Below are 71279 nucleotides of genomic sequence, written 5' to 3'. Positions count from 1 at the left end.
CACAAATGGAGGAGGTGCCTGGTGTGACACATGGGTGGAGACAGGGTTCAACGTGACACATAAGTAGTGAAGGAACTCAGTGTGACCCATGAGTCGGGGAACTTGGTGTATCACATGCATGAAGGAGGTGCTCTATGAGACACCTGAGTGGAGTTGGGCTCAGTGTGACACGAGTGGAAGAGAGGTTGGGTTGACACATGAATGGGCGGGGCCAGAGTTACACATGGGTGGGGGAGGCTCATTTCACACTGGTGAGTAGGTTACGTGTGACAAGTCAGAGAGGAGCTCCATGTGACGTATGAGAAAGGGAGGAGTTCAGTGTGCCACATGGTCGGGGTCTTGATGTGACATGAGTCACATGGGTGAAGGAAATGCTGTATGTGACAGATAAGTGGGGGACGCTATGTGACATGTGGGTGGAGCAGGAGCTCCATTTGACGCATCAGTGGAAGGGGAGCTCAATGTAACACATGGACGGAGGAAGGTGACTAGTTTGACATGAGTGGGGGAGGAACTCAGCACTGCACATGGGGGAAGAGGGGCTCAGTGTGTCACATGAATGGGGAAAGGTCAATGTGACACATGGATGGGAAAGAACTCAGTGCGACACATGAGTGAGGGAGCTCAGTGTGACACAAGTGGAGAAGGTGCTCTACGTGACATCAGTTGGGGGAGAGACTTCATATGATGCATTAATGGCAGAGGGACCCAGTATGAAGCATGAATAAGGGAGGGCCTTGTCATGACACATGAATGGGGGGCTCAGTGTGACACACAGGTAGAAGAGGGACTTAATGTGAACATGGATGGGAGACTGACTTCATACGATACATGAGTAGAGAATGGGATCAGTGTGACATATGAAGGAGGAGGTGCCTAGTGTAACACATGAGTGGGGAAAGGATTCAGTGTGACTCATCAGTAGGGGAGGGGTTCAGTAACATGGGTGCTGCAGGGGCTCTATGTGACACATGCATGTGGCAGGGGCTCAGTGTGACACACAATGGAAAAGAAGTTCAGTATGGGGGGATACGGACTCAAGTGTGACATCTGAGTGAGGGGGCTCCACGTAACAAATGGGTGAAGAGGGGTATCCTGTGACACCTGAGTGGGGGAGGGCTCAGTGTGACATACAAGTGGAAAAGGGGCTCAGTGTGGGCATGGGTGGGGTATGACACTTGAGTGAGGGGGCTAGGTGTTACATGTGGGTAGAAAAGGGGTATCACGTTACACATGTGCCACATGAGTGTGGGAGGGACACCATGTGACACATGGGTATTGGGACACATAAGTGAAGAATGAACTCAAGTGTAATATATGAGTGAAGGGGTGAGTGTGATACAGGGAGGAAGAGAAGCTCAGTGTGACACATGAGTGGAGGAGTGACTCTATGTAACACGAGAAGGAAGACTCAAAGAAGTACATGGGTAGAAGAAGGGGCTCAGTGACACATGATCAGGAAGGGGCTCAATACGATGGATGGGAGAGTGGATAAGCATGACACAGGCATGGCAGCTGGGGCTCAGTGTGACACAGGAGTGGGGAAGGACTCCGCAAGCTATGAGTAGGGGAGGGGTCTCACTGTGACTAAGGAGTGGGTGAGGGGCTCAGTGTTAGACAAATTTGGGGGAGGAGTTCAGTGTGACACATGAATAGGGGAGGGGCTCGGTGTGACACTGAGGTGGGGCTCTTGGTGTGACAAATGGGTGTAAAAGAGTCTGCATGTGACATATGAGGGACGAAGAAACTCAGTGAGACATACAGGTTGAGAAAGGGGGATCAGATAACACGAGTGAGGAAGGGACTTAGTGGGACACATGAGTGAAGGAGGTGCTCTATGAGACACATGAGTGGGGGAGGTACCCTACATAAGGCAAGGCACTCTATGATACATGAGTAGGGTAGGGGCTCAGTGTGCTACCTGGGCCTCACAGGGGCTCAGGGTGACACAAGGGTGGGGGAGAGACTTGATGTGAACACAGGTAGGGAGGAGCGCCACATGACACACGAGTAAAGGATTGGTCCAATGTAACATGTAGTGAGGGTGGTGCTCAGTGTTACACACGGGTGGGAGAGGGGTTCAGGGGGATGCTGGAGGACCTCTATGTGACACATGCGTGTGGCAGGGGTTCAGTGTGACACACAATGGAAAAGAAGTTCAGTATGGGGGGGATACGACTCAAGTGTGACATTTGAGTGAGGAGGCTCCACGTAACAAATGGGTGAAGAGGGGTATCCTGTGACACCTGGGTGGGGGAGGGCTCAGTGCTATTCATGGATGGGAGGAGGGGTGATGTGAGACACATACATGGGGAACAGACTCAAGTGTGACACATGAGTTGGGGAGAGACTCCGTGTGACACATTAGGAGGAGAGGGGCTCAGTGTATCACATGAATGGAGGAGGGGTTCGGTGTGACCTGATGGAGGAGGGGCTTAGTTGACACTGGCAGCTGGAGTGGTTTCTATCTCCGGAACAGGCCAAAGGAGCAGCCCCTCCCACGGGGAATGATGGGCATGCTGGAGAGAAGGTGGGACACCAGGGACCCGCATCATCCCTGAAGACCCGTAGGCAGTCTATACACACCACACTAACTCGGATTCAGAATCAAATGGAAAAGGGGAAATAACCAATCCTAAAAGTTACAGAAGTTCATCCACCAAAGGGAGAATTCCAAATTAGCAACCCTGAAACATCTAAGACTACCAAGGTCCCAAAAAGTAAGTCCACCCCAGCCCTTAACAGGGTCCTTTTAAGACATTTAGCCCCCCTCATACCCCACAAGCCTATGTCCCCTCCTCCCAGAACATACACAGGGTCTTCATGGGCACCAGAGGGTCCCAGATGCTGGCTCTCCAAGACCTAGAAACTTCCAAAATGGATATTTGACAACCAACTCTTGGGCAAGGAAAGACATTAAAATCAATAGACAAAACACCATCATGACCATTATCATTTTAGAGAACAAAAATACATTGTAAAAGCCCAAAGTAGCAAGAACATAGCTCAGAATTTTATAATGAAATCAATTATGCTTTACAAAAAATTCACTGCCTCGCCCGCCATTTTTATTTTACCCCAGAAACATGACCACTTCATCACAGACGGGCCCACCCCTCAGGGCCCCCCAGTAACACCCCCTCGTCCAAAACACATTCTTGTTCTGGAACTCTGCCTTGAGCCACTCCAGGGCCACACAATGAGATGTGAATGTCCTCCTCCCCCTCAGCTTCCCCGTCATTCATTCATTCATTTCAACTTTGTTGGCAAGAACACAAAATTTGGTCCTTAATAACCTTCCAACTGAGTTCTGATACGTGACACTCAGGGAACCCATCTGAGCATCAGTTTCACCATCTAAACAAGGGAATGATGTGGCCACCATCCGAGGATCTGGGTAGGATTGAGTAATCTTCAAGAAAAGGGGCAGCAAGGAGGCTGGCCCAGAGGACGAGGTGCAGAGCACAAGCAGCCATGGCTCCTGGAGGGGCAGGAACCGCACAAGGGGCCTGGGAGGGGGGACCCTGTGGGAAAGCTGGGAGAGCCTGGACGCCCGGCACCATTTCTGAGATGCCAGCCACCAGTGGGGAAGAAAGAGGGCACATGTGACCTCTGCTTCCAGGCCCTGCTCAGCAAGACCTTGGCTGAGCTCCCTGCCCCTCCCCCCGGCCCCCATGAAGTCAGTTTGCCCTTCTCTGCACCAAGTCCCCAAGGCTCTCTGCCATCCACCGGCTCCTGTGTCTCCCCGAGGCGTGCACTTTCAAGGGCAATGTCCGCTTACTCGATGCCTGGCACAGGGCCTGGCACACAGTAGACCTTCACCGGATGTGCAAACGAATGAATGAAAGCCTACCATGTACAAGGCCCTGGAGGCCAGATGAGCCCGAAGCGAGGACGACGGAGGGCAGGCAGATGGCGGGTGGGGGATGGCCAGGTCCACGGTGATGGAGATGACATGTTGCGCCCAGGGTGACAGAGGCCGGGGGAGGGGAGGGCCCCGAGATGACCCGTCCACGGGGAAGAATGGAGCACACCCTGGAACCGGGTACTTGCAGGTAGCAGTAAGCAGTGCTGGGTGAGGGGAGCCATGAGGATGGAGCCCATGGTGACAGACATGCGTGAGATGGATGCCCCCAAAAGACTAGAGGGGGAGGAGGAGGAACCCAGAGCCCACAAGCTGGGCCTGGAAGCCTCTGAGGGTCAGTCACAGCCCAGCCCAGCGTCCAGCTCAACACCCACGCCCCGCCCGCCTCCATCAGCAGAATATCCATCATGTACGAAGTTTAGAGAACCGTTTCCAAGCCCGAGAGCCTTGCCAGGGAGGAAGAGTGGATGCCCCAGAACGGCACACTGTTTTGCTTGCATACCCCATCCAGGTATTTTGAAAAGCCACCTATCTCCCCATTCCCCAGCACATTGTTTAATTGGCAACAAAGTTTTTGTGTCAAACTCAAAAGAGTTCCACCAATGTAACCTCCTGCATGTCACGTCATATACGCGACATACATCGATATTTGCTAGAGCCCCAGAGCTGCAAATGAAGCTCATTCGATTTGTTCACTCTCAACCTCCCTGGCAAACAAGCGGGCAAAACAGACTTCTATCAGCAAAAGTCTGACGTCATTAGGGGCACCTTTCGATGCAAGTCAATGTGTGTGCCGAGGCAGCACGAGGACAAATATTGCCCGCTGGATTCTGACTCTCAGGTAGATGCGCCCACTGGGTGATTAGTGGGGGTGGGGCGTGCTGGGAACTGACCTGGATCCTGCAGCATCTGGCCAAGTGCACAGGTGTCCTCCAAGCATGGTGTGGCAGCTGCGTTCCGGGAGGCCCATCCGGTCCTGAGGCCCCAGCCAGAGCCACCGGGTGACAGACACCACGAGCAGTGGCTGGGGACACGGGAGGCTGCAGAGGCGGGGCACAGGACCCAGCCAAACTGTGCTCAACCCATTCTTGTCCCGCCATCCATGAGGTGGCTCAATGTCTGTTGTGAGCTGCCCCGGAAGCTGGGGTATAAGGGGTGAGGGGCTGCTCAGAACCCCAGACAAGGGGGAGGGAGTGGGAGGGGGTGGGGAGCTGTGGGAAGGGAAGGCTCCATTCCAGGACACAGGAGGAGAAGCTGACTGGGCAGACGGGGCAGAATTGTTGAAGGGAGTGCCAGCAGCGCATAGGGGCAAAGTCCCCCGTCTGTGGCAGCCATGGAACAGGCAATAGGGACAGTGAAGGGCAGGGGCTTGTGGCTGAGGCTGCCACTCTACCTACCGCCCGCTGTGGCAGAACTAGGCACACAGACGGGCTAATGGACAAAGCTCTCAGGGGCATGTCTGTAGCAGGAGTGACTGTGGGCAGTGAGTCTGGGGGAGAAGTGGGTGCGGCATCCACACTCAGGGTGTCTGGGGTTAGGGACAGATCCACTGTCACTTCCAGTCACTCTCCACCATGTGTCTCTCACACATGCATGCACACACAAAAGCACAGACCTGCACACGCATGCACGCTCACATGCATGTGTACACACACACACACACACACGCACGCACACACACACAGGCACACATGAACATCCAGGCACACACAGGCACACATCCACCCTCAACCCAGGCCAGGGCCCCTGGACACTGAGCCCTCGGGGCCAGGACAACACCTGAACTTAACCTGGGACAGTCAGCCAGCACCAATGTGAGGCGCCTACCTAGTGCTGGGGCTGTGCGGGAGCTGGGGTGGAGAGCGCAGACCACGTCACCAGGCTGCAGAAACCTTCCACCAGCAGCACACTGACCAGGGATGAGCACAGGCTGCGTGGGGGCGTTTGGCTAAGCCCTGGCCCTTGGGGTCATAGTTAATTCTGAGTAAAGGGAGGCAAGTTCCAGCCTGATTAAGAACCCCAGAAGACCAGATCTGGGGTGCTCCGGGGTGCTTTCCTCCCAGCTGATGGCCTTTTGATTCCTGGGCACTGAGGCCCTGGCCATGGTGTCACAGAAGGCCTCTCCTGGCCCTAGGAGGGTGAATCCCAGACCTCACGGACATGTGAATACACCCAGAATGGCCTCTATCCCTCTCCAAACCCAGGGTCCCATCTCTGACCTGGGGGATTGACGAGCACCCAGCCCATTGACAGGCACACTTCCGCTCACTCCTTCCACCGTCAGCCAACACCAAGCAAACAGATAAAGTGCTTTGTAAAGTGCAGGTATATAGGTAACATTCCACAACACCCTGCCAGCCCCCAGCCCGCCCCCACCCAGCCCACCCCAGGGCAATTCTGAGTCTGAGAGGCTCTACCCATAGAGGCCCCTGGGCTGCAGGAAGGCAGCCATGGGGCTGTGGGCTGTCTGGGAAATGCACAACTATCACATTAGCTTAATAAACATCTCCCTGTGGTGAGGGTCCCCCCTCCATTACTAATCCAATAACATCTGGCTTGAATTTCACCTGACTCTCTGTGTCAGTTGGCTGCTGCCCTGCCCCCCATTTTGCTGTCCATGCATCAGGTCAACCCCCCTCCACCCACCCATGGGTGGGCCCAGCATGGGGCTATTAGAAGCCCTACATGATTGCTGGGTGCAGGGGTCAGGAGGAGTCCAAAGTGTCCCTAGAAGCACAGGGAGGGCATTATTAGGAGCACTGCCTTCCAAGGTGGCTTATTGAGAACAGCCCTCCATGTGAGGGGAGCTTGAGAGAAAGCTTTCCACAGGAGGACTGCCCCTGCTATAATGCAGCTCCCAGTTTCGAAATGGTCGCCACCATTGAGGATAAGAAGGGAAAATTACAGTCGTCTGGGAGAAAATTGCAACCCAAGGCATCTCCATCCCCTTCTTCTTCTAAGAGCTAAGATGAGAGTGCCAGTGAAATTTGGGGCCCAGCTTGGTCCTTCTTGGGAAGACAGGCGGCCATGATTTCCTCTCCCCCAGTAACCACTGACCTTCCTGTCACTGCTCCATTTTGCCAAGTGGCCGCGGCTCACAAAGCGTGAGTGGTGACTTCCACCAAAGAACGTCTCTCCAACAAGCAGGAAAAGGACAAAGTAAGTGGTGGGGAAACTAAGGCCCTGAGGGGGAGAACTGGAGACCAACTGTGGCTGGGCCTAGAAAGTTCTAGATGACGTTCCTCCCCTTTCATCACCCTTCAAAGCATCCTCGTACTCTCTGGCTTGGTCTTCCAGCGCGGTGCTGAGGCTGGGCTCCTGGCAAACGGGTACCACCACAGTCAATCTGCCCAAGGAGGCAGGAGCTCTGGCACCAAGACTTCCTACTTCTGCTCTCTTGATGGATGACAGCAGGCAATCCACTCAGTCTTCCAGGCTCTTTTTTAAAATCTCAGTAAAGTCAGAGGCAGCCTAGGGTAAGGAATAGATCCATGGCCTCTAGAGAGAGGTCTGGTCTTAATGGACATCAGGAATCAACCTTTCTCTCAGCCTCAGTGTCTTTGTCTGTAAAATGGGGGAGCTGACCAGGAGATGACCATGCGCTCTGTGCTGAATCCATAGCAGCACCACCTGGAATTTGGTCCTTCCCACTTGGAGGGCAGGGGCTCAATCAAATTTCATCTCTTCCCCCAGGGTCCCAACACAATGCCCAGCACACTCCAGCAACATCTTAGAGTGCTACTGTCTTCCTGGGAGGGGCTGTATAATAACCTCTGACCTATCTTACTAAAGTCAAGGTGATCTAGAAGTTCCATCAATCCTTAATGTAACTACTAAAACTGTACTTTGAGCCTATCTCCCTGAAGTTGGTGGCTTTATGGAGCAGATTCCACATGTTCTTCACAGACATTAGAAGCCTGGCTCATCCGTTTAGCATTTGGCTTCAGAATTTGTTGTGGGGACTTCTAGGAAATCAGTAATGAGTGATTCTAATAATTGTTTGTTCTTGGAAATCTCCTAAAAATAACTTGGTCAAATGAGGGTGGGGTGGGGCGGGGCAGTCCTCTAAGACATTTCTCCTTCATTCCATCCAAGGTCTCGAGTTCCAATTACTCATAAAAGAAGTTTTTGTGTGCATAGTTCCAAATTTTAATGAATTTCCAGGAAATGTCACCAAAATGATGTTGGCATCCTTAAGATGTGTTTTCTTCAAGAACTCTTGCTAGCTGCTCCCTTTGCCTGCAGACTCCAACTGCACAAAATATGTCAGTTTCTGGGATATATTATTGTAGCTGTGTCTGAATGGCATAACTGATGATATCTGATTCTCAGAACCACCAAGTCTAGAGATTTCAGAGTCAGCATATCCAGAATAATACTTAACAGTCTCTCCTCCCAAAGTCGACACTTTTCATTACTTCGCCTCTACCCATGCTTATGGTTTCTGAGCAAGTCAACATTTTTGGCCTTATTTCTTTAATTGTCCTCTCTCTCCAGCTTAGTAAACAGTCCAGTGTCAATCAAGTTCCTGAAGGACCACAGCTACAGTCAAGGTGCTCAGGACAGGGTCCCAGCCTAAAATGCAGCTGCATCTGGCAAGCTGCCATTTTGTCCCATGTACTTGGAGGACCTCCTTTAATGTCCATGCCATCTCCACGCCCATCACAAGGCCCCAGCCCTGTCCCAGTTCCAACCTCAATGAACTTCCGTTGCTGGAAAGAAGCAACCAGATCTGACCAGCCCTGAGGTTGCGGCTTCACACTGGGCTGGCAAGTGGGCGTTTAGCACCTTCCCTTGGGAGAGGAGCTAAGCCACAGAAACCAGCTTGGGTTACATTCCAGGGTCCAGCCAAGTTGGCAGCCCCATGGGTCAAGGCTGGTGTGCAGCCAGCCGTGAGTCCAGCACAACTAAAAGGCATAATGTAACAGCACTTTGCTGCAGAGATACACACACACACATAAGCAGGCTTGGTCAGTAGTGCCCCACCCACAATCCATGACTGCTGCTGCCATGCTCTTCCTAAAACCTTCCTCCTGCCAGGAGACCTTGCTCCACATCTCTCCTTTTGCATCTAGAACCCAGCTTCCTTCAGAGTTCAAATGCTACCTCCGATGTTACTAATGAGGCGTGCTTTAGGCCAAGGGAGAAAGCAGTCTCCTCTGCCATTTTCAGTCTCAAGTCAAACCTCAGCCACATCCAGTCCTGCGCAGCAAGTCCACGGCCTTGAGGCTTCTTCACCAGTTCTGCATATCTGTGCTACACTCAAGCCTGGAACTGGGGGTCTCAGCCCCTGAGACTTCATCAGAGGCTGGAGCTGGGGTCTCAGTTCTGGAACATCAAGAGGGCCACTCATCATGGACATCTGAGCTTCATTGGAGGCAGGAGCTGGGGTCTCAGTTCTGGAACATCAAGAGGACCACTCATCATGGACATCTGAGCTTCATCAAAGGCTGGAGCTGAGGTCTCAATTCTGGAATATCAAGAGGGCCACTCATCATGGACATCTGAGCTTCATCGGAGACTGGAGCTGGGGTCTCAGTTCTGGAACATCAAGAGGGCCACTCATCATGAACATCTGAGCTTCATCGGAGGCTGGAGCTGAGGTCTCAGTTCTGGAACATCAAGAGGGCAACTCATCATGGACATCTGAGCTTCATTGGAGGCAGGAGCTGGGGTCTCAGTTCTGGAACATCAAGAGGACCACTCATCATGGACATCTGAGCTTCATCAAAGGCTGGAGCTGAGGTCTCAATTCTGGAATATCAAGAGGGCCACTCATCATGGACATCTGAGCTTCATCGGAGACTGGAGCTGGGGTCTCAGTTCTGGAACGTCAAGAGGGCCACTCATCATGGACATCTGAGCTTCATCAGAGGCTGGAGCTGAGGTCTCAGTTCTGGAACATCAAGAGGGCCACTCATCATGAACATCTGAGCTTCATCGGAGGCTGGAGCTGAGGTCTCAGTTCTGGAACATCAAGAGGGCCACTCATCATGGACATCTGAGCTTCATCGGAGACTGGAGCTGGGGTCTCAGTTCTGGAATATCAACAGGGCCACTCATCATGGACATCTGAGCTTCATCGGAGACTGGAGCTGGGGTCTCAGTTCTGGAACATCAAGAGGGCCACTCATCATGAACATCTGACCTTCATCGGAGGCTGGAGCTGGGGTCTCAGTTCTGGAATATCAACAGGGCCACTCATCATGGACATCTGAGCTTCATCGGAGGCTGGAGCTGAGGTCTCAGTTCTGGAACATCAAGAGGGCCACTCATCATGAACATCTGAGCTTCATCGGAGGCTGGAGCTGAGGTCTCAGTTCTGGAACATCAAGAGGGCCACTCATCATGAACATCTGAGCTTCATCGGAGGCTGGAGCTGAGGTCTCAGTTCTGGAACATCAAGAGGGCCACTCATCATGAACATCTTAGCTTCATTGGAGGTTGGAGCTGAGGTCTCAGTTCTGGAACATCAAGAGGGCCACTCATCATGGACATCTGAGCTTCATCAGAGGCTGGAGCTGGGGTCTCAGTTCTGGAACTCAAGAGGGCCACTCATCATGGACATCTCAGCTTCATCGGAGACTGGAGCTGAGGTTTCAGTTCTGGGACATCAAGAGGGTCACTCATCATGGACATCTAAGCTTCATCGGAGGCTGGAGCTGAGGTCTCAGTTCTGAAATATTAAAAGGGCCACTCATCATGGACATCTGAGCTTCATCGGAGGCTGGAGCTGAGGTCTCAGTTCTGGAATATTAAAAGGGCCACTCATCATGGACATCTGAGCTTCATCAGAGACTGGAGCTGAGGTCTCAGTTCTGGGACATCAAGAGGGCCACTCATCATGGACATCTGAGCTTCATCGGAGGCTGGAGCTGAGGTCTCAGTTCTGGAACATCAAGAGGGCCACTCATCATGGACATCTGAGCTTCATCGGAGGCTGGAGCTGGAGTCTCAGTTCTGGAACATCAAGAGGGCCACTCATCATGGACATCTGAGCTTCATCGGAGGCTGGAGCTGGGGTCTCAGTTCTGGAACATCAAGAGGCCACTCATAATGAACATCTGAGTTTCATCGAAGGCTGGAGCTGAGGTCTCAGTTCTGGAACGTCAAGAGGGCCACTCATCATGGACATCTGAGTTTCATCGGAGGATGGAGCTGAGGTCTCAGTTCTGGAACGTCAAGAGGGCCACTCATCATGGACATCTGAGCTTTCGGAGGCTGGAGCTGTGGTCTCAGTTCTGGAACATCAAAAGGGCCACTCATCATGGACATCTGATCCTCAGTGCAGGCTGGAGCTGAGATCTCAGTTCTAGAACATCAAGAGGGCCACTCATCATGGACATCTGAGTTTCATCAGAGGATGGAGCTGAGGTCTCAGTTCTGGAACGTCAAGAGGGCCACTCATCATGGACATCTGAGCTTCATCGAAGGCTGGAGCTGAGATCTCAGTTCTGGAACATCAAGACGGCCACTCATCATGGACATCTGAGTTTCACTGGAGGCTGGAGGTGAGATCTCAGTTCTGGAACATCCAGAGGGCCACTCATCATGGACACCTGAGTTCATCGGAGGCTGGAGCTGAGGTTTCAGTTCTGGAACATCAAGAGGGCCACTCATCTGAGCTTCATCGGAGGCTGGAGCTGGGGTCTCAGTTCTGGAACATCAAGAGGGCCACTCATCCTGGACCTCTGAGCTTCATCGGAGGCTGGAGCTGGGGTCTCAGTTCTGGAACATCAAGAGGGCCACTCATCATGGACATCTGAGCCTCAGTGGAGGCTGAAGCTGAGGTCTCAGTTCTGGAATATCAAGAGGGCCACTAATCATGAACATCTGAGCTTCATCGGAGGTTGGAGCTGGGGTCCCAGTTCTGGAACATCAAGAGGGCCACTCATCATGAACATCTGAGTTTCATTGGAGGCTGGAGCTGAGGTCTCAGTTCTGGAACATCAAGAGGGCCACTCATCATGGACATCTGAGCTTCATCGGAGGCTGGAGCTGAAGTCTCAGTTCTGGAACATCAAGAGGGCCACTCATCATGGACATCTGAGCTTCATCGGAGGTTGGAGCTGGGGTCCCAGTTCTGGAACATCAAGAGGGCCACTCATCATGAACATCTGAGTTTCATCGGAGGCTGGAGCTGGGGTCTCAGTTCTGGAACATCAAGAGGGCCACTCATCATGGACATCTGAGCTTCAATAGACGCTGGAGCTGAGGTCTCAGTTCTGGAACGTCAAGAGGGCCACTCATCATGGACATCTGAGCCTCAGTGGAGGCTGGAGCTGAGGTCTCAGTTCTGGAACATCAAGAGGGCCACTCATCATGGACATCTGAGCCTCAGTGGAGGCTGGAGCTGGAGTCTCAGTTCTGGAACATCAGAAGGGCCACTCATCATGGACATCTGCACTTCTTAAGAGACTGTAGCTGGGTTTTGAACATCAAGAGGGCTACTTGTTATGGGCACCTCAGCTTCATCAGAGGCTGGAGCTGAAGTCTCATCTCTGGATCATCAAGGGATCCCACATTCTGGATGCCTGAGCTTCTTCAGAAGATGGGGCTCTACCCACCATATTCAAGACTCTACTGGACTATCAGCCCCCTCTTGGCTGGGCATGGACTCATCTGGGTGGGGTATACTCTGGAGGCCATCTCCTCTTCAGCTCACTGCTGCCTGGACCATCACTCAGCACCAGCCATGTCTCCATGTCCATCGGGGACTGGGGTCAGGTCTCCTTGGATGGACATGGCTGTGGTCCACAGGTGGTTCTTTCTCTCCACAAAGGAGCCACGCTCAGTCCCATGCAGTCATGGCTGGACTTGCCTGTCATTCTCTTGAAGCACCTCAATGCGGGGGGGAGGGGAGGACAAAGGAGGGAGGGAGGAGGAGGACGAGGAAAAAGAGGAAAAGAAGGAGGAAGGAAGGAAGGAAGGAAGGAAGGAAGGAAGGAAGGAAGGAAGGAAGGAAGGAAGGAAGGAAGGAAGGAGAAAGGCGGGAAGGAGAGGAAAAAGGAAGAGATGGTGGTGGCGGTGGTGGTGGCTTTGGCTTTGACGGTGACAGTGGTGGTGGTGGCAGCCAGCCTCTGTCTTCCCAAGTTGAGTGTCCAGCCCATCTGCTGCAGCAAAGCCAGGCATGCCAGCCCCAGGACTCCATGTGACTTGGGTCCACAGCTCTCCTGCCCTTGCTCCCTCTGCCCTCATCTAGCCGCAGCCGTAAGCTGCTGGCTGACAGCCTGATATTTTTAAGCTGGGTGGGGGATGAAAGACTCAGTGACTCTGCCAGCGGGGTGGGAGCTCCATCTGAGGCTTGGTCTCTACAGCCGCCTCAGGGCCCTGTTCAGTAACCATCCTGTGGAATGGGTGATGGCCTAGGGTCGCAGCCACGCGGACCTGCTTGGCCCCTCACTCACCATCAGTTCAAGGATGACAACTGCTTGACCCTGCCATGACCTTGGGAACGTGTGAGGAGGTTGAGGAAGAGCCGCAGCCCTGGGGGGCAGCCCCTCCAGGCCTCTGAAAACCAGGACAGTGAGCTCAGCTCAGGTTCCTCCACCACCTGTGTACATTCCTTTCTGGAAAGAAACCTGGCACGTTCCAACCATCAGAAGGGGGATCAGCCAGGTTAGTTCATCCAAATGTGCGTCTGCCTCAGGATCCCCACCAGGCTAGCTCTGCTTAGGGACATCCCACCACTGTCGAGTGCCCAGTGGGTAGGGGATAGGTGGCTCCGAGGACTGGAGCTGGCTCCCCTGCCCCGCCCCAGCCATTACACAGCCCAAAGTGAGACAGGACGCCGACATTCACCCCCTCTTCACATTAGCAGCACATCCATCACTGTGTTTGTTAAGGCAAAAAATACATTTATTGAGAGCACAACAGGATGTGCCAAGCCCCAGGCGGGCACTTTCAAACCGCCTCACGGACTTCTCACAACAGCCCTGTGAGGTAGGTGTCCGAGCCCCGTTCACAGGTGCAGACGTCGAAGGCGCAGCCGCTCCCCTAAGTCTCAGGGTTCGTGAGGAGCGGGCAGGGTGAAGCCTGCGTGTCTGACCCTGAGGTCAGTGAAGTCCATCAGTCAGAAGGGGAGGCCGAGGAGGGCACGCCCCTCCTCGCAGAGGGCGGCCTGAGTCCAGAGTCTTTGGGTCGAGCCTGTCCTGTGGGAACGTGTGCAGGGCGTCCCCGTGGCTGTGGAGGCTGAGAGAGACACAGGTGCAGATGAAGGCCACCCGCTCCCGGTCTCACTGGCTGACAAGAGTTCTCATGCAGACGGGGAGGCCAGGAGCCAGGAGAGGACACGAGCCCACTCTGCTTAGGAGACGGGGTACTTGAGAGTCTGGACGTCGTGGGAAGTGGCCCTGGCTCCCAGCAGCCCTGGGGTAAGAGGAGCACCCAGACACCAGCTCCCGCCTATCTGCCTAGGACCCCCAACCTCTGTCGTCCCCCACATGTGCAGGCTTCCGGAAGCATAGCCTTGGTCCTGGCACCCTCCTGCACCAGTGACCTCTGATGGGTCTCACCTCATAACCCAGGACCTAGAACCCTTGGCCTTTCTAAAAACCACCCCAGCTCTCCTACCTAAACCATTACCAATTAAACTTGGGTGTTTTCTAAACTATCAGCCTCATCCTACTTTGGGGGTTTCCAGAAATTCTTCCTGATCTTCTCATTTTGGCCTCCACACCCAACCCCCAGACCTCTTAAATCTCTTATTTGAAAGCACAACTTTCCCTCCCTCACTGCCTCCCCAGGACCAGCCAGGTGCTTCCCCCACACACTCCACTCCACCCCAAGGCCCCTGAGCCACACAGGCGCCCACAGCCTGCAGAGCGTGTGGCCAGCCCCAGTGCCCCCTGGGAGGGCAAGGGGTGAAGGGACTTGTGTGCCAGGTAACAAAGCATTTATTTTCACATAAACAATCTCTCTGAAGCCTGTAACAACCATGCCAGGTAATGTGACTACTTCCAAGTTGCAGATGAGCCAGCTCACTCACCCAGAACCCCCATCCACCCAAACACACACACACAGACACACACACACACACACACAAAGGTGCTGGGGTGGCCTCAAACCCAGACCTTGATTCCTGGGGATCAGCACAAGGCACAGCTGACACTCTCAGTGTCGACCAGCATCCTCTAAAAGACACTGACCTGAACTACCCAATCCACCGGTGGGAAAACCAAGACTCAGGTTGATTCAAGTAACCGGCCCAAAGCCATTAAGCTGCCAAATGGTTACACCAGGACCAGACATTAAATGGGCAAGACCTCCAGAGCCCCACCACTCAACATCTGCCCATGCCCTATTCTTTGGGGGCAAGAGTGAATGAAAGTAATGGAAGCCTGGGGTCCAATCCCCCCGATTTGCTGGATGCCCATGGCTGCATCTTGCCCTTGGCATGGACCTCATGGGTCAATGCTGATTGTCACCAATGGTGGGGACAAAGACTTTCAGGTGGAAGACCTCCCCTCTCCCACGGCCAGGGCTCCTGAGGCCATTGCCAGCCTCAGAGAAGGTGCAGGGGTGGCCAGGACATCCCTCAGACGTGGAAACTGCCAAACGCCACATTATCAAAATCCCTTGGGCCACAACACAAATGTGGACACTTTAGCCCAAATGAAGATTATTTTCTGATATAAATATTTCCAAAACTGTGCAGAAGACCTCCGTTCCGCTGGGAGGGGCCCCCCAGTGGCTGCGTACTCGGAGTGAGCCCCAGCCCTGACGAGTCTTTACCAAGAAAACACACCCCTTCTTAGACAGGGGTCAACATGTGTATCAGCAGAACCGTGCATTCAGCTTCACGTCCATGAGAACCCGTCCTCGTCAGTCCGTGAGCATCTAATAGGCGCCTACTAGTGCAGGAAGCAGGGCTGCAAAAGGTCAGAGAGGCTCAGGCCTCAGAGTACGGAAGGGGTTCAAGTGCAGCGTAGCTGTGATCTCACTGACCCTCCACTTTCTTACCTGCCCTCAGGAGACAGGGTACTAGCCGTGCCCACCTCAAAGGGATGAACATGTGAAAACACTGAGTACCTGAGAGCCCCTCGTCCCTGGGTCACACACAGGCCTGGCCTTTGACAAGCCTGAGGTCTATCGGGGAGCTGACCCCTAAACACACTCACAGTCCCCTGGGAGGAGGATGCTGCCTACCTGTCCCCACCGTGGGCACCTCAGGAGCACCGAGGCAGGACGCTCAGAGAAGTTCTCCAGGACATGGGATGGCCTCAGTGCAGACACCAAAGGCAACACTGCAAGAGCTCCCCAGCAGAGCCCAAGGGAGGGAACCTGTGCCTGTGCTCCAGGCGGCAGGCGTAGCAGGTGCCCGGGTGTTACTGCCACCCGGCACAGTGAAAGCTCAGGCTACCATAAGAAGCGGCCAGGCTGACAGGAGCATAAAGGTGGGCAGCCAGGGCCGGCCCACCAAGGCTGTGAAAGCAGAGGCAAAATGGGGAGGCCAGGGAGGCTTCTGCAGGAGGGCGGGGAGAGGGGGAGGATGTGGTGGGGGGCATAGTGGAAAACCAAATGAGCCTGACCTTGGATGGAACCGGGGGCGGGGGTTAGAGTGGAATGCTGCTCCCCCACGATGACACAGGGCCAGGAACGGAATTCAGTGGTCTTGGGAAGAGATCCTGCTCCAAGAGGACCTGCAGAGACCCCTCCCAAGACTTCTGCCAGCGAGGGCAACATCTTATCTATGGACGCATTTCCAGGTCCATTTCAACCCAGCGGAGTGTGGCCTCTGCCAGAGCACTTCCAGGCATGTGGTGGGGACCTGGACACGTCCAGGTACATCTGGGCTGACAGCAGGCAGCCACAGTAACTGGGGGGCAGGGAGGGCAGCTTGTTGGTGGAGTCAAAAAAGCACCAGCTTTTTACGAAAGACAGTTCAACCCTGGCTTAGACACGCAGCTGCCCCTGATTCTTGACTTGCTCATCTACAAAATGGGCCCACACCCACGACCAAGCATTAAGCAGATAGGGCAAAGTGTACCACAACCCGGAGCTGGGTCCCAGGACATGGCGGGGACTGGGAAGTACTTTCTTTTCCTCACAGACAGGGAAAAAAGCAAGAGAATGTGACAACCTAGCAGCGCAGGCCTTTCCCTAAAGGGCAGAAGATGGGACCCACAAGCCCCTCCTCATCCTCTCTCAACCATCCCCTTCCCCTCTACCTCCCTAACAAACTACCCCCGGGGCCAATACAGATGTCAGCAGAAGCGTCTCCAAGCAGACACGGCAGCAACAGGTGCCCCAGAGTGGGCACACAGCCCGCTTCAACCTGCACGTGATGGGGGAAGACAGGAAGGGAGAGGGAAGGCTCTGAGGAGGGGAAAATGCCTCACTCATTCATCAGACCAATGTAACAAAACACTTGCAGGCTGCTTGGCCTCTGTCTTACATGTTCCATTGACTGTTGCAAATACAGTCTTAGTGGAAGGAAAGTGCTGACTTTTTATTCACTTAGAACTAGCAAAGGCTTCACTGGTCCTTTTGAGACAACCCCCAACACACGACCCTTCTCAGCGACAGCGAGCATTTGATTAGCACTGTTACTGTTGACCCAGCCCTTGACCTCACAACGACCCTGTGAGGTAAGCTTTCTAGTGACCCACTGCTTAGAGAAAAGGAGATTGAGGGTCAGAGAGGAGAAGTGACTTGCTCAACACACCGCTCAGTTGGTTAGGTGGTCCCAGGGTCTGCGGGATTCTAATATCTAACACAAAACACCGACTTGTTAACCAGACAGCAATAATTCCATCGTGTGACACTGGAAACAAGACTTCTGGTTTTCAAACAACACACATCATACAAAAATCCATAAGATACAATACAACGATTGTTAACAGGTCAATTAGGAGCAAAATACAATCTGAGTACAGGTTATAAATATCCACCAATTGCATTTGGTTACAACTTCTTTATTTGACCATCCACCCATCCACCCATTCATGAAAAATGGAAGGCGACCCCTACCACTCACCTATTACTGTGTTAGGCACCCAGGTTGCTCGGATTTGAACCCAAATGTTGTCATTTGGGAGGGGACTTTGGAGAGGGAAGTGCAGTAGCTTTGATGGCTTGTGCCTAATATTTTGTGGGGAGGATGCTGCTAGGAGGGTCTCTTGTTGAAAGGCATGCCTAAGTGCTGCCCACAGGTCATACACAGCCACTCTTTCACAGAGGACAAGCGTGAATGCGTACCCTGGGGTTCAGGGCATTGCCCAAAGAGGTCCCCATCCTCCGCATGAAAGTTCCCGCCAAAATTACTCCTATCTAATCTTGGAATGTCATACAAATGTAGCATTCTATCCCACAATATCCCCTGCCTGTTTGGCAAAACAATCTCCCACTAGCCTGCCCAAATCAGGCTGTCCTTCCTGGTCTTCCGTCCTGTCCCCAGCACAGCCCCAGAGCACGTGCACCGCCCTGTCCAAATGACAGTTCCAAATCCTGTATACACAGATCCCCACAATAGCTCTGCAAGGTAGGTGCTGTGCTCCCCCCAAAAGACATACCAGAAGTTTAAACCCCATGCATCTGTCCAGCTCCTGGCTTTGCCTACTCTACCCACTCTCCAATACAACGAATAAAATGCCCAATTCTCAATGGAGCCAAGACGCACGCCTTTTCCCATGCTCGCAGCAGTAGGGCCTGGGACCTGCATGGACGCTGGGGGCTGCATCCAGGGTTTCCAAAGTGCCATGTGCCGCAGATGCCCTGGTGTGCTAGTGGGCTGTCTGTGTAGACCCCCCACGGGCATGGTCCTTGTCAACCATAAAAGCAATCATCTCCCCCAATTTTCTCTAAGTAGAGCCAAGCATTAACTAATCTCAGATGGAACAGGAATGGCTCTAAGATCTCCTCCATGCCAGACTAGGGTGTTCTAATGACTTGAAAGCCTGCTCACAGCTGGTATCAGCCGTCATCTCAGACCCCCCAGCTGTCATTCACGCCTCTTGAGGAAATGGGCTATAATTTCTGAGCACCCAGGGAATACAGTTTACTGATTACTAATCAACCTAGTTTTGTAAGAAACCAAGTTGGAAAAGGCAATCAAACTTTCAGCAGAACTCAGGTCTGGAAATGGGAGCTGAATCAAGGGTCTCGCCTGGTTACTGACACACAAACATGGCCCCTTGCAAACATGCTCAGCTTTCCATTCAAAAGGAGATGTCAGAATGAGTCCTTGTGAGCTTGCTCTAATATGGCACTAGCTGATTTTTAAAAACGTGTGTTGACTGTGAGTGAATGAAGGTATGACTGAAAGAATGAAGCAGTGAGCTACAACCATTGGCATCTGGTGGAGGAAGCTGAAAGGTGGGAGGCAAAGTTGCCAGCAAGGCCCATGCACCACCAGGCAGGTGGCCTGGAGAGGACATCTCTGCTCACAGGCGGAGGGCGCTCTGAGACCCAGTCCTGAATCTGTCCCAGTCTGTGAGCATAGGAAAGCGCCATGGGAAAGGAAGCCGTGTGGGTGACAGTGGCAGATGAGATCCAGCTGGGATGTGCTCCCAGCAGTGACCCCAGAAGAGGAGTCTAAAAATAAGGACATTCACTTCATGACCACAGACCACCCGAAAGGGAAAGGTTTGCTTTCAGGAAAGAGAGACGCCAAAGCACCAGGTCAAGAAATGTAGGCCGAATGCTTGGATGGATGGATGGATGGATGGATGGATGGATGGATGGATGGATGGATGGATGGATGAAGTTAGGCTGGAAATCATTACCAACCTCCCAACCCTCAATGCTGGGATAAATTTGTGGGTGTCAAATTCTGACACAGGCAAATGGCACCCAGTGCTATAGTAGAGGGGTCAGTGAGAAGAAGAGGCACTCTGCTGGGAGCACAGCGTGTTCTGGAAAGCAGGGCAAGCCCTTCTTGGGTCTCGTGCCCTCCCCAAATGGCCATGATGACCTTTGAGCCCTGGCTCGCTTTGGAGTAGGGGAGAAACCCGAGAAGAGTGTGGAGTCCATTCTATGCCTTGGGTCATGGACTCGATTGCCCCAGGTGAGAAAGACGGAAGAAATCTTCATCAATTCTGATCCAATGTGTCTTCTTAATCAGTGAAACTCTAAAGACCACCATTGAAGCCTAGTAATTTCTCACACATCACAAGACCTGGGACCACCTCACCTGATGGCCCTGGGAGGTGGGAAATGGCGATCCAATGGCCTGGCCTCCACCAGGTGAAACGGGTGGGTGACAGAGCTAGTAGGAAGTCACCAGCAAACTATACGAGATGCTAGGCAGATTGTCTGGACCTTGGAGGGTCAAGGAGATATTCCTGTCCCACACAGTTACAGAGCGGGAGTTTATAGCTCATAAATGCATGAGTCCGCCCAGAGGACACAACCTTAAATGCCACCCGGCTGCCAAATGGAAGATGTTGTCCCCACCACATATAAGTCAAACAGACCTGAAAGGCCATCTGGACCAACCCACCCCCACTATTTGAATCGACTTAAAACTAACCTCATCAAGTGTCTGCCTGGCCTGCCCCTTGAATGCCTCCAATGCCGGAGAGCTCACTCTATGCCATGGTTACCCATTCCATCCTTGACCAATCTCATCAGAAAGCTATAACCCAATGGACTGGGACAAACAGTTCACAGAAGATAAAATACAATGTTAACAAACATATGTGAAAATGTTCACCCTTCATTAGTAATCAAAGCAATGCAAGTTAAAGTGACAGAAAAATACTTCTTAACAGACATAAACTAGCAATATCTAACAAAATGCTAATACATTGTTAGACATTAAAAAATGCTAAAAGCCTTCTGAAATTACTCAATATTCATACAAGAATCCCTGGCCTTTCTTTCAAGAAGCTCAACCGTAGGAAATGCATTCCTTCATTCACCAATCCATTTGTTTATCCTTCCATCCTTTCATCCATCAGCCAACCGCTGGTCCACTCACTCACATTTTCATCCCTCCTTCCATCGACTCATCCGCAGGCTAGCAGGAGAGACTGACATGCCATGAAATCATGATCACGTCTGGGTTTAGGAAAGTAATCCATAAGAATGAAGAAAAGTGCGGGTGCTGTGCCATTGTCTGTGACATAATTTATAACCAAAAAACGATGTTATTCATAACAATAGCAGGTAGGTGTTGGGAATCAATGACGACTATGGATGAAAGAAAAATGTTGACGACAGAATATTAAATGAAAAAGAGATAAAATGTGAAAAGTTTACGTGGTGAAGAATGGCAGCGAGGTTTAGGGGAAAAAAATGCATGCTCATAAAATAAATAAATAAATGTCCATTTAAAAGAGAAAAAAAAAGTATGTCCATAGACAAGAATTTGAAAATGAGAAAGAAAGATGGGTGGCACGTCAGGGTGTTTGACTGATAGGTGACCTCCTGCTCTAAGGTCATGTGCCATCCACACCATTTACAATAGGAACTCAAGGGGTCCTTGGCCGGTCTGCCCCAGAGGCCCAGCCTCCATCCTCCATCCCCTGGAAGGCCGGCCCAGCTTCCTGAGGAGGAGTTGGTGGTCTTGGGGGAATCCAAGGAGAGCTGTAGGCCCTGGTGTCACCAGGGGAAGGATTTGTGCATCTGGTGCATGCAAAGGTCAAGCTGAGAGACAAAATTCTTGTTCTAAAAAGTTGAAAGAAAGCAACACACACTAAAGACAGGCCGTGTTCAGAGAGGAGCGCTGAGAGGAGCACACCCTCATGGATAAGAGCACACCCACTTATCCATTCAGGGGCACACCCACTTGGGCCTCGTGGGTGGGGCACATTCAGAACCGGATGGGAGCCCACGCAGGAATTCTACCCCTGGCTTCTGCAGCTGTCGGGAGCCCTGTCCTCAATCCCAGCATCCCAGAACTGGAAGCCCTTAGAATTCCATCTCCAAGAGTCAAAGACTATGGCCCACATGCCCTCCACATTCCCAAGACAGAATTCATCGATCCCACACACCCATCGGGGCACCAGTGGGTCTCCCTGCAGCTTCTCCCATTGGCCCATCTCCACCCACTGTGACCCCTCGAAAGCCCCTCAGATGTGGGGAGAAGGTCTCCTAGCGGTTTCTCCTATTCCTCCATTATTTCCTCAGGGCATGTGACTGGGACCCTCTCCTCCTCCCCATCTACACGAATACTTTGTCCTCCTGAGCCTCAGCTGACTTTTTAAACAATCTCCCAAGGGTTCCTCAGAAAGACCCTCCAAGTGTCTTCCTGTCCTGGGCCCCTCCCACTCCACTCTCATGCACATGGTGGCACTTGAGATGGCTGGGCGGCTCTTTTAGCAGGTATCCCCAGGGGCAGGTAATAAATGTATCCCAGGCTTCAGACCAGCCAAGACAGAGCCCAGAGCCCCCTGGTTCTGAAAGCAGAGGAGAGCAGAGCCCTAAGGCCCCAGCACCACATCCGGTCCACACTGTTCTGCTCATGTGGCCCAGATATGAGGTGCTCGAGACACCAAAGGGTGGCTTCTGACCCATGAATTCCATGTCTACCTTCTTCTAAATGTTTTTATCCATTCAGGGCCCAAGCTAGAAGCATGGGAGCTGCCGGTCATCCTCACACCCCCTTGAATCCTGGCTGCAACCCCTGTAGTTCTGATTCCCAGCCCCTACTTTGATTCCGGGCCCTCACTTTGCTGCCCTCCGCAGACCTTAGCATCGTGGGCCTGGACTGCAGAAACAGCCCCACCTGTGCCCATCCACTCCCTGTTCCCAGCCAGGGTCCAAAGTCACGGCAAGTGTAACCCCTCACCCCCATCCACCAGGAAGTGTCCCTGCACTCCATGGCCCACCTGACAAAATGCCAACCCCACCTCCAGCCCAGCTCCCCTGGGCTCCCTGGGCTCCCAGCCACGGGTCCTGGGTCCAGCCACGCTGGCTCCTCCTGCTCAGGGCACTTGTTAAGAACCCTTTTTTTTTTTTTAATGTCCCAAATAGGAATTTGAAAGAAGTTGAGAAGGACTTTGGTCCTTGTTTTTAGAGACAAACACCAGCCTACAACACACAACTGCACAAATTCTATCCACTGCAGAGAAAGGACACTGGACAGAAACAGGGGGTCCCTGGGGTGGGGAACATCAGTACAAACAGCCCCACACACACCTGCCTGCAGCCCTGGGAGGGCACGTCAGCAAGGGCAACTTCAACACATAGCACAAACGCACTTTCCACTAAAATACAGAGCACATCAGAAAACAGGAGAGAACACAGTGAGGCCTTGAATGGCTCTGGGGGTGCCATGTCAAGGGGGCCAGCATCCTAGGACCACTTCTGTAAACCCAGGCTGAGGGACATTGCCCCGGGACCCTCTGAGTTGAGAAGGGCAGGAGGCCACCGGTGTCGTAGAAGCCCAGGCTGGATGGACCACACCCGGGGGGAACATTGCAGAAAGTTGCAGGAACGAGGTTTCTGGTGGTTCGCCTCTGGGCACCTGGGTCACTGGGCTCCTAGGTCACCCTTCTCAGGCATTCCTGCCACTTTTGGCCGGCCTGCCTTTCCCCTGCACAGCCCCTGGATGTGAGTGGCGCCACACCCAGGCCAGTGCAGCCGGAGGGGGCCCCTTGCCACTCAGGGCTTCCTGCTCTTTTACACTCTGCTGCCCCCTGGCGGGAATAGCCTCTCTCACAGGTGACCCACGCCCAGGGAGGGGCCAAGACACCCACCTGGCCCAACACCCCCTGTTCATACAACCTTCTGCAGGGCCCAGGGCTGAGCCCTTCCGCCTATCCAGGCCATTGGGAGAGCACTGCCAACAGGCAGCTGAGCACCTGCCCTCACAATTAATTCAAGCAGGGAGCTGAGGCCATTCCGAGTTTCAGATGGGGAAACTGAGGATGAGACAGCTGAAGTGAAATGGCCCACACAGCCAGGAGATGGAAATCACTCCATAGTTTCCTGAGCCAGCACCTCCCTGCCAGGTCAAGTGTGTGTAATAAGCACATGACTCTTCAAAGTCCACCCTCCCTGGTACCCACTTCATTCAGCTAGATCACAGGGACCCCAAAACAGGAAGGAAGGTTCTTCCTTCCATCCCGCCCTCCCTCCTTTCCTACTTTCCTTTCAGTCATTCATCCAGTCATGCATTTAGGATTTTTTTATTTATGGATTTCAGTAGCACAGCTTTAAATTAACCATAGCCCTTAGTTCATGAAGACCTCCCTTCACAAGTCTTACTTATTCATTTATGTTTTTATTCCTTATTCCTTTCTTCTTTGTTTCTCCCCAAATTTCACCTTTCTCCCTTTCTCTCACTCTTCCTTACATATTCTCTCATTTTTGTAAACTGAGGCACAAAGGACGATTCGGGGTCCCCTCCTCCCGGGTCCACGCAGCTTCATTTCTCATGCATTCATTCACTCACTCGTTCATCCCTCCTTTGTTTCTTATTTTGGGTGTTCATTTACTTATTAGTCTCCTATAAAATGACTATTAGTCAAAACCCCATGTGCAAAATAAACATCATTGGCCCGTGTATTTATTTACATTAGCAATCTTTCTTCCTTGATTTAGGCACCTTTTACATGTAGGTATTTATTCTTTTATTTATGGACTTCAGTTGCATATATTTTATTACAGGGCTGGAAGATGCAGGCTTGTCTTTGGGCCAGGTACTTTCTCTATTCTTCATTTATTTTTTGAAAGGTGTAATGTATTTATCTACTTAAGGAGTATGTGTGTAAACCAATTGTAATCCCTGTTCAGACAACCTCTCTTAACTATCCATTTATCACTTGGGGTGTTTGTTTATTATCTTTCCTTTTTCCTTTTTTGCTTCTTTTTTTATTCTCTCCATTTTCCTTTGCCCTAGAAACACGGTTCAAATGAGCTCATCAATCTTTAGGATTAAGGACCACCTCAATACTAACCTTAACAGATCCTTCTCTTTCAGACACCCCCACGTATTGGTTACCTTTGTACGGGGTTCTTCTGGTTTGTTTTGTTTTGTTTCTTTCCCTTGCTCTTTCGCTTAGTTTCATTCTGCCTTTCCTCGTCTCTTTCTTTGACTCACGAATGCTTTGCTTCCTGCATGTGTTCACGTTCAAGGACCTCAGGTGCCTGGAGTGGGATGAGTGACAATTCCATGGGCATCCAGCACTGCCATCTCCACGTCTAATTCAGTCATTCATGTGTCCATTCATTCTTCCTCTCACTCTTCGATTTCAATGTTTATTCTCTTATTTATAGGCCTCAGGTGCACAAAATTGGACTAACTGTAATCTGTGCTTCCCAGTTTTCTCAATGCCAGTCCGTGAGGCTCCCGTTTGCTCATTAATTCCTCGTACTGATGATTTGCTTTAGGGTTTATTTAACTATCTCCAGAGCCCAGTTTTGAATTAGTCATAATTTTTGGCTTTATACCTTCTCTTTTTTTTTTCTAGCATAGCTCTCCTCATATATTTGTGTGTGTCTATGTGTGTGTGTATTTAATTCGTTCAATGTTTTGATTGCTTATGTCCATCTTGTCATAATTGTCTGTGTCCCCCTCCCCCTTCCTTGCTTTCCCTTTTTTGCGTTCTTTTATCCTCCTGAGCCTCGAGTGCAAAAGTGAATTAATTGAAATAATAATTTCTCGTTTGTTCATTCACACAGTCATTCCTCTATTTAGGCATTTTTTTTTCTGGTGAACCTCGTTTTTTACTATTTATTATGTTTAATGAATAATATTTGTTCATTATATTTAAGTACTTATCCAGTAAGTGCCTTTTCTTCCATATGTCTATGTTAATTTCTTTCCCTACATGTTTCCTTCTCCCAGCAGTCTTCCCTTTCAGACTTCTTTTCCGGCTTTCTCATGGAACACATGCATTTATTCTCAGTCTTGTTTGCATGGTATTGCTTTTATTCTTCATAAACTCTGGGGCCACAGATTTGAATTAAGGCGGATGACTACGCCAGTGCTCTGTCATACTCTTAATTGTTTGGCCTACTTATTATCTTTTCTACTCCATTTTTATGTTGATTTTTCCCCCATCTTAATTGTTTTTTGCTACCCGTCTTTCAATCTTCCTTTCTTACTGCTTTTCATTCTTTTGGAGACCAGGCACCAAATTGGGATTGGCTGAACCCTAACCCCCTCTGCAACACCCTCGTCAGTCAATGCAAATCTTTTTGCTCATTCTTTCCTTCATTCATGCATTCATGCATCCATTCAGTCTTTCTTTCTATTTAAATAGTTATTTTTACACATCTAGATGGCAGGTGCACCTAATTGGATACATGATAATCTACAGTCCTCCCCTCCCTGGCCCCATAGAGCTCCTCCCTTCCATGTTACAGCTTTCAACTGTTTCCTGGGTGGGTGGGTGGTTGCCCATCTCAGAAGCACAGATGTGAATTAATCAGTGTGCTTGGTTCCCACTCCCTCTCATTCTTATTCCTAGAACAGCTCTCTCTTAGATATGTATACCTATTTGTTCATTAATATATTACCTTTCTGTGTTTTCTGGTGATGTTTACATTGCTTTCCAACCTTCACTGTTTCTCTCTTTCACTGTTTCTTTCTTGCATTCTTTCATTCTTTGGAGCTCAGCTTCCATGGACTGATGAATCATAAAGCCACCTGCAAACACCCATCCTTGACCCCTGCAACTCCATGTCTGTCTCTCTCCTTCCTTCTTTCCTTCTTTCCTTCCTTCCTACATTCATTCATTCATTCATTCATTCATTCATTCATTCATTCATTTCTTCTTTCCTGTTTTCCTTCGTCTTTTTAGGTATTTACTCCTCTACTAATGGAATTGAGTCCTTAGATTTTGACCAATTATGATCCACAGTTTGTGACGGCCTCTTATTATCAGTCCTAGCCTAACCCTCTCCTGTGGATCTATCCATTTGTCCATTTAGTCATTGTCACTTTTTACCCTTCCAGTCTCTTTTGTTACAGCTTTCCACATCCCCTCCTTTCTCACTTGCTTTCTTTCAGTCTCATAGAGCTTCAGTGCCCAGAGGGAATTAATTACAACCCTTCCAACGGCTCATCAGGAGTGCCTGCGGGCCATGCCTCCTCCCTTCGCTCCATCCCATCTGTTTCCTTAGATGTTCATGTACTTGTCTATTTACTTATTATTTTATGGAGACTACTGTGGTTTTAGACTTGGACTCACCAAGTAGACGTGATCCACAAAGTCTTTTACTATTCCTCCTAGCTTTGCCTTCTTTTCAATAATACACCCATTCATGTATTTCTCTATTTAACATGTTCCTTTTTCTTCCATATTTCTTGATGTAGATGTTTTATTTTGTTCTCTCATTCTTTTATCATTATAACAGATGTCAGCTCCCAGGTCTACGACTCAAAGCCCCTCGTGCCATGGCCCCATCTGGGCCCAGGTATCCAGGTATTCCACTGCTCACCCAGCCACTCTTTCTTTTTCTTTTTTTTCTTGGCTTTCGTTCATTTAGAAATGCATTGATTTGTGTGTATCCAGAGTTAGTAAAAGTTAAATCTCACCTTTGGTCCCCTGGGTCCTCTTTCATTTTTAACTGATCTTTGAACTCTTTCTCTGTTGTTTTATTTATTTTTCTCTGTTGTTTATTTATTTTCCACAAGCACATATATGGATTGATTCTAACAATAGGCATATAATAACCTGACCTAGTCCTCCTTAATGTATTTACTCATCTCCTAATTTTAAAAAAGTCTCTTTTCCCTTTTATGTATTATTTGGCTTCTTGCCATTTTCTTTCTTCCTTTCAATCACCTGTTCCTTCTCTCTTGCATCTTTTCATTCTGATGGGCCTCATAATCTCATCCTCACCATTGGTTTGTGGGTTTTTTCAGTTACTTTCTCTTTATTTTTATAAAATTCTGTACATAATCAATGTATACATATTCATGAGTTCGAAGGTAAGTATACACCATGAAACCATCACCACGATCTACGTCATAAATCTATCCACCACCTCCAAAAGTTTCCTCCCACCCTCTTATTATTATTATCATTTGTGAGTATATTTAACATAAAATCTACCCTCTTAGCAATTTTTACACATACAATACAGTATTGTCACCATTGGTTTATGCATTTCCACTTCTCATTCCTTCTTTCTTTTATTTAGATTTTATTCTTTTATTGAGCAACTTTAGGTGCTATATATTTGAAATACACATACTCCTTGGTCCATGATGACGTGCTATTGGTTTGTGTGTGACCCTATTTGCATACTGATTCAATATTTCATTGATTTATATACTGATCTCCTGTAAGTCAAATTGGATCTTGTTGGCTTACTTATCCTGGCTTACTTATTTCTTTACCTGTTTGTTCATTTCTTCATAGTTTCATTCATTCGTTCATCCATTCATTTATTTGGACCATGTAATAGATACAGTATCAGCAAAATGACCTCCCAATCACAGCATCTTAGACCTTCCTTTCTCCTACTACCAAGTTAATCACCAAGGTGTGCACAATCCAGAGTCCTTACACCTACACGTGGCAGGTACAAGCACGGGCACAGTAAATGGTAGTGCAGCCAGACCCGCCCGGGGCTCCCATCCTAGACAAAACCAGGGGCAGATCTGCAATTAGGGCCAGATGTCCAGCCCCCTGGGCAGGGCAGGCCCTTCCCCCGGGCTCCTTGAATGGCCATCCCCATGAGAAAGCTGTTTCAAGACCCAGGAGTACATAGAGACACACACGTTGTACACGGTCTCCCAGTTCCCCGGTGGGAAACGACGGACATGGCGTTCGTTTTTAAATAGACAGCTTTGTCTGCAGCAATATAAAAATATTTTGGCCTTTCAAGGCCAATACAAAAGAAATTCCCCATTACCATTGCTGAGTGTCTCAGTCCCAAACAATAAAGAACTTGAAGAGGCTTAGCCGGAAACTTTGAAGACAGAAAATCTGCCCATTCTGTTTTCCAGACATTTCAAGGGGGTGAGCGAAGGTCAGTGGAGCTGGAAGCCCATTTGAGAGGCAGGTCCCTCGGCCCGAGTTTTTTCCTTGGCCCTTTGAAGGGCCCCCAGCTCACAAGGGCACTTCCATCTTAGTCTGCCCTGCGGCACAAGAGCCAAAGGGACACTCAATAATGAAAGGGCCATTCATTTAGAGGAGTGAAAGAGAAATTCTTTTGGGGTCCAGCACTCGAAGCTGTCTATAGAATTCTTTGCCACAGAGACAACACAAGGCGGCTGGAGGTCCTGCCTTAGAACACAAGACCCCAGGTCCACACTCGACTTGCCTTGCTGGGCACCCCCTTCCCTGTGAGCAGACCACCAGCCAATGCTCACCAGGCCCTCCCTCGCCTGGCAGTGTGCTGAGTGGCAGCCCCCCACCCTCGGTCACAAGGCCACAGATGTACACCCCAAACTCCAACAACTTACGATTTTACAGGTGGAGGATGCTGGGGTCCAGTGTCTGAGGTCCCTTCCCACGAAGGAGTCCGGGCAACAGCTTCGTCTGGAATGAGAAAGCACTGGGTCACTGGAAGAGAACCTCACCCAACTTCAGCGGGGACTCCCCAACTTCTAGCAAGTGTAGAATAGGTGAAACCAAGCATTTCTTTTTTTTGAATACACTGGGTCACGCACGCACCCACCCGCCATGCTCCCCACCCCAGCTTCAGCCACAGACGGAATGGATGGGGCCTGGGAGAGGCACGCAACATGACACCTGACCCAAGAGCCCTCGGGTTAGTGCTACCCGTGGGGCTAAGTGCTGTTTGTGAAACCCAAAGGTTTAGGGCAACTGCACGAGTGACAGCGGAGCTGGGCACCAAAAGAGTGGCTAGGATGCTCCCTGGCAGGGCGTCCGCCTTGGAGGAAGGGCTCCGCATCAGTCCCTAGGTGCTCAGGGAGAAGCCAACAGTATACTGTGTTGAGAGGGTGGGCGGGCCAGGGGCAGCTGGCCCCAATAGGACACAGAAGTGGGCTGTGGGCCATACCAAGGGCCGTGAGGTCCTCCATGTGCAGAAGCCATGGCATGCACCTCATGGGACGACAGCCATCTTCACTTTACTAATTATGTACGCATGTTAATTAGCACCATGAAAAGCTGTGACCAGGCACATCAAGCCTTTGACTTCAAGTATTTGCCTTAGATTTTGAGTTTTAAAATAGTGAGTTGAGTAATGGCAAATACACGTCATTACAGTAGACCCTCGGTATCCATGGGGGATGGTTCCAGGACACCCCCCTAGACCAAAATCCGCAGATTTATATGAAGTGGCGTCATATTGGCAGATGACCTACGCACATCCCCCCATGTACTTCAAATCATACCCAGATTACTTGTAAGACCTAATACAGTGGAGATGCTGGGTAAATAGTTGTTATGCTGTATTGTTTAGGGAACAATGACAAGAAAAAAGTCTGTACGTGTTCAGTCCAGGCGCAACAGGCAACCACCGTAAGCCTAACGACAAGTACACATTGTCAGCAGCAGTGGAACTTTCTTTTTCAAATATTTTCAATCCACATTTGGTTGGATTCATGGGTGTGGAACCCACAGATACAGAGAGCCAACTATGTATTGGCTCATCGACTGTGACAAACATGCCTCACTAATGCAAGACGCTAATGATGGGGAAACTGGAGAGGGGGCCATGGGCACTCCCTGGACTCGCCACTCACGTTTTCTATAAACCTAAAACTCCTCAGGGGAAAAAAAAGTCTATTCATTACAAAAAAAAAAAAGTTTAAGTGACTTGATTTTGAACACATGTTCATTAGACTCTAGTGAAGGTAAGGTGTAGCCAAGAGGTGGCTGAGGTTTGAAAAGTATGTGGAGAGAGTAGAGTTAGAGATTGGGGCGCGAATGAGAGGGTTCTCATTCTCAGGGCCACAGGCTGCCCCTGGCCCTCCAAGGGACCCCAAAGAAGAGGCTCTCACAAACCCCACCCCTGCCCTGACTAAAGCCACTTGGACACCCCACTTTGCCACTCCATTCCCAGTCATGTCATTCTCTGGGGCACCCAGGAACCTGGCCAGGACAGAAGGGAACACACCTTTTACTTCCAAATTATCTTAAATTCCTTCCCTGGCCTCGAGCTTCCCAAACACTGTTTTCTCCTAATTGGTTGATTTTATATCCAAAAAACAAAGAGGTCTTTAAAAAGTGTTAAGCAGTTATCAGCTTGTGGGTGACCAAGGACAGACTCTAGTTCTCTAAATGCTCTGGGCCCCCCATTCTGTGCTGTATACTACCTGAGACATTTCAGGCACTCCCTAGGAGCCCGTGAGGCCCTGGGGAGGCCCTCTCATCACCACCATGGTCCTAAGGTGACAAAGGAACTCCAGAGCCTAGACATGGAGCAAGACCACAGGCACTGCCACTTTCCATGGAAATGAGAGCCAGGAAAGTACTTTGGGAGTTTGTTCTGGTTTGGTCTCTTTGCTCTTTTAATAGGACCACAGAAATCCGAAGCAGCTCGGGGCATCTGGGTTTTTTTCTTTTTCCTGCTTCTGCTCCAGGGGCCCCATGAACATAGAGTTCCTGCTGCCCTTGATTCACTTTCGTGCAGACCCCAGGACGCTCCGTGAAGACTCAGCCTTGGTTTCATAGCTTCACGTACCAGCCCTGGGTTTGCGGTGATGTATTAATAACTCGGTGCTGGGCTGGAATCTTTACAGATGTCAGAGAAGCTGCAGAGATGAGTCACTGTCTGGAACCAAAAGAAAACACGAGGCCTCCTTACAGGGTCCAGGGGAACAATTGCCATGAGATTTGATTGAAGACCTCATAACCCTGTGCACTGAGCCCCTGCTCCACGTAGCAAGAGCTGATGGACCTACCTATAACATCCTCCCTGGCTCACCGGGATTTGAAAATTCTAGCTCGGCATCCCAAGATTTTTACCGTCACTTTGTTCTGGAGGCAAAGAGGACCTAATTGATCTGGCCTGTCTTTAGTACGAATAACTGGATGTTTAGAGCAGAGAAGATGTAAAGGGATTATTTTTTAATAAAATGATCATTTCCAGAAATAGAGGCTGTAGTTCATACAAATAATCAGCATCACCTCCAATCTCATGCTTCCTACCTGTTGAGTAAAGACCCCCCCTCTTACAACTTCTCCCTACAAATGGAAGCTCTTTGTAGAGCTCGCTTCCTGTACCTTTGTCAAGGCTGGGGCCCTGAACATTACAGGCCAATTTATGAAAATGGGAGAGGTAATTGGGACATCTTTTGAAATCCTGTCCCCTCTCTCTTGCTGGCCCCCTCAGCCCTCTAATTCCAGTTGGCCGGGCTGTGAAGGATGTTTACATATGCCTCTTCCTGGAATTTTACTCTTTGCTTCAGGAGTGGGCAATTAGAGAGAATTAGGGCCTATTTGGCGTATGTGTACCATTAATGGATAGAGTGGCACAGGCAGCCTTGGGAAAAGCAGTCTGCTGGTCTAATTGAAGCTGGCAATTTTTCGATCCCTCATTTCAGCTCGCAGGTATTGTAGTCACCAAGGTCACAAGACAAAGGCTGCAGCCCACCATGGTAATAACCGGTGCGAGCCCGACCGAGGTTCTGCGAGCTATTTACTACCGCACAGTGGAACACAAAGAGATAGCTGGGGATGTTTTCCAAGCCAGGCCTGAGCCTGGAAGCTGGCACAGGCCCCGTAACTGATCACATTTCCAGGAGTTGCCACCCTGATGGCTTTTTCAGGAAGTTCTCATCTAAGCGGGCCAGAGTGCCAACAGGGGTGTTGCTGAGGGTCTCGTGACCCAAAGGCTCAGGGTGAGCCACAGGAGAAGGTGCAGCCAGCCACACCCTCCTGGGACTGCAGCCATGGGGCCAGTCTCATTACACAGTGACAGCTCCACAGCCCGGAAAGGGTTTCCAGGCCTGGCCGCAGGCCCACCCATCTAGAAGAATGCTCCACAAGATGCAATCCTTGCACCAAGGAGCCCCTTGGAGTTAGTGTGGGCCCTGAGAATCTATGTTCGCAAAAGGCTGACTGTGAGGACTGTTAATGACCATAGCCCCATTGCCTGGGCTAGTCAAGTGGAGCTGGCCCTCGGCAGTGGGTTGCACATCTGCCACCTGCCACCTTGGGCTCTGATTTCCTTGTTTCTAAAGTAGGAGGGGTTGGAAGGCAGTATATCAGTGATCTCAGTCCCCCAACTCTCAAGTCCCAACAAACAGACTAACAAGCCACAGATGACCACTGAGGCAGCTGGAAGGAACTCAGAGCTTCAAGGGTACTCAGAGAATGCTAATCCTTCACTGTCCCATTTCATAGATGGGAAAACTGAGGCCGAAGACCAGGCCAAGGTCACACCTATAGCCGGGGCTGCACATGCTAGAACTGGGTCTCTGGAAGGCCTCTCGGGGATGCCGTCTGACCCTGTGTTCGGAGTATATCTCCTCTGACCACCTGACCTGTCCCAAGTAGCAGGGCGTGTGCCCTGATCCCAGTGCCCAGCCAGGAGGTTGGGGGGCCCAATCTGGACACTTGAGACCTCCGTCCCCTCCCCTCGCCTTTCCAACACTGACATCCCATGCTTCTTCTGCCTTACAGAATATGCAGAAGTGACAGACTATTGCCTCATTTTACAGATGGGAAAACTGAGGCCCCAAAGCCAGCAGTAACAAAGACACTGGCCAAGATGGAGACCTGGGACTCCTTCCCCTGTGCCAGTGACTTTGCCCTGGTTCCAGCGGAGGGACCCGAGCCCTCAGTTTAGTTTAGGGCAATGGTTGCACAAACTGTTTTACAACTCAAAGGGTCCCCGTGCTCAGGGCCACCCCTGCCCAGATAAGCTGCTCTCCCCTCATCCTCTCTGACTTCCAGTGCAATCCTGTGGATCCCCGAGCCCCCCAACTCCAATTTCTTAGTCTGGTAGGAATGAGCCTCTCTCCACCCATAGGGTGGCCCCAAGAAAAGGCCGGAAAGGCAGGAGCAGCAGCACAGCTGCAGTCCTGGACGGCCAACACAGACGTGCGGTCAGCCTTTGGCCCCTCTGACTGTTCTCCTTCCCCAACTTTCCATCCTGGAGTTCTGTCCCTTGGCCCCATTCTGTCTCTTTGGCTGTCTCTTGGGCATCAGGCCCAGTTCGATCAAATTCTTGTTTACAGGCACAGCTACACTGATTCTTCCTCCTGAGAAATTTGCAAAAAGAAAGCCCTAGAACAAGGAGCATGAGCATGGCCAGGGTCATGCTGCTGGGGTGGCTGGTTAAGCGTGCCATTGTGCTGCCTCTTGTCTGTGTCTCCGAAGACACACACACAAGGGCAAGGGGGCCCCGCAGGAGTCCCCCCCCCCAGAGGGGACACACACACACTCCCACACCCTTGGTCTCAGGAGAAGGTAATTGAGGTTTTCTTCTTTTCATCTGAAGAAAAGGCACCTTCTATTGAAAGAATGTATTCACAGACCTGGGAAAACTCATCTGCACTCAGCCCTCCCAATTATCCCCAGGTGGCTGTTCTCCGTGGGGGCTCCCCACATTCCTTTCTGCCTGTGCCTTTGTTTCCATCAGTACGGCCCTGGGAGCTCCCAGGCTAAGAGTCTCCTCCTTAAGCCCCTGCCAAAGACCCTATTCACTGCGTGCAGAGAGAAGCCAGGCAAAAGGTGGTGGGCAGGCTTCCTTCCCCCGACCCCCAGGGTGGGGGACTTAAGAAGTCTCCATCTGGATTTTTTTTAAGCCCAAAGAAATTGGAGAGCAATTAAGAGAGTCATGACTACACCCTCACCATCCTCCTCTCCCTTAATTAACTCCTCTCTCACACACATCCCCCCAGGTTGGGGCCCACCCCGGCCTCAGCCACCCAACACCTGCTCTGCCCACAGGTCCCCATGACCACCAAGGACTTACGGTGGAAGGGAGCCAAGAAGACAATTATAGATATGTCTGGAGACATTCTAATCGCACTTAGTGCCCCAAAACATGACTAGAGCGATCCGTTTTCCAGTGAAGACTGGGGATGAGGGACTAAGTGTCTAAAATCCAGAAGGCACCAGAAATTCCAGGACGTGTGGACACCTCCCAAGACACAGCTCTCAGGGGTCAGGCAGCTTGTGTTGGCACCGAAGGGGAGGCCCTCCACCTCTTCTGGATCCAGCAAAATTTGGGAACCCTCACCCTGCTCTTCCTGTCCTGCTCCAATGCCCAGAGGGTGCCCAGTGGGGGGCAGGCTTCCTCCCAGTGGAGTCCCTGGGGCTCCCTCCCTTAGTGCCTTTCCTGGCTCTGAAACTGACTCGTTCCTCGCCAAGGTGTTCCTGCCTCTGCAACCCCTTCCCTCAGACTTCCCAGAGGGCTGGGACTGCTCGTTGGAACCAGCACCATAGTGACAGCCTTCCCTCCTGCCCCAACCAGTCTTGTCTCTCCCTTGCCAAACGGGAACCCCACACTTGAGATGGCCTCATTTGGAGAGCTACAACTCTTTTCCGGAATGCTCCATGTGTTCAAACCAGGGGTTGGGAGACCAAGCTACACTTCTTTATTCCTCTTTGAGGAGAGTGGACAGGGCTCCAAGCAGTGGGGGGAAGGGGAACTCGTTCTTGGGACTTAGCCACAACTTGTTCAATTCCAGTCTTCTACAAAGAAAAGGCCCCCCAGCACCCCAGACCTTTCCCATTTCAGCCAACAATACTGGTTTCTACATTGTCCACTGCCCTTTAACCCTGTTCAACCTTAATTTGTCTCCCCCACACCCCCCTCTGTGTAAAGCCGCCTTCCTCTTTTCAAGGAAAAATTCATTAGCAAACTCATTAACCGCGGGCAGATTTTTTTTTTTCTTTCTGGAAATCAGATTGCACATAAAAAACACATTTAAGTTACTTCATGTAAATGAAGGAATAAGAAACACATGCGTCCTGCTGTCCTCAGTCTTGCCAGGTTTTGACATTATTTGGAGAAATGTGCTTGGAAATATATTTGGTGTTTAAATCACAAATCAGGAGGCAGGAGGTCAGGGACCCTGGAAGCTGCAATCAGCCCCACAGGCAACCTGCAGGTAGGAAAATTGGGGGGAAGGTGAAAGAGGTGGCCCTTTTTTCCTTTCCATGAGCACAGAGGCTGAGTGGCACTCAGTTCCCTTTCCCATCCACCCAGGGGATCCAGGCAGACAGGAGGGCCAGCTTTCAGACAAGACCACCACCTCTTCCCTGACATCTGAGCCCACCAGGAAGCGTCCAGCTAGAGGCAGGCCCCAGGGAACAGCTTAGTACAATGACAAAATGGCCAGATAAATCCCTCCCTCTGCAGTGACAGAGTCCTCTGCCCATCTGGCCAGTCAGGGTCTCATTTCCACCCTCTCACTGTTCAAGGATGGGCCAATCCATCAAAAAAGAATTCTCCTGAAAACAAATATTTTTTAACTCTTAGTGATGGCCTTCTTGAAATTTCTGGAATGATTGGCTGCAAGGCTGATGGATGATGCTATGTTTCGACATTTTTAATTGAGAACTTGATCTATTGTTATCTATTTTGTGCTTAAGACACACAAAACCCAAAATACGTGTTTGCCCAAGACTGCGGGCATTCACAAGTGTACCTGAAATACAGCTCAGCCCAGACAGGCCACCCCAAACTGCTGAGCAGTGGGAGGGGCGGGGGGGTTGGCAAAGTCTGGGACTGGTGGGGCACTTGCCCTCGCCTTGACTCCCCTTTAGCTCAGTCTACCTTGAAGGAATCCTGAGATGTCCCTAAGGAAGCATCCAGAAGCCCAGGGCATTTGGTTCAGACTATCTCCACGGATCTTTCTGGTAAGCTCCAGATTCGACCCCCCTAGGAGTCCTACATCCTGCCCTGTGTAAAGCTCCTGCCAGGCCTCTCTTCCACGTCACCATGTTTGCAGGTGGCTCAGCAAATGCCAGCTGTGGAGTAAATATCACAGGGCAGAGTCTTCCGGGGGCCCCTCCCTGGGTTTAGTCCTGGACACACTCTCCCCCACCTCTCTCCATCCTGAGGGGCTCTCCCGGGAATGAAAACAAGCAGACAAAGGCAACAGCCCCCCCCGCCCCGCCCCCCGGCCGGATCCCTCTACCCCTCTCCGCCTACACTTTCACGTTTTATTTAAAAATAATATCCGCACCCCATTTCCATTTCAGGGGAGAAGGCAGGGCTGTGGAGGAGCAGTCTCTAAAACTTCTGTTTGAGGAAAGAGTGTTATGGAAGCCATGCCAGCAACCCAAGACCCACAGGGAGCCCAGAGGCTGGCCACTCTGACCACTGGGCAGCAGGCCACACAGGGGCTGAGGCTCCTGGAGGCGAGGCCCTCAGTCAGGCTCAGAGCCGTGTTCACACCTTTCCTCTCCGGACCCCCTGTATAAGTGAGCATCACGGGGGGGAGGGGGGACGGGATGCTGGCATCTGTGGCCTCCAGGCCTTTGTCCTCTCCCACCTGGACCACCTGGCACTCTGCACCCACGATTCATCCTGGTATCTACCCCGGGCACAGCAGACATGAGGCCCGCCAGGCATGCTAGCACAGCCCCTAGACTGCTGGCTCCAAAAACACCCCATTGCACATTTATGAGACTCAGCCGTTGGGACCCCAACAAGAATGGTGGCCTCAGCTAAGCCTCCTCTTTTCTAGCCCACCTTTGGTTAGCTGCCACATGGGCCACATCACCATGTGGGACCTCCCAGGACACCCAACTTGACCCTCTGGACCTTAAGGCAAAGCTGGTCTTGGCACCCCAGAAGGACCTCAGCCCCAAGCCCCCAGGATCCATTAACATGTCTTGCATAAGTGAACCACAGATAAACAAATGACGAGTCCTGGAGGGAACTGTGCGCTGTAATCCTCTGCTTTCTTCTTCTTCTTCTCTACCATTACTGATTTTATTTAAACAAACAAAACATTCCCATCTCATTGCAATTTCAGGGGTGAGGAAAAGAGGCCAAGAGAAGAAGAACTCACTCAAAAACCACTATTTGATTAAAGGACATTATCAAAGTCTCGTGTTTGAGAAGCCAGCATTTTCTTGGGGACTGACGTGACCGTGGCATGGGAGAGAAATGTTTTTCTAGCTAGAGAAGACAAGCATGTGTGTTTCCACGTCTCTAAACTGGAGGGTGCTTAGGGAGCAAATGTACCCTGATTCATCTCATTAACATGCTCAGCAAAGCTTTGATGAGGACCTACTATGTGCCTGGCCCTAGCCGGCTGTCACGGCCCAGGCCAAAGTGGACGCTCCTCACTTACCATGCAGGGCCCACAGCATGCCGTCAACTGGGTGGCCCCTGTGCACGCTGGCTCCGTGAGGCAAGGCAGCTTCCAGACCCCCAGGCCCCAGGTTGGGGTAGAAGGTAATGAATGGCCCTTCCCCAGGCTAAATGTATAGTCTTGAACAGAAGACACGTCAGCTGAACCTAATGATATCTTAGTGTCCCAAGAAAACAAGAGACTCACCCCAAACCAGGAAGGAAGCGAGAGGCATGGGGCTGAGGTGAGATACCAGGTGACCGTCAGGAAGGAGGGCCTGGTCCAGGGTGATGGTCGTCTGCGGGCTTTTCCGTCTCTTCCATCCTGTCCTTCGGCCGGCCCGGCCAGGTCGCAGCCTCTGTGCTGATGATGGAGTCGCCTTTGGGGAGGGACAGAAAGTTAGAATTACAGGAAGGCAAGCACCCAAGAAAAGCTACACATATACCAACAAAAGGCACAGGGCCCAGTCTCACCTGAAGTTTGGTTTTCAGTGGAAGAAGGTGGCTCATGGGCATGAGCGATGACAGGAAAAGGTGCAAGAGAAGCCACAGGCCTGCGGGGGACAGCCCCCAGACCAACCTGAGACCTAGGGCAGGCAGAGCCCAGGATTCAGAGGGACAGGGTGGTGGTACAGGCAGGCTGTGGGAATACCTGCTCCAACACGACGACAAAGGGTTCTGGGAGGAAGCGGCGGGACAAAAAGTCACTTGGACCCTGGGAACAGGCCCACGGGAGGAGGCGCTTGAAGATGGTTGGGGGAGGTGGCATGCCAGCAAGGGATTGTCCCACAGGTATTGGGGAGCTGCTGGCAACCTGGGCAGCACTGAGGGGGAGTGACTTCTTGGGCTGGGGGAAGGGTATTTGGACCCAGCATCAGGGTCAAAGGCAAATAGGTAGGTGGACGAGGCAGCAGGCAGAACCAAGTAACACAAGTGTGGGCTCAGCAAGGAAAACCAACCTGTGAGTCAGAGGGCTGGGCAGCTGAGGCCCAGAGAGTAAGGAGCTGGGTGACTCGGGCACAGAGAAAGGGGATGTCAGTCAGGCCAAGCAAGAGACTGTGGCAAGCAGAGCTCCAGGTGGGCAACCAACCTGGCTGGTGGAGAGCCAGGGGAGGAGCTGCCAGGTAGAGCAGAGCAGGTAGGCAGCCAGGCAGACGCGGAGCCTACAGAGCTCCCTGGAGGTTCCCAGCCATCTGTCCTTTGCATGGCACAGGCCCCAGCCAATGACTGGGAAGCAAAGGAGCTGGATTTAGCCCCAGGGGGAGGAAGGTATCGTAGAGGAGGGGTCCAGCTCACGGGACCCTCAACTCAAGAGGGAGACCTGTGTGGCCAGAGCCCAATGGGACACACACCACAGCTGTTCCTGTGCTCCCACCAGGGCAGGGGCCCGGAACAGCCGTCAGCACTCAGCTACGGGATGAGTGTGGAGGCAAGCAAGGCAGGAGGGGCTGGCTCACAGAGCCCTGGAGATGAGCAGGTTTGAGGCTCCTCCAGGGTCTGAATTAAAGGCCACCGGCCAACTGGCCAAAGGAAGGCAAACCAGGCCCTCCCCTCGCACCATCTTGCCTGCCTTCTACAAAGCCGGAGTGGGCTCCGGCACTGGGGCAGCCCTGAGGCCGCCCTCAGCAGAGGCAACCCCCCGGCCCACGCTCCTGGGGGGCAGAGGCCATCAAGGGACGTGCTAGAGTGGCGGGTGCCAAGCCCGGGGCCGGGCGGTGGGCTTGCTCAGTAAGGATCAACTGTTGAATGACGGGATGGACGCATGAGTGAATGAAGGGGTGAGACTGGCAGGGCCCCTGCTCAAATGGGGCTGGGGGAGGGGCAAAGCCCACTCCTCTCAGTAACATGAAATCCACCCTCCACCCTTTTGACCTGTAACTACTTGCGTCCCCATTGACTCCCGTCTAGCAACTTGAGTATGGCAGTCAAGTTCCTTCATTGACTCACCTATCCAAACATACATCCCACATACTCTTACTGAACCCCACTTGGTGCCAAGCTGGTGCTGGGACACCCAAAGGAGGTGTGGGCTGGCCTAGGGCACCCCCAGAGGACCGGATTAGGAAATGGTGATGGAGGGGTGCAGAGGAAGAGAAGGGAGGATGGAGCACAGAGGTGAGTAGTAAAAGCAGAAAACCAGAAACTCAGAAGAATGGGGGAGCTCATCTCTGGGCCTCACTCGTTCCCTAGTATCCTATCTAATTAAATCACATCTTCCCAAATCTCCTAAGCTTCCAGGATTCACCTAAATGACAGATGTTGAGACCAGTGGGCTCTGGGCATCAGGGGGCCAATTCAGGAAGCCATCCAGGACCCCTGGGCTGGAACAGTGGAATGCAGGGGTCCCATGAGCACAGGCACAAAATGGGGTGTCACAGAAACAAGGAAACAAGTTAAAACAGCCACCCCTACACTCGGGAGTGATGAGGTTTGGACCCCTCTGCTGGTGGCCTCAGAAAAATAAGGCTGCCTGATTCACAGAAACCCCAGCAGGCGGAGAGATGGTTTCCCCGTCTGGGCAGTTAGGGCTCCAGGAATCAGCACAAGACCCTGGCTCACTCATGCCTTGCACCCCTCCCCGGGTACTCAAATGCTAGAATATAGATGACACTTTGGGCCTGTATTTTTAACTTTTTGAAGGCACAGCTCAGTGGCCTATATAGGGATTGAACCGGCAACCTTGGTGCTACCAGCACCATGCTCTAACCAACTGAGCTAACCAGCCACCCCCTGGGCCTGGGCCTATAGTTCAATTATCACTATGTATTTGAGGGGAGAAGGATCCTTTTTTTTTTTTTCCTGTTTAAAATGTGTCCTCTCAATTAGAACCAGGAACTGCTGTCTCTCCAAGAACTGGATGGAAGAGTTTTTGTGGGAGTCCCATTTTCAGAGGTGCCACCCTCATCATCCTCTAGCTGGTGGACATCTGGGTCACCTCCACCAAAAGGTGGATACTCTGATGTTTTTATTGGGGTACTTGATGAGAGCAGGTTTTGCCAACTTGCAGTGTCTGACTCTCATGCAGGCACCCAGAGGAGCCTAGCAGAAAAAAGGAGGCAAAGAAGGAGGGAGGGGAGGCTCATGTTTTTCACTAAGTTTTCTTGCTCCAACCACCTCGCTTCCCCCTTAGTTTCCCATTTGAAGATCTGGCCAGATCCTGAAGTTTAATTGAAGTGATCTGATTTAATTCATCTGCTTTGGGATGACAAATGTCCAGAACTCGGGACACACAAGGGCAAGTTTCAGGCTCGGGCATACCTGCTGACATTAATGGACTTGGGGGAGTTCAAGGATCAGGACAGAAAGGAGTTGGGGCAGGGCCCAGGACGTGGGATGGGGACATGAAGGTACCAGTGCCCACAGCGTCTGGTGCCGGTTCAGAGTCGTCTGTCACGTCTGCATTTGGCTCACTGCCCAACGAACCACTAGCTCTAAACCTCACTCCTCAATACGTAGGACCTAAATGTGAACCCCAAGCCATGCCCTTCCATGGGAATGGGGGGCCTCTGGGGCACAAATATCCATTTTTTGACCTGGATGAGACAATACATGGGTGTTCACTTGGCGATAATTTCATGGGTTCTACACCTGTGACTTGGTACTTGTCTACCAGTTGGTAACCTTAAGTTTTTAATGTTCCGTGGGTTCTGAAACAAGTCTTGTGCGTGCTAGCGTTGGACCCGGGCACCCGTTTTCCTCAGCTTTTGGAGAATGAATCCCAGAGGCAGGCATCACCCTGGCCTGTTGCATCTGTGGAGCGGGTCCAACAAAGAAACTTTCTGCAAAAGCAGCCCTTCCCCAAAACAGCCTTCAACCTCCAACCTCCTTGAATGGGCCAGGCCAAGACTTAAATGAGGAGCAAATGAAACCTTAGCTCCAGCCCAAAATTAGAAGTGTGGCCTAAGGACCACGGTGCCCCTGCCCCTGCAGACGCCAGTTCACCTCATTATGATAATCAGTGTGTTTTTCCTTCGCAGACAAAGAAAGCTCCTTATGAGAGGAACATTGGAACCCAGCAGCTAGCTCATTAACGTCTGCAGCCTCTTCCTTGACAAGGCCCAAGATTAGCCCTGTGTTCATTAAGGAAAAGGGCGGAAAGTGGAATAAAACTGAAAAACACAGCTGGGGGGAGGGGGAGGGCTTTCTGTTGGCCATTCATTCATTGAAAGACTCCGTGTACCTTCAGGATTTAATCACCAGCAAAGGGGCTGGGGAGGTTTTAACCAGGATGAAGGAGGTAAAGAGGTTAAACTTGATAGAAGGAGTTAAAACCCCAAAACGGGGCAATTTGATTTGAAAGCTTCCTGGGATTTGTCACTGGGGTAATCAATTTAAAACCTTTTTCCTGTTTATTTTAGCCCAACCCGACACAAGAGGAAACCTTTCTCTGGGTGTGTTTTTGGTAGATTTTAATATTTTCTAAGTTTCCCTTCCCTACTTTTTTGTCTTTAAGTGCCTTTTTTTTATTCTTTTCTTCTTTCTCTCCCACTTCCCCCCTCCCCTCTCCACTTCTTTCTTCTCTCTGTGGTCTTCCCCGTGGGAACTTAACCTGTAAGAAAATCTGATGGTGACTAATTGTATTTTCTCATGAGTACTTCATTGACCTTATTTCAAGTCCCTCAAATAGTGTCTGGTTCTCACTTGCAAGACAACCCACCTGACCTGCCAGGTGAAGATTTTTAACCCTATTTTGCAACTGAGAAAAAGGTGGCTTGGGAAAACTGACCTACCTATTCCAAGGCCTCAGCACCAGGTGGGTTAGCCAGGACTCAAATCCAGGGAGAGATGGTAAAAGGAAAGTTCCAGAAGTTGGGTGATCTGGATATGTGAATTCCTAAAATAAGCTAAGAACGAGGGATGCCAGGAGCAGGTATCCCTGAGAAGTCCACGGGGAGTATGTGTCAGATGTGAACCAGGGCTGAAAGCCATGTGAGAGGCGACTGGAAATGTGTCCACGTGTCCAAGTGTCCGTGTGTCCATGAGCCAGAAACGTGTCTGGGGTTACGCTACAGAAAAGTCATTACCTGAGTGAGAGCTGTTCGACGGAGTACAGAAGTCAGGAAGCAGTGGGTTGAAGAGGAAATTGGAGGTGAAGAAGGAAGACAGCAAGTGTAGACAGGCCTTTCAAGAAGCTTGGCTGTGAAAGGAAAGAGAGAGACTGTAGTTGCCAGAAAGGAGGACAGTGGGAGGCTTAGGGTGCAGGGAGAACAGTTAGGAAATCAGAGTATAATGGGGTGGCAGGAGGTCCAGGTCTGAGACAGGAGGGACAGTGTAGAGGACACCTCTTCCTTTAAGAGGCAAAGGGGGTGCAAATGTATCATGGGGCCCAAATCTGAAGGGCCGCTTGACAGCCTCTGTTCCCCTGGGAGGCAGCAGGCCAGCTCCGGGGTCGGAACAGGGAGTTGTGAGGGTCAAATGAATTGACAGTTGCAAAAAGGCCTTTGCAAACTGCAAAGGAGACATAAATGTGCACTGTAATTACTCACTGGTAGTAGGACGCTCAATTTTACAGCCCACTCAAATCACACTGGGGCCTGGATTTTCACTGACCAGAAATGATGCGTCCTTACATTAAAGATGGAAAAACCAGTGGTAAAAGCTCCTGCAGGCCTCTGGAAGACAAAAGGTTCCCTCCTAATAGCCTGGATTAACCCAAAGCAGATCTCCGCCCACTTCATTTGTCACCTTCCAAGTCATCCTTCCACCTTCATTTGCCACATAATCCAATCAGGCTCTTTCAGAAGCCGGGACCTATTGTCTACACCAAGCTGGGCTTCTCTAAAGCAGCCTGAGTCGTTTTTTGTCTTGTCCGGACAAAACTGGTTGGCTTAAAAGGGGACGAAAGAAAGTGCTGGTCAAATGAGGACCCCAATTAGCTTCCAAGAGACTGTTTTCATCATCTTTGTATCACATACCAGGCCTGGTGTGCTGGGCATATTGTCGGTGTTCCAGAAAATGTTTGTTGAATTAATTCTGCTTTAATTCATTTTGGAATTTTATTGAATGCAAACACACACAGCACCTACTGGGTGCTAGCCCAGTTATTACTGAGGGAGCATAGGGCTGGGCCTGAGAACAATGAGGGACAACCTCGGTGTGTTAAGGATCTGGCAATTTCCACAGCAATTTACAAAGCACTTTCTTAGTAGCTGCATCATTTGGTCTTCAAAAGCACCCTGTGGGGTAGATAAAGACGTTTTTTTTGTTTTGTTTTTTTGGTGTTTTTTTTTTTTTAGACCATGAAAGGAACTGAGACCTGGAGAAGTTAAGCGACTTGTTTAAGGTCACACTGTTATTGAGAGGTGGAGCCAGCACATGGTACCAACATTGAGGCCACCCAAACCCCCAAGACCACCCTGGGCAGCTGAGATTTCAAACAGACTGTCCCATTGTCAAAACTTGATTAGAAATCAAAAGGCTCTTAGTCTAACTCTGGGCCAGGGGGGTAAGGGGCAGTTACAATGGCAGCCAGGGTCCAACTCTGACCCCTTTCTTTGCCAGCAATGTGACAAAATACTTACATTCCTCCAGCCTCAGCGCCCTCACTGTAAATGTGAATAAACCCTACCCCATGGGAGGGGCACTCAGTTCTTACCCACCTTTTTAAAATTACTCAAGTCCATGCCAAATTCATTCTGATCTGTAAATGAGGCTGCCTCATTCACATATACGTTTGTCTGACATAGAAATAACACATTCGCAGAACATAGAAAGTACTCTGGAAATGACCACATGCATAATTCATGCTCCTACTCAAGTCAGCCCGTCCGTCACCCTTCGTGGTGGAGTCCCTACCTGGTGCAAGGAGAGCCCCGTGGACAGGGGCTATTCCGAGTGCTGTGGGAGAATAAATGAGAGGAGTTAAGTAAAGTGAGATGGTGGGAATGGACTGACCTACCAAACTTTTTCAACAAACATTTGCTGACCGCCTCCTCCATGCCCGGCCCTGCCCGAGGCTGCTTTATCTCATTTAATACTCACAACAGCCCTGGGAGGTTGCGCTTCTCGTCCCCATTCCCCAGAAAGGACAGGGAGATCTCCAACGTGGGGATGCCCTTGGCAGCTCAGTAGCATGACATCAGGGCTCATGCTCATTCCAGAAGCCCACCTGGGCCTTGGAATTGCCAGTGAGATGCTGGTGGAGCCCTTGGCCCAGGTCCCCCTCCTGAGAAGTTCCCCAAGGGATCTTTCCGTTCAGGACATCATAAGGGCAACAATAGGGTCAGCTTAGAAAGACTGACACCTTCTTGGGGAGGGAAACACTCCAGGTTGCTGGCACATTAACACAAGCAGAGACTTACAGGAAAGTATCCATTGCAACAGGCACAAGCATAGCAAAGGTCAGGGGTTAGCGACCAATGCCCCCTCACTAGGGCATTGTTTTAAGCCTATAGCCAAGAGGAACAGCTGGCTGGTCAGTTCTGGTCCTCTTCATCCTCCATCGTCCTGGTCCTGGGGGGTGGTCTCTGCCAGTGGCTGCTTTGTATGCTGGTGAGATCCAGGAATCAATGCTCCTAGCGTCCTCTGCAATTGATCACAGGTTAGAGGACCCACTCAAAAGCCCAAGTCCAGGTATTAATTAAAACTGTGAATGTTTTAATTACAACTAAAACTAATTAGTTAAAATTTAAAGTAGTCTTTTAATTACTAATGGGTCTGGGGGAGGTACATGCTGGGTGGCAGGGGTGGGGATTCTGTCCGCCATGTTGTGTATAAACTGTCACAAGGAGGGCTTGAGTACCATACTGTGGAGATGAACAGCTAGTACCTTGGCAGCAGCTGGGCATCAAGAGGTGGTCCTTGAAGATAAGGAGGTGAACCGGTGATGTCATCGCTGAAGAGGGACCCTATGACATGGGAGGGGACCAGATTACAAACCATCTTGATGACCTCTAATGGCCAGCACAGGAACAGCAGAGAGAAAGACGGGGTAGTCAGAGGGAAAGGAGGGGGGAGTGGGAAGAGGAAGGAGGAGGGAGGGGTTAAGAGGGAAGAGGAGGGAGGAGGGAATGGGAGAAAAGAAGGGAGGAAAGCAGGGATGAGGAAAATGGGAGGGGAGGGAGAAAGCGGAGAAATGGGAGGGGTAAGAGGGGGAGGAGAAATAGGAGGGGGAGGAGAACTAGGAGGGGGAGGAGAATTGGGAGGGGGAGGAGGGAGAAAAGTGGGAGGGGAGGAGGGAGAGAAGTGGGAGGGGGTAAGGAGGACTTGATTGACAGGGCACATGTGTTAACTGTGTGCGCATGCGCAACCTCAAGCCCGGTTTAGCGGGCCGAGAACCATTTGCGGGCACACACCGCTAGGGGGCGCGCGGTCAGCACCCAGCGCCCAAGAGCATGGCCACCTGCGGCGCGCGCGCAGGAGGGGCCTCGCGCGCCTCCGCCCCCGCCTGGCCCGCAGCTGCAAGGGGCACAGCTGGCAAAGGATGGGCCAGGTGGGGGGGGGGAGCGACCAACAAGTTCCAAGCTAGGAGGGTGAGCACAGCCCAACCCAGCCCACCGCACAGGGCTGCTATGCGCCCTAAAACGCTAAGACCGCCATCACCAGCCAGAATCCACCTGTGGACATCGGGCAGCACCCCCACTCAAGTACTCAGAGTGCCTTCTGGACCCCGCAAATGTGGGGGTCACCCTGTACCAGAGACACGAGGCTATCAAGGAGACACTCGCCATAAGGGTCTTTCCAGAACATGAGTCCACTTTTAATAAGTGAAAACAGAAATCTTGGCCCCAACCTTCAGTAAATCCAATTAAACATACGTTAATTGAAATTTAAAAGTCCCAGTTCTCCAAACAACGTTTTCACTCATTTCTGTGGTCTCTGGACACATGATACAAAATATGGTATCGCTCGAAAAGAATATAAAGGCGGCCAAAACCACCTAAAATCATCCAGACCAACATCGCCCCCCCCCATCTTGCCTCCCTTCTCCACAGCAAGAATTTCAGGACCCCGCACAACGGCGCCTAATTAACCATTTTACAGCCTGTTCATCCAGCTCAAAAGAGCCACTCATTGCTAAGACCCCAAAGCCAACTAAAATAATTTGCGTCCACGCTCTTCCACGACCCAAGTCACACAACTAGTGCGAATCACGACATCTCCACCCAGCGCGAACCCTGCAGCTGCTCCCCAGTAATCCCGGGGATCTTAAAACATTTACCCCCTAGGTAAATGAATCCAGAATTCTCCAGTAAATCTCGCGCCTGACCCCCTCCAGCAGAAGAACAAAGGCCACCTCCCCTCCCCACCCCGCCCCCCAAAATTCCGCAGTGCCACCAGCGCCCTCTGGCGGCCAACAAGAAAACCTTCCAGAAACCTGCCACGTAGCAACTCGCTTGCGCCCCCCCTCCCCAAGCCCGCGGGCCCCGAGTGGGGAGGGGGCAGCGTGGGGGGGGGGGGGCTTGACAGGGACAAAGGAAATGGCAAAAAGCAACTTTATCAGAAGTCAAAAGCCTGCAACATGTCAGAATCTTTTGGTGACCGTCACGCAATGCTGAAAAGACCCTCAACCCCCAATTCCCAGCTCCCAGACCCCCCCAAACACGCCCCCTTTTCTGTACTACTCTCTTCCCTCTGGCTTCCCAGACCCAAGGGCACGGTTTTCTCTCAACACCAACCCACTCTCTGCTTCTATTCTGCCAGTGTCCCCAATTACTTGACCCTCCCCCCAGCTGCCCCTCTACAGAACTGATCCTAGGGGGCTTCTGGCAGGTTTGCACTTGGGCGCCATCTCTCTCCACTGTTAAGGCGGTTGATGAGGATGAAACAAGATGCTATCAGTTAGAAATTTTACTCTTAATCTTTGACTCGCGTCAGCTGTACAGTAAACCCGTGTGCTCACGCTGGGAATGCCTCGCGGACAGGAACCTCTACTCCTCACGCCTACGGGCCACCAAGAAGCTGGCCAGAAACTGGGGATGGGGGGAAACACGCCCAGAAGACCCTTCTCCTCGGGTGCTTTCCCCCCAATTAGTGGGGCATGCAGAATCCTTCGGCCGCCATATCTCCTACCATTCGTGATCCTAAAGGTGGCTTCACACACAGAGAATCTGGGTTTTGGACCCCAGTGACTGTGGGACACAGGATTCCGACACGGGTTTGGTGTGATTCCTCCCACTCCTATTAATTTAAGCTCCCAACACCCAGTCTATCCTCAAGGACTGGACGAGAAAGGGGCCCTGATTCCCCCCGGGAAAAATGTGCCTCAAGATTTTCTTTCCTGACAGCATTTCGTTGCTGATGTTCGGCTACCAGGAGAGGTGGCCACCTTCAGGAGAAGGTCCCGGGCGTCTGTCCTTCAGCATGTCCAAGAGGACAGAGCCCAACCCAGAAGGGGGTGTAGCCTTCCTTTTGCACATCCTTTCAGGCAAGGATGGCCAACCACTCACCAGGTGGGGAGATTCTCGCGTGGGCGCCCGGGTTCTCGGGAGGAGCTGCAGCCGAGGCCAGCGGGCCAAGGCGCGCTCCATCCCAGCTCTCCGCCGTCTGCGCTAGGGGCTGGCTGGGTGGGGTTTATAAGGAGGCGCAGAAGGGGTGGTCTCTGACGTCAGCGCATTCTGCTGCAATGCGCTCATTTCTCCAAAAGTGATTGGCCGGAAAAATGAGCCCCCCAGATTCTATGACAAATTGCTCTAGCCGCACCCAGATTGCAGCAAAGAAGGGAGGAAAAAATTCTGCCGCAGTGCCCCTCGCCGCCATGACCAACACCCTGTGCTCGCTGGTGCTTTTTCCCTCCACGAGCCCCGCTTACCAAGCAGGGCGATTTGTGTGCACAATTGGCTGGGAGAACCCGACCAGGGATGGTTTTTCTTGGGCGGGCCGAGGGTAAAGCTGGGGCGCGGGTGAAGCAGATCACACACCTGGTTATTTCGGAACCTCTATTAGCTGATGCGTCTTAGGAAAAGAAAATGATGCTTTCTGCTTATTGTAGTGGAAAATAAAACACCCCAGGCAAGATAAATGACACCCAAATGTAAGTTGGCGGCTGTCACCCCTTTTAGCCCACCCACCCATTTCTGATTGGTTACCTTTGGCACAGGAGACTCGGCACAGCACCTCCAAGTCAGAAAACCCGGGTTTTGAGTCCTGGCTCTGCCACTTACAACCTAGGTACCCAGAACCCTGCAGTGCCCCTTCCACTGCCAAGGGGGGGCCATTCCCTCCACGTTAACAAGGGGGGTACCCGCTACCCGGGATTGTAATAAGAACCTGTGCGTGAGCTCTGTCCCTCTAGGGAAAATACTTTTCGAAGAGAACTGTGTCCTCCCTGGAGATGCATGGAGTGCACCCCAAAACTGAGGTGATTTCCCCTCGTGTACTTTGAAAGCTCCCCCATCCCGCACAGCCCGGGAGAAACAGGCAGTGACACATGTCGCGGCGGAGTGGAGCTGCACGGCCTCTTGCGCTGGGACTTGGCACAGGAGACCCGATCCTTACTTAACAGGTGGCGTCTTCGGCAGCTTGCTGGGCACTGAGTGGCAAAGAGGGGAGGGCCGTCAATCATATGTCCTCTCGCAAAGGTCAAAACGCTGTTGAAAGGGACTTAGGATCTATCTTAGGGTGACAGGTGGGTGGCAGCCGGGAGGGCAAGGATGAAGCGCCTGGTGACAGAAGAGGGGCGAGAATGAGTGATGGGCCCCAAAGGGGAAAGGCAGAGGGCCCCGTGCGGGTATCAAGTTAGAACAGCTCCCTCACACTTCTTGGGGGGGTTGTTCAAATCCGCTTCAGCGAGAGCCCCCCAGGCCCAGCAGTCCTGCAAGGTGGTTGTTACACAGACAGGAGATTTGGGGCAGAGATGAAGGGACAAGACTATTTGTAAAGCCCATGGCTAGTGACAGGGAGGTGAAAATGGACCACCAGGCCACGGGAGACCCCGCGCCTTGGGCAGGGTCTCGTTTATAGATGCACAGGCCTATCTGGGGCGATGAGGCTAAAGTGGGCTTTGGGGGGCATGGTGGGGAGCCGCTTAACATGTCAAATAAGGTGAGGGAGAAAGCGAGCACCCCACCTACAACCTGGGGAGCATGCAAGCCACCCCAGAGACTAGAGCCCCACAGCAGGACTTGCGAGGCTAAAAGGCCTGTATCAACCGCAGACGTCAAGAAAGCTTCAAAAATCATGGCTCCGGGCATCCCAGTCAACAGAAGAACGTTTATTAGCCACGGTATTAATAGCTAGGAAACAGCCGGTGCTGGCCGGGACCAATCAGCGGGCAGGAGCTCCTGTCGTCAGGCCCGCGCGGCCAATCAGACGCCGGTAGACCGGGTTGCTAGCCTCCCCCGGCAGAGGCGAGGGGTGCGCATTGTCACGGGGGCTCCGGCTTGCCCTCCGCGCGTGGGAGGCCTGCGTGGGAGCCAAGGCAGCCACTAGAGAGCGTCAGTAGTCACGCACTTGGGTCCATGGAGTTTGTCTTAGAGACAGTGCTTCCTGGCATCAGCTCTGCAGCCCCAAAGAACATGAGTTCACGCTCTGGGAGGAGCCCCAGGCCTTGGTTGGGGTGCCCCTGGGAGGCCCTGTGGAAGGAGAAACTCCAGACATGTAATACGCATCTCTCTCCACAAGGCCTGGCCCCACGGAGGAAAGTTGGGCCTCCCACCGCCAAGTCAGACTCTGCTTTTTTTCTGGGCTTCCTGGCTCGTAAGCTTGCTGCTCAAAGGTTAACAGTGAACTCAGCTCCTCTTTTTCAGGGTCTTACTGACAGGCCAAGGTAAGGGACTCTGGAAATAATGTGTTTTTGACAAAAGAGCCTGGAGTTTGAATCCCAGCTCTGCTCCCTCCTAGCTGGGAGGCTGAGGTCCAGGCCCTTCTCTCTGGGCCCCTATTTCCTCATCTGGAAAAAGGAAAGAGTTGGACAAGATGGTCCCCAAGGAGCTTTCCAGTCCTGCTTTGCTTGATTTGAATGTATACATCAGGCGAGTCCAATGTCTTCCAGAACATTCTGCGTGACAGTAATTAGTATCAGGTGTATCCTGCAGTCCATGTGGTTACTTCATCATGCTGCTTTTCTTTCCATTGTATTTTATTTTAAACAGAACGCCATGGCAACATGTTTATCCTTCTGGCTTCCTAAAAGAAAGGAAGGAAGAAAGAAAAAGACAGAAAAAGAAAAGGCAAAGAGAAAGAAAAGACTGCTGTAAACTAATCCTACCGAGCATGGTTTAACCACAATACAAAAAAAATCCATATGTTTAAATGTTTTCGTTGGCTTTTCTGGAACTCAGAATCTAACTTTTTAAATATTTGTTGGTCCAAAGCAATGGAAGAAATAACTTCAGGGAGCCAATCTATGGTAATATTTGAATCCCAACTATTTCTCAATCTCCGCGATGTCCTTCCTGCATGCTTTCCTTGCTCAAAAAGGACGTTGGAAGGCTCAGATTCATATCTATAGGGCAAAGCAGACGAGGAAATCCAGGTTGAGAAATGGCTCACGTTCTTTTCTGTACATGCTGAAACCCAACTCTCCTGAAGAGCCCTGGAGGAGAGCCAGTGTCCCAGACGCATGGCTTAGCCTGCTGCCTTTTTTTTTCTTTCACGTAGATCTAATTCAAAGCACACATTTTTCTTCTTTTTTTTAATTCATACTTGGGAGCCCTCAAAAGCCGTATGAGCAGTCTCCTATCCACATGTACATACTTGTGGGCAAGTGTACAAGCGTCCTAAGATTCAGCCAGGAAATGAGGACAAGGTCCTCCTATATCCATCACCCAGGCATGGGTAAATGCACTCTCTTCTCAAAACTATACTGAGAGCTCTCACAGAACAGCACCCCTGGCTGCCTGCGCCTCTAAGCAGGCCTTCCCAGTCTTCCAGTTACCCCCAAGATGGGTGTGTTCCCCAGAGACCTTTCCAGGCCCTCTTCTGCACTTCCTGTGGGTGACTAAAGTGTTAGTTGCTGCTGCCTTCCTAATCTCTAATTTCAACCCCCGCCCCCAGCAATTCAAATCCCCCAAAATCACATATTCCTGAGCACCCCCCCACCCACAGACCTCAGCCCAAGTCAGAGAAGCAGCAGGGCATATAAAGGGTCTTCCCATGAGGCTGTGCGGGAACCTGGCATTGTCAGGTCCAACTCTATGCCTCCTGTAAGGTGTGGGGTGGGCGTCAAGCCGTCAAGGATGGGGGAGTGGGGAGGACAAACAAGTCCCATCTTCTGGGTCCTGGAATTGACAGTGGTTCTTCTAGAATGCACACCAAGCCATTGGTCCCATGCTAACAGCCTTTCAGGAACTAGATTTTGCCTTCAAAATAAAGTCTGACCTCTTTAGTTTGGCATTCAAGGACTTGTGTGAGGGGTTCCCTTTTTATTTCTGGTCACTTATCCAAACACAATTCATATCCACATTCCCTTGCAGTTGGATGTTTGTGGGTCCCTGCAGTGTCCTGATCCTGGGGTTGGGAAGTGAGGAGCACTGTGGCTGCCCATGTATTTCTGGAGTTCTCCTACCCTGGACCCCACTGGCAGGAACATTCTGTTACCCTGAAACCTGAGTTTTGGATGCAGCCCCAACCTTTGCATAGAGGATTTTGGCAAATTGTAGATATTAAAAGACAAATAAAATTCATCCTTGTGCAAAAGGCCAAGGATAAAGCTTGCTTCCCGGTAGATTGCTGGGCTTCCAGCCAGCACATGTATGTTTGACTCTGGGGTCCGTGGTACGTGGCAGAGGGGGTGAGCATGGCTCTTTAGGGATACGTGTCATGACTAAGCCAGTGAAAAATGACCTGGAAGGTAATACCCCCAAATTACTTCCAAATACCCCAAAAAAACCATTCGTGGTTCTAGGCAAATAGATTCTGGGCAAGTTTTCTTCTTTCCACTTTTATGGATTTCTCTACTGGCACACATTGCTTTTATAATATGCATTTTTTTAAAATGCAACAATCCAAGAAGACTGACCGTTTGAGCCTCTTCCTTAGGGACTTCAAATATGAAATAGTTTTCTAATGAGAAAATAAAAATCAAGAGGCTCAGGACGCCCCTCTTGAGCAGTTCAAGGCACCGTCCCCGACAGAGGCATTCAAGCATGGGGTGGGCCAGAGGCAGCCTCACAGCCTAGCCCGACTTCTGGAAGCGCTGTCTTGAACCTGCCACAGAGGTGAACAAATTCCTAGCTGGGAACAACAACCAAAAAAATGAACTTTATTGGTTTCATTCCTACAGGAGGGGCCTAGAGAAATCCAGTTACTAGGGTATAAGGCACGCCAAGAATGGGGTCTTGGCGAAGCAGGCCACCATCACGGGTTGGGTTTTAGAAGTCACATCCTGACACTAGGAAAACGTGGCCACGTCGCCCCACCCTGCCCCCACCAGCCCCCCTGGCTTTGGGTATGGGCCAGCTCCAGATTCAAGCAAGGGGTTTTCTTGGCCCAACTCCATGGAAATATCTCCTTCGGTGGAGCAAAGAACTGCTTCATTCAACTGCCTGCGGCTAGGGAGGGGGCTGGCTTTACAGTGTTGACAGAGAAGCAGAGGCCTGGGGAGGGGCCCCAGAGGAGAAAATGTATTCCAGGTAGAACAAGACTGGAAAGTTTGCTTTTTTTTTTTTTTAACTAAAAGATTGCTGACAGTTGAAAAACTGCCACCCCACCCAAGAGGCTCCAAGAGAAGTCATTTATACTAGATTTCAGTGAGGACTATAGCAGGAACCTGTCTTCTTAACGGCAAAGGGAAGGGAGCCAATTCTGGACACGCTTTCCGTTTAAACATTCGAGGTCTGGATCCTTCCAGCGCCCACAGTGGGCCTCCCGGGTGATAGCTGTGTCTCAACACTCACCCAGAAGCCACCAGCTCACTAGTGGAAAATCAAGCGAGCCTGGGATTTCTGCAGTTAGAGGCCCGGTGGACAAAGAGGCTGTGGGTAGGCTCCAGGGGGCAAACTGTTCTCCCTCCCTTGTTAACTCTAAGTTTGCAAGGTCCATGTCACTGTCTATGGCCAGGGGAGGACACCAACAAACATAGGAACTCCCAGCCCCTCAGCTTTCACCAAACAGCCAGAAGTAACCATGCTCATATAACTCCTGCCCCAGAGAATGGCTCAGAAGTTCATCTGTAAATGAGAGCCTTGGCAGGGACTTGTGTGTGTGTGTGGGGGGGTCTTCACTGAGAGACGGGATTATTTGTCCTACCACCTAGTGCCATCCTGGGGATGAAAGGAGATGAGAAACCAACCGAGGGTAAAGCATGCCACGTAGTGCTGCCTTGAGTTGGTAACACCTGTAATACTACCTGGCACCTGAATCAAGGGGATGACATCGTGAAATCACAGTGCGAATTACTGGCTTTCTGCCTCAGCTCTCAGATAGACTCGCAGTCCTGCCTGGTGGTTGAGGGTTTGGGCCCTGAAATCAGACCTGATTGCTACGCGTGTGGCTTTGGGTTAGTTCATGCCCTCTCTGAACCTCATTTTCATGATTTTTAGAATGGAGATTAAATGCCTCCTTCAGATGAGAAGATTAAATGGGGAGAAAAATCGTGTGCTGTGTTTGCCGTGTGTCCCCAGCTATGTGACTTGGAAGGTGGGTGAGGAGACCCTCTCCTTTTCTATGTTGTTTTCATTCATTTTATAAGAAGCAAAATTTATTTTAAAATATAATTTAAATATATACACATATGTACGTATATGTATAAAGCCAATAAAACTGCTACGTCAAGCAAAGGCACCCTGTTACCCTACCACTGACACGTAGGTGCCCTTCTCATGTGGCTGGGACAGCGTTGAACACTGCTGTCTCCAAAATGTCTGAGAGCTAGGCTGGTAAACCCCACAGTTTTGGGAATGGGCTCTTCCAGTCCCCATAATCGGTCAGAGAGAAAAGAGAAGCAAGCCTCCCACTTGCAGCCTCTTTGCTGAGCCTCGTCGGATCTCTGTGGACTAGGATGGCCCCCAGCACAGCCATCCACCCCAGTATCCTCCATACCCACTGCCGACAAAGGCCAACTCTCTTCCTTGGTAAGACGTCCTGTCTCAGAGTCTGGGGTCTGAGATGCAGTTTGCAAGCTCAGTGGGAAATGGATCTTCCAGATAAAAGTACTCCCAGAACGCTGGGCCTACCTTCTCCCTCTTCCCCGGACCTGGTAGGCCACAAGCACTCTGCTGCCTGGCGAGGAGGCAGCCAGTGAGGTGGGTGAGAACGTAGGCTCTGACGTCAGTTCCTGGTTGGAATTTCGATACCACTACTTACTAGCAGCTTGACTTTGGGCAAGTTCCTTATGCATCTTGGTGCCTCAGTTTCCTCATCTGTAAAATGGGATGATACTAGCACCTGCCTTCCAGGGTTATTGAGAAGGTTAACAGAGGTAATACGTGTGAAGCTCTCGCAGCAGAGCCTGGGAACCCAGTAGATGCTCAATAACAAAGGTGGTATCCTCCCGCTTTGGCCAGACAGCCGCTTCCCCAGGGAGAGCAGTTGTAACACTGCCACCCTTGCTACAGGAATTCAGAGTGTGAAACCTTTGCCCCAGCTGCCTGATTAAGGAGGAACAGCTCCGGGCCTGGCAGGGGAGAGCTGTGAGCCTCTTGGCCCTAAGGGGCCATGGCCAGGTGCCCGCAGGCCGGCCTGCTGCATGCCCTTTCTAAGGCCAGTATGCAGACATGTCTTGCAGCCCCAGCCCACCAAAAAGCTTCATTTCCCATTCGCCCCTCCCCATTTTGGGTAGCTTCACCACCTGGATCACTGGAGTGATCACAGGTCACAGTGGGTCATTTCAGAACACCGCAGGTCACCAGAGGATTCAGTCACTGTGGGTCGTGGGGCCTCACCAGTGTCTACCCACTTTCTCGGGCTTATGCTCTGCAAATGCTTCACCCTCCGAGACACAGGCAGAAATGTTCAACATACCCTTTAGGTGTTTGCAGAAGGGATGAGCCTGTCTTTAGGTAAACGGAGTTGCCCTCGCACATTTGATGATTTAAAAAAAGCAAACTGAAGCTGCTTTTCCAGGGTCTACCTGCTTCCTCTGGCTCTCAATCTAAAGACCTCTGCTTTCATGACCTGTTTGGGATGGAGTGCATTGGGAAGGCCTCTGGGACACCAGCCCTTTGACGAGGGTCTTGCCTTCCTCACTCCATTGAGCCTTCCATTTGCTCCCTACAAAAATATGAAAATAATACTCATGCCACAGCTTTGTTCTGAACACAGAACAAGACAGCCTGTATTACTCAGAAGGACCAGAGGGTCACTGTCCACTCAGAGGATCACTGTCCACTGCTGAAGGTGGGGACTCTGTCTGAACCAGTCACCTAGTAGGTGGCACCGCCAGACCAGACACACTCAGAACTGGCTGCCCCCAAAATACATCAGCTAAGATTTTGCACTTTTTGCCTAAGTTTTGTCGACTTTAAAAAGTTAATTCCAGATAGTTTTATTCATGCATTTGTCCATTCAGTTCAAGAAACACTGGGTGCCTAGGACTGGCGCTGTTTCAGGTGTTAGGGAGAAAATGACAAGTAGCAGGACAAGCTCCCTGCCTCTTGGAGTTAAGGGAGCTGGGCTGCACACCTACTATGTGCCAGGCTGGGCTCTAGATGCCTCTGTTTCCATCGCGTGTGGACAGCATGCTTGGCTCAGGCCCTGTGAGCAAATGAGTGCCCCCCACCCTCCCTGGGTGAGGAATCAACAAGTTGTGAATTGTCATTGAACTATAAAAGCCACCTAAATGGGGGCTGGGATGCCATGGAAAGCTGGCACCTCTCGCCCGCCCGACTCTGAGTATCAGGAATTCTGGGCCCACGTCCTTTCCCGACAGTCTGGCTGTAGGTACGTTTCCCAGAAATCTCAGTGTTTACTCTGAGGGGCCTCCCACAGGAGAAGTCCTTCAGATCCTGCTTTGGGCTCTAAGTCACTGGCTGGCTCGGAGCACAGACATCTCAGAGAGCTGAACATATGGCCACGTGGCAGCCCCAAAGATCCAAGCAAAACTGTCTGGCTGCCCAGCCCGAACTGCCCCTGAAAGATTTCAGTGTATATCATGGCCCTCCGCTTTGGGGACTCGCATGGGCCCTTACACACGCCCTAAGCAGCTGGCCCAGACCCAGGCCAGGACCTATGGCTGGTTTCCGCACCCCAAATCAGGGCCCTAATTTGGGGAAACCCGAATGAGGCTGGGCTGAGGGATTCAGGAAGTGGCTGGAGGCCTTATGTAAGCTGCCTTTCCCACCAGGCTGGAAAGGAAGCGGGGGTGAGGGTGGGGGCAGGAGGTAGAGAGAGGAAGATAAGGGGAGGGGGCAGAGGGATCAAAGGGACTGGCAAGCCCACTCCAGGCACCTCTCTGGGAGGGGTTTCCACGGGGAAGAGCGTCCACGTGGAACAGAAAGGCTCCATCCCAGGACCTTGTCTGAAGGACATGCTAACCAGTACCACCTGGGCAGGGCCACCGCTGAAGAAATGTGGATCAACAAGGGACGAGGAGTCAGGCTCTAACTCCTGAGAGAAGCCCCTTCCATTTCCGGCATCCTGGTAACTGCAGTCTCAGAAAACACATATCCTTATTGGGTTCAGTTAGTACCGTAAGTAGTGCTCAATGGAGAAAAACTCAAAAAAATATCCTCAAATGAATGAAGCGCAGAAGACAGAACAGGTGCGCGGGAGCCTGGGGAACATGCTGCCCCTGTGTGTGCCACGTCCCACCCAGTGGGCAACACGGGCTGGGCTCCCCAGAATCCTTGCACATTCTTTTTAACATTTTATTCATTTATATGTCTTTAATTTAATATATTGGAGGTAACATTGGTTAGTAACATATACATTTCAGGGAGCGGCCTGTTAGTTCAGTTAGCTAGAGGCCTGGTGCTCTTAACAACAAGGTTGCCTCGCAAGGGCCACTGTGAGCTGCGCCCTCCACAACTAGATTGAAACAACTTTGTGACTTGGAGCTGATGGGTCCTGGAAAAACACACTTAAATAAATAAAAGTTAAAAAAAAAAGTTTCAGGCATACATGATAATTCAACATCTGTATACTTTTTAGGGCACTCACCACTCAAAGTCTTGTTTCCTTCCGTTACCATGTGTTTGACCCCCTTCACCCACCTCGTCCTCTCTGCAATCCCTCCCCCTCTGGTAACCACCATTCTGTTGTCTGTGTTTATGAAGTTGTTGTGAATTAAGAGCCCGAGTTAGGGTCCAGGAAGACAGCCCAAAAGACTGTGCCCCTCCGCCCAAAAAATCTGTGAGGGTCTGTGCTGCATGCACAGACAGGAGGAAACTCACACTGCAGCCTCTCAGGGACGGTTCTGGGCGGGCCTCACAGCAGGGCTGGGGAAGGGGGGCTGGGCGCTCTGCAGAAGCTGCCACGTTCCCACATGTTAAAGGCAACGCTATGCCTGCATTTTGAACACTGGTGGGGGCAACGTGAGGCAGAAGTAAGATGTAAAGGACTTCAGCATCTGTTCCAGGAGCCCCTTAAGTCAAGTCTAGAGGGTCTCGGAACCAGGAACCTGGGATCAGGCCGCCCAGCAGGCCTCCCAAGTGGAAGTCCATGCAGAGCGGAGTAGAGATGCAGAGCTGTGTTCCCCTAGATCCGGATTTCACACATTTCCTCTCAATAGAGTGAAAAATTCCCATCTCGTTCCTCCCACTCTGAGCCAAGATTCACTTGCCCCCAGCAAAACAGTGCTCAGGCTGTCTGCTTTAGACGCTCATTCAGCCGGGTTCACCTTTGTGACTATCCAGCACTCCATCCTGCAGGCCTATGGGACACTACGTCCCAGAGGCCAGCATCACCCCACAGGGGGTTCTGTAGAAAGTAAAGTAACATTGATTTGGACCCCATCAAAATCTCCCTGCAGGACTTTTGTTTGTTTTTAAAGATAACTACATTCCCCACCACAGACAGGCTCTCTCATCAATTTTTTTGTTATTATTAAATTTTGGGGGGTAACAATGGTTGGTAAAATTACATAGGTTTCAAGTGTGCAATATTATAATACATGATCTGACTCTCAACAATGTTATACTGTGTTTGCTGTCTAAAGAGGCACAACTTTCTGGAGGGCATTCTGGCAGCAACGGACCAAACCTTTCCATGCACACGAGTCCCAGCCCAGCCATTTCCTCTAGAAATGACTCCCGCAGAAATGGCTGCATGGTGCCGGAAGATGCAGGGCACTGCCATAGCACTGCCAGCCAAACTGACAACAACGCTGGCTGTGAGTTTGCTCCATGCCAGGCAGGGATCTAAGGGCTTTTTGTACTTATGAACAGCTCATTTAATGTTCACTCAGGAGGTGTGTACTTTATCATGTCTGTTTACAGATGAGGAAACTGAGGCACAGGGCTACAGCGTATGAGAAGCAGGCCTAGGATTTGTCCTAGGAACCACTTCTCCTTGTTGCATTACACTCACATGTCACTCATCCCCCTTGCCCACTGGGAGGGCAGGGAACATGCAAAGGTTCAGGAATACTGAATTGAGCTCTTGGCCACACGGGTGACAGAACCCCACAGGAGGTTGGGGAATTATCTGGGTACAACCTTCCAGTTGGGGAGTTATTTGTGTCCCCCCTTCAGATGGCATAAGCTCATATGGCCTCCTTACTTGGTATGGAAGGGGGGCATCACTGCACATGGCCGGCCGTCACTGTGGTGTCCAGAGCTCCATGCAGAAATCAGTTTGAGTTGACCTCTAGAGAGAGCCTCTCAGTTTCCCTAACTTGGGAGAAAGGCCTGTGGCAGTTTCCACCCCAACTCTTCAGCAAATACCAGGAGGGGCATGACGTTGCCCTGGGAACACAGACCAAGCCGCTGTGAGGTGCCCTTCACATTGCAGGGAGCCATGGAGAGCCCCAGCCCCATGCACTTGGTGGTCCCCCACGCTGTGGATCCATGTCAGCCATCGCGTCTTACACAAAGCCCCATGTTGAGTACCACAGGTGCCCACGCACCACCAACTGTGGGACCGCGGGCAGCAATGGTGATCCCGCTGGGCCACAGCGCAGCAAGCCGCGGTGCACCAGCCAAGGACCTGATCTTGCAGCCCCACAAATGGTTTGAAATTGCTGATTTGGAGCCTAGACCATGTAAGCTGTCCCATTTTCAAACATGCCAAGCAGCCCAGGCACACATTTGCACATTTCAAAGTCCCCTTTCCATTTGCTCAAAGGATAAACGTGGCTAGCAAGAAGGATCCAAGAGGCTTTGGGCAGTCTCAGGGTGAATCTGCAGGTGCCACACCTCCTCTGAGACTCACAGACCCTGAAACTCATTCCTCGGTCCTCAGGGCTGAGTAGGAGAGGGGGATGGGCAGCCTTCAGCCTCACCCCTCCCCCAGTGCAGACACAGTCATTTGCAAACTAGCAAGACCAGGCTGGGGGCCTGAAAACTCCGGGCTGGAGAGTTCATCCCCTTCTTAAAGGTACAGAGCAAACCCAGCTGGAATCAGCCTGGACCAAAGACCCCTCCCCTGAAGGAGTTCATTCTGTTCACTTTCTGGGCTGTCACACCAGCACTTGCTCCAGGCTGGGAGAAGGAGTCCACAGATCCTGTGGGATGTGCAGGCTCCATGCAGCCTCCTGGGGACGTGGGAAGGGGTTGACACCCCATTGGACACCACTGTGAGGAGGGCTCTTTGGGGGTTCCCAGGGTACCATTCAGGCCTCCTCTTATAATTTATCATGACTTCGATGATTGCAGTATGGTGTTGTGTTCTTGTTTTTACCCCCAAATCCTGTCAACAGGGCTTCCATTCTTCACTTTTACAAAATCCTCAGCTGGGGTTTCCAGAAGCCCAGAGACTTGCCCCAATCCCAAGCTCTGACTTGGTAACACTAAGATGAGGTCCACTCAGTAGACACCAGGCCTTTCTCCACATTTTCCCAAGGAAGTTGTCGGCTTGAGATGTGGGGGAACAAGGAGCCCGGCAGCCAGGGCATGGGAATCGTGTGTGAAGGTCAGGGCCCATCATGCTGGGTTCTGTGTTAGAGGCCCCTGGCATCACTAGTCAATGTCAGTGGTCAAAAGTCTGAAGGGTAAGGGCACCATAGGGCTGACTGGAGCACTTCCTGTGCTTGCTTCAGACTCAGGACAAGAGGTCTGTCAAGTTGGGTGACAACTGAGACAGCATAGAGCCCTGGGTAGTGGGACAAGGCAGGGGCAGAGAATTCTTCAAGGTGTGACTGCTCCACTGCAAGAGACACAGCTGTCACGAGAGTAGCTTCAACCCAGTGAGAAAAGCATTTTAGGGGGTACAAAACCTCTTCCCAGTAAACCCTCCTTCCCTCTCAGCAACTCATCTGTCTTCTGACAGGCTTGTTCACTTCCCTTCTAGAAAAGCAGGACCCAGAGTGGCTCTGCTCAGTGTGGGGAACAAGAATTGCACCCCCTGAGACACAGGGCTTGAGACCCTGCAGCTTTGGGTCTAGGAAACAGTCCACACCCATCTCATGGGGATGGAGCTGGCCCAGACAGAAGTGTGTGGGGGGGTGTGCACACATCAGCATGCACGGATGTACACGAGTGTGTACACGAGTGTGTGCCTACTCACACATGTTGGGGTGAGGCTGGCTGTGACACATGACACAGCTCAGGCTTGTTCTTTCAAGAGTAACATACCCAGCTTAGCATTCAACCAAGCACTGCCAAGACCCCCAGGACTCTACCATCTCTGCCCAGACAGCCCAGAAGGCTGAAGTCTGCCTGGGAATGGGAGAGGAGGCTGGGCAGCCATCTGACTCCACCATCCCCCACCTCGGACTAGTGATTCACTGGTAACCAAGAGCCTTGGGGGAGGGTCGACTAAGAGTCAAGTATCAATTCCTCTTGAAATTCAGAGTTTCAGATGGGGGAGGTGCAGGACAAGGGCCTGGAGCAATTTTGCTGCAGCCTTTCAGCAAATACTTGAGTCTTGCACCAAGTTGCCGAAGGAAGGACCGTAGATCCGCAGATAACCCTCGAAACTGAGAATCGTGGAGACCCATGAAATCACAAACCATGGCGAATTGTGGTGAATCACAGTGAACCGTGTTGCAGGGGAATGCATCCAGGAATCCAGGGGGTTAGGGTAGATTAGTGTGGCCAATTACAAAGCTGGAGGATTATGGCATAGCAGACCGCGGGCAACTGGCAAACTGCGGGCTACTGGCGGACCGCGGGCAACCGGCGAACCGTGGGCAACTGGCGAACCGTGGGCAACTGGCAGACCGCGGGCAATTGGCAGACCGTGGGCAACTGGCAGACCGCGGGGAACGGTGAATCCTAGCCCGGCAATTGCAGTGTCCTCTCCCAGAACCGCATACTCCTGATAGTCTCTGATTTGAGTCTGGGCCATGAATATCACCCTGGCCCCCACGCTGCCCGCAGCCCACCCAAAGCACAGCAGGGTTGTGCTCTCCTTGCTCAAAGGATGGAGCTACAGGTGCCAAACTTTTGCAGACCCCAAAACTTAATAACTCAGATCCCAGCCCTAAAAGCACAGGGTGTCCCACATCTCATTCTTGGAACTGTTCTCAAGAAAGAGTTCGTCCACAGACTCTAGCAGAGTCAAAGGCTAAACACCGAGAATTGCAGTGGAGAAATCTTGGCTATTTTATTATGAATGGTGCCATCCGAGAGAACAGAAAGCTCATGCTTAAAAGCCCATACTTCCTGATGGCGTGTAGGGTACAGATTCTATAGGGCAAAGTCACAAGACACCGTGGCTTAGGGGTTCGAGGTCGTGCAAGGAGCTGATTGGTCAGAGGTGAAGTAAGGGTAATAAATCATTTCTTCAGATCTTGAGGACAGTTCTGAGGTCTGCTCCGGCGTCCTTCTGTCTGGTCTCATGGGAAAGTATCCAGGGGGTCGTTCCACCTTAGGGCTCAGGAGCTGAAACATAACTTAGGTCAAGATGTTATCTTTATCCTACTAAAGGTCCCAACCATGTGATCATGGTCTGGGCTACTGTCTTTTCTGCCTCGGGGATTGCTGATTATCCAGGGGAAAGGTTAGGTCTCTGAGGGATATTTCTAGAGCTAGGATTTAAAGCTAAATTTAATCAAATTTAATCAAAGTCATAAGGACCCAAGGTTTCAGAACAACAGATCAGGCCAGCCCCCAGTGGGAGAGCCATTTGCAAAACTGCAGGGCCAGGTGGGGGGCAGCCCCACCCCCGGTGTTCAGGAGAAGAGTCTAGCCAGTCTTTCTCTTCTTAAAGGAACAGGGCATCCCCAGGCAGGCTGTGAGGAACATCTCTGAGGTTGGAATTTAGAGTTCATCTTGACAGGGAGGTAAGTTGCTGCTCTTCTTCTCCTATCCTTCACCCCACACAGGAGGGCCACAGAGCAGAAACAAGACTTTTGGGAGCAGCCCTAGCAAAGCCATTCTGGTTACCCTGCCCGCCCAGATGTGCGGAAAAGCCAGCGTGATTACCCACATCCCTCCTGTGGATAAGGGATTTTGAGTTCCCTGAGGGGGGTAGTACTGGAGCACTCATACAATTCAGTGTTTTCAGGAACTATGCATGGTATTTGTTTCATTTATTTAATACAACAATGCTAGAAAAGGAAAGGGATCTTCAGCCCTCCAGTTTAAGAGAATCCCAAACTAGCTCTTGTCACTCACCAGCCAGGTGCCAGGACCACACAAACTATAAGGGGGAAAAGATGGGCTCTCAGCAGGAGAAACGGATCTTTGGGAGACCCCCAACTGAACAACTTTCCTAAGTTAGGATGAAGGTCTGGAGCAATTTCCATGGCAGAATTCCAGAAAATGCTCCAGAGGTGTACAATGCCCCAGGCCCACTGAGGTTGGTGTAGTTGTGTGTAGCTACCTCGCCATGAGAACCTGTGGGTCTGAGAATCACGAAGAAACCAGGGTGATTGGTGGTTAATCACAGTGAACTGTGCTGCCGCCAAGCAAAGAAGGGCTGGGAAACCAGGGCGCAGGCAGACCCGGTGTCGCAGTCACAACGCTGCAGGATGATGGGACCATGGACCTCGGGCCACCGGCAGACCGCGGGCGAGGGCGAACCCCAGCCCAGCAGCAGGCTGTGCTCTTTTTGTCTAAAGGAGTAGCTAATGATCTTGGGGGAATCTGCAGTGCCAAGCTTCCCCAGAGAAGCCAAACTCCAATTCCTTGGACCCCAAAATTCCAAGGTTTCACTCTTTGGGCGGGCCCGCCTCGGGCAGAGAAAGTCATTTGCAAAACAGTAAGGGGAGTGAGGAACTTCCTCTGGAATTTAGTTGCCTTTTGAGTTTTCTCTTCTTAAAGGAACAGGGCATCCCAACAGGCTTTAAGAAGCTGCCTTAAGGATGAAGTTTACCAAAGTCATCCTGGAGAGGCATTGCAGTTGTTACTGTTCTTGCCCCCTCACCGCAGGCGGGAGGTGCACTGTGCAAACCCCTAGACATTTTGGGGTGGCTGGAAACTGGTACCCCAGACCTAGAGAATGGTTACACACCCCTTCAAGAATCAGAGATTTGAGCAAATGCCAGTGAAACCTGGCAAATCATGGTGAACCGTGGACACTAACCGCAGTCTGGCCGGGGTGGAGCAGGGAGGCCAAAGGAACTGTGGTGAACCTCAGCACATGTGCAGGATTACAGTGCTGGGGGCTATTGACCGCGGCCCACTGGCGGACCGCGGGCCACTGGCGAACCTCGGGCCACTGGCGGACCGCGGGCCACTGGCGAACCTCGGGCCACCGGCGGACCGCGGGCCACCGGCGGACCGCGGGCCACCGGCGGACCGCGGGCCACTGGCAAACCATGGGCCACTGGCAAACCATGGGCCACTGGCAAACCGCGGCCCACAAGAAGTCACCTCTTATAGGCCGGCAAATTTTCTATCTCTGTTTGGGGACTGAGGCATGAAAGTCCATTTCACTCTCCAGCCATTTGCAGCCCCATCCTGCACCTGGGCGCAATGGTCTTGGGGGAAACCTGTAGGTGTGCCAAACCTTGTCAGAAATCCCTAAGCTTAATTCTATAGTCCCCAAGACTAAAAAAAAAGGAAAGTGGTACTCTCTGACCAAAGGGTGGGTCTGTTCTCATTCTTTAGGGGTGCTAGGCCCCTCTCACTGCTCAGGCGCAGGCAGACAGCCATTTACAAAGCAGCAGGAGGGAAGTTTGGTAATCAGGGAATATGGTAATTCTTTTGGCTGTTTGGTCTTTCCCACCCCACCAAGAGGAGGGTCTTCTCTTAAAGGAGCAGAAACTCTCCAGGCAGGCTGAAGGGGCCGTTAAATGTTGAAATTTGTGGAGTTCAGCCTGGGAACTTGCAGGTACACATCCTGCACTCTCCCTATTGGGGGCCCACAGAGTGGGATCCACAGATTTCTGAAGAGACACTGGCTAAGTCATTCTGGCTAAATCGTCCTTTCCTCATACCTGGGGAGAGGCCTGTGTGGTATCCCTCCCTACACCCCACTCTGTGTATCTAAGATTTGGGGGGACTTTGGGGCTCCTAAGGCTGTATAGTTCCTGTGCACTCTTACCGTGCACTTATGCAGTGGAAATTTCGTGAACTTAATTGTATATAGTTCTTTGTAGAGAGAGACCTTTGTATATAGTTCTTTATTGGACCATGGCATTTACTGAGTACAATGGACGTAGAAAATGAGTCTTCTAGTCTCCAGTTTGTAGAATCCCAAATGGGTCCATGTAGTGCATGGGGAGGGCTGGACTGTACAAACCTGGGGAAAACCACAGAGGTCAGAGACAGGCTCTCCACCAGCATTGGTTTCAGGCCAAAGGCCTGAAGCAGTTTCCGTGCCCCATCCCCAGCCTTTTAGCAAATGAATGACAAAGAGCAGATGCTAGGATTTAGGAAGCACAGAGTTCTGTGTGGCGAACCCCAGCACCTGGCAGTTCAAGGTCACAGTGTCGCCAGTGGGTACCAGAGCACAGCCAGTGATGGAGTGATGGCACCATGAACGGTGGCAGGACCTCGATGTCTGACCATGCATGGCCCACCGCAGCATGGTGCACAGCAACCATTGGCACCACCCAGCTGGGTCGCTTCTCACAATCTCCCTAACAATTTGGGGTCTGGGCCTTCAGTGCACCTTACCCATAGTGCTGCCAGGCAGCCCTGCCAGGCATTTGGGTATTAAGACCTCCTGCCTCACCACCCCCCCTCAAAGGGGAAGTATGGTGGGGAAGAAGCACCCAAGTGGCCCTGGAGGGCACCTAATACCCAAATTTCCAGGCCTCAGGGCTCCACAGGCATCCAGTCCTACCCTCCCCCAGCCTTCCCAAGCCCTATCGTCAGATATTTCCAAACTAGCTCGATCAGGTAGGGGGGCGGGAAATGTGAATTCTGTTCGTCTGAAGTGGCAGTAAGTGCTTCTATGTTCTTCCCTTTCTTAAAGGAAGAGCTGGGAGCAGTCCCTGCAACCAAAGGCCACCCTTCCCTGGGGGTGTTTGCTTCCATTCACTTCCTGGGTAACCCGGGCTAGGGGAACACGCCCTTTTCACAGATTTCCGGACTGGAGAGCTGGGCAGATTCACAGCTACTTCTACTTCCTGGGGAATGGGGCAGACACACTTCATCCAACACCACTGGAGAATGGGCTTTGCGGATCCCAGGCGTCTGGCTGCTGTCTGCTCTTCAATTTACTGTGATCTCAGGGGTCTTTACTTGGCATTTATTTCACTGAGTCTTCATGACAGTCCCAGGAGGTTTTTTTGTTCTCTAACATCATAGATGCCTAAACTAGAAAAGCAAAGGCACTTGACTTCCTGCACTGGCAGCGCTAAGCTTGGATCCCAATCTTGTGACTATAACAGGTCAGTGTGCTACTGAGAAAGCGAAGTTGGGGACACAGACACCTCCCTTCAGCACAGGACCCTGGAGACAAAGACTGGGGAGGGCAGTGGTGGGGAGCAGTCTGAGACTTATGTTGTTGAGGTAGTGGGCTTGGAATGGTGGGGTACAAGTTCTGATTGGAGACAGAGCATGGCAGGTCTGATGATGTCAAATCCTTAAATAAGAATTGCAGCCCTAAAGTTCTTCACGACTAAAAATTCCACTCAGAGGGCCCGGCCCGGTGGCTCAGGAGGTCGGAGCTCCATGCTCCTAACACCGAGGGTTGCCACTTCGATTCCCACATGGGCCAGTGGGCTCTCAACCACAAGGTTGCCAGTTCGACTCCTTAACTCCCTCCAGGGATGGTGGGCAGCGCCCCCTGCAACTAAGATTGAACACGGCACCTTGAGCTGAGCTGCCACTGAGCTCCCGGATGGCTCAGTTGGTTGGAACGCGTCCTCTCAATCACAAGGTTGCCGGTTTGACTTCCACAGGGGATGGTGGGCTGCGCCCCCTGCAACTAGCAACGGCAACTGGACCTGGAGCTGAGCTGCGCCCTCCACAATTAAGACTGAAAGGACAACAACTTGACTTGGAAAAAATCCTGGAAGTACACACTGTTCCCCAATAAAAGTCCTCTTCCCCTTCCCCAATAAAATCTTAAAAAAGAAAATTCCACTCAGAGACGTTAGTGCCCATTAGGATGCAAAGCCTCCCTGGAGACCCTGGAGGAGAGTCTGTCATGTGGAGGCTGCCAGTAGCCAGGATTCGATGAGTGACAAGCTTAGGGGACCAAACAGCTCCCCGTGGACAACTGAGGCCCAGGAGCCTGGTGGCAGAAGGGCCATCGTTTTTCTTGTGCAGTAAGTAAGTTCCTGAAAGCCACACTGACATTCCCCAGAGCCTTATCTCATTTAATTCTCCCAGCAGCCCAATCAAAGAACTGTCATAATATTTTAATCTTGAAGACAATTACAGAAATAATTCTTGTTTCTTTCTGTTGTTGTTGTTGTTGTTGTTTTTAAAGATTTTTGGGGGGAAGGGGAACAGGACTTTATTGGGGAACAGTGTGTACTACCAGGACTGTTTTTTTTTCCCAAGTCAAGTTGTTGTCCTTTCAATCTTAGTTGTGTGGAGGGCGCAGCACAGCTCCAAGTCCAGTTGCTATTTTCTAGTTGCAGGGGGCGCAGCCCACCATCCTTTGCAGGAGTCCAACCGGCAACCTTGTGGTGGAGAGCCCACGCTCCAACCAACTGAGCTATCCGGGAGGCAGCTCAGCTCAAGGTGCCGTGTTCAATCTTAGTTGCAGGGGGCAGAGCCCACCACCCCTTGCGGGACTCGAGGAATTGAACCGGCAGCCTTGTGGTTGAGCGCCCACTGGCCCATGTGGGAATCGAACCGGCAGCCTTCGGAGTTAGGAGCAGGGAGCTCCCACCGCCTGAGCCACCGGGCCGGCCTGTTTCTTGTTTTCTAAAAAAGACAAAAACAAACAACACAAAAGCAGAAGAATGCAGCAGTGTGTGACCATGAAAAGCGATACTTTTCAGCCCCATTCTAAACTCCTTCCCTCACCGGCTCCCCAGGGCAGCCTCGGTCCAGCTGGGTTTATGGTACCCCAGATGTAATTGGGATGGGAAAGCGGTCTTGGAGGGAAGACCTTCTTCTTCCCTCCCCTACTGGAGGGTTAGGGGACCCACTCTTTAACACAGTTGAGGGGTAGCCTCAGGGCTTAAGGGGAGGACCATGGAGGATGCTGATGGGGTACTAGAAGCCCCTTTGTGTCTTGTGACCGCAGTTGTCCCGTCCCAGATCAGCTCTGCTGAGGGGAAGGTAGAGCTTGGGGTAGAGGGGGAGCCCCAAAATGCTGGGAGAGTAGGGTTATTGCTGACTTTGGGAGATGTCACTTCTTCCTGATGCATGTTCACAGTCCCTTCCTCCCTGTAGAAATGCAAAGGGAGGGATAAATACTTGAGAGGCCTCCTGGCCGGGAAATAAATGGAGTGGTCCCCCAGGGTGCCAGCTTCTGCCTCACTGTGTCCAGGGAGCAGGTTTGCAGTTTCTCTTCTAACAAAGGAGGGAATGAGGCAGCTGTGTCAGTGGAGACCACTCTGCCGCAAAGATGCTAGGCCTGGGGGGCGGGGTCTGACCCCCAACTCTACTCCCTTCTCCTATGCCACGTGTCTGGAGCTGGAATAAGCCTAGAAAAATAGTCATTTCTCCTTCTTCCCCAGGCTCACTTCATCTCCCTCAGTCTTTCCTCCATCCCTACCCCAGACCCACTGCCTACTGATCGTCTCTCCACCCAGGGAGGGCAGGAAGGGCCCCCAGACACCCCCAGATCCAACTTCCTGCCCCTCCTTCATCGCCCAGGGCTCTGCCATGGGGGGATAGGCAATGGGGAAGCTGGCGGGTTGGCTGGTTCTCCAACTTGATGGTGTCAGTCTTTATAATTTTCGCCACTTTAATAGTTGGGTGGTAGTATCTTATCATGGTTTTCAACATCATTTTCCTAACAAACAGTGACATCAAACAGATTTTTGTGTACTTATTTGCTACCCATGTGTCTTCTTTGGTGAAGTGTTATGCTCTAGTATTTTGCCCATTTTCAATCGAGTTGTTTGTTTTCTTATTATTAAGCTTTGAGAGTTTTTCTACCTTCCGGATGCGAATTCTTTTTCAAATATATGTTTTGCGAATATTTTCTCCCAGTCTGGGGCTTAAAAGTGTTTTTGGAAGAAAAGTTTTTAATTTTGATGAAGTCCAGTTTATCAGCTTGTTCTTCTATGGTGTCTCAATTAAGAAATCTTAAACCAAGCTCATAAAGATCTCTTCCTGTATGTTCTTTTAGAAGTTTTCTGGTTTCAGGTTTTATGTCTGGGTCTGTGATGCATTTTGTGTTTGTTGTGCATTATAAATGAGGATTCATTTTTTTGCATATGGGTATCTAACTCTCCCAGCCCCATTTGTTGAAAAAACAATCCTTTCTTTACTGGTTGCCTTTGTGCTTTTGTCAAAAATCAGGACTCCATATATGTATGTGTGGTGTGTTCTGGATTCTCTATTTTATTCTGTTGACTTATTTTGTCTCTCTTTTTACCAATGGCACACACTTTTAATCACTACAGCTTCAAAATGAGCCATGAAACCCGGTAGTGTTAGCGTACGGACTTTATTCTTGTTTTTCAGAGTTGCTTTGGCTAGTCTAGGTCTTATATTACCAGATGAATTTGAAACTCAGCTTAGAATAAATCTATCAATTACTATTTTTAAAAATCCTGCTGGGATTTCGATTGAGATGGTTTCATCTATTGATTAATTTGTGGAGAAATGACAGCTTCACAACATAGTCTTCCAACGCATGACCAAGGTATGTCTCACCATTTATTTATGTCTGTAATTTCTCTCAACTGTTTTGTAGTTTTCATTATACAACTCTTTCACATCTTTTGTCAGATTTATCCATAAGTATTGAATATATTTTGATGTTATTGTAAATGGCATTTTAATTTCATCTTCTGATTATTTGTTGCTAGTGTGTAGAAAAACAATTAATTTTTTTATATTGATCTTGTAATCTGCAAACTTGCTAAACTCATTTATTAATTCTAATAGCTTTATTGTTTAGACTGCCGGAGGTTTCTAACAGATGACCACATTATCTGCAAATAAAGACAGTTTTACTTCTTCCTTTCCAATCTGAATGCCTTTTCTCTCTTTTTCTTTCTTTCTTTTTTCCTTTCTTTTCTTTCTCTCTCTCTCTCTCTCTCTCTCTCTCTCTCTCTCTCTCTCTTTCTTTCTTTCTTCTTTCTTTTTTCTTTCTTCTCTCTCTCTCTCTCTCTCTCTCTCTCTCTCTCTCTCTCTCTCTCTTCTCTCCTTCCTTCCTTCCTTCCTTCCTTCCTTCCTTCCTTCCTTCCTTCCTTCCTTCCTTCCTTCCTTCCTTCCTTCTTTCCTTCTTTCTTTCTTTTTCTTTGTTTGAAATAGAGAGGCCAGCAGACAGACTAGAACCCCAGTACAATGCTGAATATAAATGGTGTAAACAGACATCCTTGTCTTGCTATTGTTCTCAGGGGGCAAGCATTCAGTCTTTCCCCATTAAGTATGATATTAACTGTAGGATTTTTATAGATGCTCTTTGTCACATCGAGAAAGTTCTTTTCCTCGTTGCTGTGAGTTTTTGTCACAAATGGATGTTGAATTTAATTAAATGCTTTTTCTCTGTCTACTAAAATGTTCTTGTGGTTTTTCTTTTTTTAGGGCATTAATATGGTGAATTACATTGATTAATTTTCAAATATTAAACCAATCCGGCGTTCCTGGAATAAACTCCATTTGGTCATGAATATTTTCCTTTTGATATATTTATTGTTTGATTCAATTTCCTAATATTTTGTTGAGGATTTTTGCATCTATGCTAATGAGGCATATTAGTGTATAGTTTTCTTTCTTATAATATCTTTATCTGGTTTTCATATCAGGTTAATGCTGCCCACATAGAATAAGTCAGGACGTATGTCTTCCTCTTAAATTCTCTAAGGAGTTTGTGAAGAATTGGTGTTATTTTTTCCTAAGTATTTAGTGGCATTCTCTGCTGAAGCCATGTGGGCCTAGAGTTCTCTCTG

At 50.9% G+C, this 71279-nt stretch overlaps 1 protein-coding gene across 1 annotated transcript; it reads right to left on the bottom strand.

Annotated features, from left to right (window-relative positions):
• Positions 1-13701: 13701 nt before the first annotated feature.
• LOC308498149 (uncharacterized protein) lies at positions 13702-48441 on the bottom strand. Its single transcript, XM_081049613.1, has 11 exons — positions 48328-48441; positions 45708-45786; positions 44921-45463; positions 44735-44776; positions 42964-43076; positions 39030-39166; positions 38592-38617; positions 38414-38493; positions 38148-38319; positions 29175-29250; positions 13702-14056 (listed from the first exon to the last, which is right to left on the bottom strand). The coding sequence occupies exons 3-11, from the start codon at positions 44952-44954 to the stop codon at positions 13921-13923; spliced, it is 816 nt and encodes a 271-aa protein (XP_080905739.1). The 5' UTR covers positions 44955-45463; positions 45708-45786; positions 48328-48441; the 3' UTR covers positions 13702-13920.
• Positions 48442-71279: the final 22838 nt, after the last annotated feature.

Source organism: Rhinolophus hipposideros (assembly GCF_964194185.1).
Source record: "Rhinolophus hipposideros genome assembly, chromosome: 5".
Classification (NCBI taxonomy): domain Eukaryota; kingdom Metazoa; phylum Chordata; class Mammalia; order Chiroptera; family Rhinolophidae; genus Rhinolophus; species Rhinolophus hipposideros.
Note: the sequence above shows the minus strand (reverse complement) of the source record. Positions and strands in the feature narration are given on the sequence as shown.

Coding starts and splice junctions, on each gene's coding strand:
- LOC308498149 (XM_081049613.1), bottom strand. CDS start 44,954: ATGGGGACGAGAAGCGCAACCTCCCAGGGCTGTT. Junction 43,077..44,734: donor CGGGGCTCTCCTTGCACCAG/GTAGGGACTCCA, acceptor TTCCTTTCACAG/CCAAGCTTCTTGAAAGGCCT. Junction 29,251..38,147: donor CGCTTCCTTCCTGGTTTGGG/GTGAGTCTCTTG, acceptor TTCTCATTCCAG/ACGAAGCTGTTGCCCGGACT.